The 72,089-nt window shown below is 38.3% G+C and overlaps 2 protein-coding genes and 4 pseudogenes across 2 annotated transcripts; all 6 read left to right on the top strand.

The window, feature by feature from the left end:
- The first annotated feature begins 2,933 nt into the window (after positions 1 to 2,933).
- LOC125120932 (olfactory receptor 1J4-like) lies at positions 2,934 to 3,846 on the top strand (annotated as a pseudogene).
- Positions 3,847 to 14,008: 10,162 nt separating this feature from the next.
- Positions 14,009 to 14,947, top strand: LOC125121393 (olfactory receptor 1J4-like). The gene has a single exon (XM_047769621.1). The coding sequence runs from the start codon at positions 14,009 to 14,011 to the stop codon at positions 14,945 to 14,947; it is 939 nt and encodes a 312-aa protein (XP_047625577.1).
- Positions 14,948 to 34,326: 19,379 nt separating this feature from the next.
- Positions 34,327 to 35,271, top strand: LOC125120931 (olfactory receptor 1J4-like; annotated as a pseudogene).
- A 9,979-nt stretch (positions 35,272 to 45,250) lies between these two features.
- LOC125121392 (olfactory receptor 1J4-like) lies at positions 45,251 to 46,192 on the top strand. The gene has a single exon (XM_047769620.1). The coding sequence runs from the start codon at positions 45,251 to 45,253 to the stop codon at positions 46,190 to 46,192; it is 942 nt and encodes a 313-aa protein (XP_047625576.1).
- Positions 46,193 to 59,708: 13,516 nt separating this feature from the next.
- LOC125120930 (olfactory receptor 1J4-like) lies at positions 59,709 to 60,287 on the top strand (annotated as a pseudogene).
- Positions 60,288 to 68,895: 8,608 nt separating this feature from the next.
- On the top strand, positions 68,896 to 69,834 carry LOC125120929 (olfactory receptor 1J4-like; annotated as a pseudogene).
- The last annotated feature ends 2,255 nt before the right edge of the window (positions 69,835 to 72,089 follow it).

The raw sequence follows: 72,089 nt of genomic DNA, 5'->3' as shown, positions 1-72,089 counted from the left end.
GAAGTTTGTCTCCATGCCCCTTGGGGCTTTCTCCTTGGCTATTATACTCCTCAGTTCATAGGTCTGGGGTTGGTATATAGGAGTGAGAGTCTCAGCTTGTTTCTTTACTTTTTGATGCTCAGAAAATGTCAGTGACCTTGGAAGTTAATATTCAGGTCCCTTAAAGAGACTCAGGGCATATTTACCCACCAACACACTGGAACATACATGCAATAAGGTCAGTATTGGGGATGGAATCGACATTGTTTTCTCAGAAACATATGGACATATATAGGTATAGAAGTGGAAATATCAAAAAGCTGATTTTTTAGGGATGTTCCTGTGGCATATGGAGTGTCCCAGGCTAGTGGTCCAATTAGAGCTGTAGCTCCTTGCCTTTGACACAGCTCACAACAATGATGGATCCTTAACCCTCTGTCTTATACCAGGGATTGTACCTGCATCCTCATGGATACTAGTCAGATTTGTTTCCACTGAGCCACAATGGGAACTCCTGAAAGCTTATTTTGACATGGAAGAGAAGAGAGAATACAAAAGACAGACAAACTATGATAGGGTGGCGAGGAGGTATAGTGACATGGAGTGACAAAGAATGAAGATGCAGTGGCAGAGAGAATGAGAACTGAGATAGGAGGAAGGAGAAAATAAGAGAAATAAAGACAAAATAGAGGGAGAAACAGAAAGAGAGAAAAAATAAAAAAAGAGATAAAATATAGAGACATAGGGAAACAATTTCTTTCAGGATGAATTTTACTTGCTTTAGTTCATGACATAGTCCAGCTACTGAATATAGGAGAGAGGGTGTTTATGAGTCACCTTTGTGATCAATGGCAAATACTTCCAACGAGAGAGCATCCTCATTTCTTTACTAGTTAGGTAGGAGTTAGCTCTGTTGTATAAAGGTGGAAGTTGGGGAAGGACACAGGGATTTTGTTGTATACTGGTGCCAGATAATCAGAGTACTTTAATATACATGAAATTTTACCATTACTGGTATATCAATTTCTTTTTGCTGCTCTAACAAATTGCCACAAATGTATTGGCTTAAAACCCCACAGATTTATTATTTATAGTTCTGAATGTCAGAAGTCTGATCATTGGCTTTTCTTCTTAAGACTCTGAAGGAGAATTTTCTCTGTCCCTTTTCCAGCTTCTAGAGGTTACCTGAGGCCACCTGCATTCATTGTTTGTGTCCCTTTTCTCCAACTTCTCTGCCAGGAGCATAAGATCTTAAAATCTCTCTCTGACTTACTCTTCTGATTACTTCTTCTACATCTAACAACACCTTTGATTACATTAGGTCCACCCAGATAATCTAGGATAATCACATATTAAAGTCAGCCTTAATAAAGCAGCCTTAATTCCACCTGCACCTTAATTCTCTCTTGCCAGGTAGCTGACCATATCCACAGGTTCTGGGCATGAGGATATGGACATCTTCCAGGTCTATTATTTCTGCTTCCCATAACTAACCTGCAAGTGTTGTGTTAAATGGCAGGACCACCTGATAGGGACAAGGAAACTTGGGATAAAGCTAAAATCTCACTTATTTTAACATCTTTTGATAATCATCTTTACTTTTGTTGAGGGGTATTATCATGTTCCATAGGAAGAAAATGAAATGAATTAAGCATATATTTTGTATAGATAGTTTGAGCTATTGTTATCATTTATCCTTCTCTGTGCTGACAGTAGAAAATAAGTCATAAATAAATTCTCATAAAATATTTTCTGGGAGTCAGATTGGCCTTTGCTTGCCTGACATGACATGGGACCTCAGGGAACCCACAGCCACCAAAGCAGAAGGAGTTTAAATGACATCAAGTGGAAATGTACTTTTTGAGGGAAGTTGGAATGGAGATATCAGCAAGAGTCAGTGTGTTGGAGTGAGGAGGAAAATATTGGAAATGCAGCAGAGACAAAAATTGCTCAGTTTCTTTAAGCCACGTTAACACTGTTACACTTCATTTTAAAATCAGTGGGAATACTTTGAGAGTTTTTAAACTGGGGAAATTGTTTAGGCCTTTCAAAGAGGAATATTTTTTAAAAAATCACTCTTTCATTTCAGTAGAGAGAAAGGGTTAACACAATTCAGAGTTTCTTAAGGACCCTCTCTGAAGTGGAAACAACAAAATGGATGTATATCAATGAGTGTCCTTTAACAAATACAATAACATACTTTACGTTCTTTTCTTTGAAAAGTCTGCCTCCCATCTGAAATTTATTTTTTTAAATTTTTTTCTTGTTTTTATTTTTTATTTTTTATTTTTTTAATTTTCCCAATACATTACTTTTTTTTTTCTACTGTACAGAATGGTGACCCTGTTACACATTGACAAATGATTGGATTAGGAAGAAGTGGTATATATACACAATAGGGTATTAGTCATAAAAAGGTGCAAAATAATGCCATTTGCAGCAACATGGATGGAAATGGAGACTCTCATACTGAGTGAAGTAAGCCAGAAAGAGAAAGAAAATCACCATATGATATCACTTATATCTGGGCTCTAATATAAGGCACAAATGAACTTTTCCACAGAAAAGAAAACCATTTGAAATTTAACAGTGATGTCACATCTTCTACAGGTTTCTGTGCAGTGGTTGATGATTTGGAATGCAAACCACTAAACATTCTTGGGGCAATAACCAGGCTGAGATATCATTTACATGCACTAGTCCAGAGCAACACAGATGCACAAATTCAATTTTGTCATTGAACCAAGAAAAGGATGCTCTCTTTAAACTTCCCTCCTTGATAATTATTCTAATTCCCTTATGTGTCACTATAAAGGTAATATATGAGAAATAGGTGAAATTTCCCACTATCCAAAGTAAAACATACATATTTTTTATCTAACTGCTAAAATCAATTAATTCAGAGACATTAATATTTTCATGCATTATTCATTCCCAGCAGTGAGAGAAGCAGCATGGGGAGGGAGAACCAGAGCCATGTGTCTGAGTTCCTCCTCCTGGGGCTTCCCATACAGCCAGAGCAGCAGGGTGTGTTCTTTGCTCTGTTCCTGGGCATGTACCTGACCACAGTGCTGGGGAACCTGCTCATCATCCTGCTCATCAGGCTGGACCCTCACCTCCATACCCCCATGTACTTCTTCCTCAGTCACCTGGCCCTCACAGATGTCTCCTTTTCATCGGTCACCATCCCTAAGATGCTGAAGAACATGCAGACAAAAAACCTGTACATCTATTATCCAGGGTGCATCTCACAGGTGTAGTTTTATATACTTTTTGGTTGTGTTGATGATCTCCTCCTTGCAGTGATGGCCTACGACAGGTATGTTGCCATCTGCCACCCTCTTCACTACACCACCGTAATAAGAGGACTCTGTGCCCTGCTGGTGACTGGCTGCTGGATTCTCTCCTGTTCCAGTGGGCTTCTTCACACACTCCTGCTGGTCCTTCTCTGCTGACAACATCATTCCCCATTTTTTCTGTAGCCTCCCCAACCTACTCAAGCTGTCCTGCTCAGAAACCTCTCTCAATGAGCTGGTCATATTCACTGTAGGGCCTGCTGTTGTCATTTTTCCATTGAGTGGCATCCTGGTCTCTTATGGCCACATTAGGCTCTCCATCCTGAGGGTACCCTCTATGAAAGGCATCTGCAAAGCCTTGTCCACCTGTGGCTCCCACCTCTCTGTGGTGTCTCTATTCTATGGGACAATGATGGCAGTGTACTTTTCCTCCTCATCAGGCCATTCCCATGACAAAGACATCATTGCTTCCGTGATGTATACAGTGGTCACCCCCATGCTGAACCCTTTCATCTACAGCCTGAGAAACAGACATAACTTTGGCTCTGGGGCTTGTTTTCAGAAACAATAACATTTTAGCCAAGTGAGGATGACTTAACCATGTTTTTATTTACTCACTGACCTTGTTAGAAATGCCTTAAAAAGTTGTGTGTTGATCACCCATGTCTTTAGCACTTTTCTAACTGTCCTTTAAATGGTCATTGTTATTAGATCAATATATTTCACTTTATTCATATCTCATCCATTTATTCTTCCATAACCCCAAATATGACATTACCCACAATGCACTTTCAACTTGCGGTCTTCAAAGAATCAAAATCCTTTGTGTGTGTGTGTTTTTTTTTTTGATGTGTTGTATTATTATTATCTTTGGATTTTTACAGCTTTTTTGAAGTGTGTATATATATATATGTATATATTACTTCTTATTTTGGTCATCTATCTTGGGCATTGGTTTTCTGATTTTGTACAATTTTATTTATTTGAAATATAGTTGACTTACAATGCTGTGTTAATTTTAAGTGATTCAATTATATGCATTGTTTTCTCAGACTCTTTTACCTTATATGTTATTACAAAATGTTGATTATAGTTCCCTGTGCTATATGACTAGTCCTTGTTAGTTACCTAAATTAAATATAGCAGTATGTATGTGTTACTCCCAAACTCCCCATTTATCCCTTCCCATTTCCCCTTTAGTAGCCATAAGTTGTTTTCTATATCTGTAGGTTTATTTCTGATTTGTAGCTAAGTTCATCTGCATTATTTTTTTTGATGACGATGAGTGCTATCATATGATATTTGTCTTTGTCTGGCTTACTTTAAATTCCATCCATGTTGCTTCAAATGGCATTATTTTATTCATTTTTATCTCTGAGTAATATTCCATTGCAAGATTGTACCACATCTTCTTTATTCAATCCTCTTTGATGGACATTTATGTTGCTTCCTTGTCCTGGCTTCTTGCCTTCCAGCAACAAACATTAATTTCTAGTGTTTAGTTTTAGTAAAGTCCAGAATGCTTATCTTCTCAATGTAGTATCTAGTTAATAAAGTACTTTGGATGGCTTGCTGAAACCTAAATAAACTTTAATTAGATTGTGCCCAAAACAGTAGGTGAGCACAAAGCAGTCAATCCAATTACTAAATGTCCCTATTCCAGGAAGACTGATTTTTTTCCCCCTCTAAATTGGATTTTCATGTTGAGAAGAGTCTATAGCTATCAGATTAATTTTAACCTTGGAAAATGAGTGTTGTCTCTGCCAGAGAGGTCATTTCTAATAAGAAAAGTCTAAATATGTGAATTTATAATTTATGCACAGAAAATTATTTACTGCATAACTATTATGTTCCAGGCAATTTTCTACATTCTGGTAATACAAGTTAAAAAATGTATCCCCTGTGAGTTTACATTCCAGAATTCCTGATCCAGCTCATCCTCCTCTTTTTTTTTATAGCGTGTTTTAACCTTCTAACACACCATAAGCTTTACTTGTGTTTAAAATTTCATGATTTATTTACTGGGATGAAAGTTCTATGGAAGATGGGTTTATATGTCTCAGTTAAATAAATTATAAGATTTTTGTAGGTAAAAACTGTTATGAATAAAGGGGGCAGAAAAAGGGAAAGCAGGAATACTGGGAGTGGGGTTCATAATTTAACATCATGTGATCCAGGTAGAGCTCATTTGTAAGGTAACATCCAAACAAAGACATTAATGAGGACTGGTAAGTGAGTCTTGGTGGTACCTGGGAAAAAGCATGGAGATTGGGACCTAGAAATACTCTGAGGTGAGATGGTTCCTGGTTATTCTAGGGACATTAAGGGGGCCTCTGTAGCAGGGCTGAGTAGGAGGGGGATGGTAGCTGGTAAGTTTTGTAGGGCACGTAAGGTCACAGACTGTATTAGTCAAGGTTCTCCAGAGAAATACAACAAATAGGATGTGTTTATGGGAAGGGGTATAAGAGAGAGGGATTTATGGAATTCCTATTGTGATGCAAAAGGGTTGGTGGCATTTCTGCAGTTGTTTAAAGGATCCAGAATTGATTCAGCTGTGGCATAGGTTGAAGTTGTGGCTCAGATATGCCCCCTGACATGGAAACTTCCATAAGCCACAAGGTGGCCAAAAAAGAAGGGAAAGAGAGATCAAGAGAAAGAGAGAGAGATTGATTTATTGCAAATAATTGGTTGATGTGATTTTGGAGGCTAGCTGTGGAGTAGGTTGGCAGCTTGGAAACCCAGGGGATAGGTATAGTTTGAGTCTGAAGGCAGGCTGGTTACAGAAATGGTTCTTCTTTGTGGGAGATCATTCATTTTCTTAAGGCCCACCAACTTTATGAAGAACAATCTGCTTAATTCACAGTGTACTGATTGCAATGTTAATCTCATCCACACAAATACCTTCATGGAATCATCTAGAATTGTGTTCAAGCAAATAACTAGGGACTGTAGCTTAGCCAAGTTGACACATAAAATTAATGATCATAATCAAATTTTTGATTTTCTGTATGATTTTGGAAGCTACTGGAAGGGATTCAATAGAGGAATAACATGGCCATACTTGATTTTGTTATTGTTTCTCTAAAAACACACACATTTTTTTGAGGTGTAAGTGTCATACAATAAATTTCATATAACTAAAATATACCATTTGACTATACCATTTGGAATATATAGACCCATGAATCTATCACCACACCTATCCAGATTGTGAATTCCTGTGATGTCTACACCTCCTGTCCTCTTTTTGTTCCTCCAATCTGTCCTCCCAGGAAACAATAATCTGTTTCCACCTCATGGAATCATTTGCATCTCCTAGAAGATTATTTCGGTTGCCCCTTACAGTGTCTATTCTTTTCTTTCTGCTTTCTTTTACTCTGCATGAGCATTTTGAGATTCATTCATATTGCACTGTCTATCAATACTTCATTTCTTTTATTCCTGAGAAGTATTCCATTGTGTGGCTATACACCAGCAATTGCATATTCATCTTTTTATAATTTTAAAATATTTTAAATTATTTTCAAATTTTCAATTATTCATTGTAATTTTAAAATTATTTCTTTTTTAAAAAATATACTTATTTTTTACTCAACATTTTGTTGCTTTTATTATTTTTTATTTATTATTATTATTTTTAATAGTTATTCCCCCCAATTTTTTTTTCTAATATACAGCAAGGTGGCCCAGCTACCTTGTACACATACATGTACACATTCTATTTTCACACATTATTGTGGTCCTCAAAAGTGAATAGACATAGTTCCCAGTGCTACACAACAGGTTCTCATTGCTATTCCATACCAAAGGCAATATTTTGTATCTATTAACCCCAAGGTCCCCAACCACCCCACTCTCTTCCCCTCTCCCTTGACAACCAAAAGTCTGTTCTCTAAGTCCAAGATTTTCTTTTCTGTGTAAAGGTTCATTTGTGCCTTATATTAGATCCAGATATAAGTGATATCACATGGTATATGTCTTTCTCTTTCAGGCTTACTTCACTCAGTATGAGAGTCTCTAGTTCCATCCATGTTGCTGTAAATGGCATTATTTTGTTCTTTTTATGGCCGAGTAGTATTCCATTGTGTGTATATAGCACTTCTTCCTAATCCAATTGTCTATCAAGGGACATTTAGGTTGTTTCCATGTCTTGGCTTTTGTGAATAATGCTGCAATGAACATAATGGTGCATGTGTGTTTTTAAGGAAAGTTTTGTCTGGATATATGCCCAAGAGTGGGGTTGCTGGGTCATATGGTAGTTCTATGTACAGTTTTCTAAAGTACCTCCATACTGACCTCCAGAGTGGTTTTACCAGTTTCCATTCCCACCTGCAGTGCAGGAGGGTTCCTTTTTCTCCACACCCCCTATAGCATTTGTTATTTGTGGACTTATGAATGATGGCCATTCTGACTGGTGTGAGGTGGTATCTCATGGTAGTTTTGATTTGCATTTCCCTAATAATCAGCAATGTTGAGCATTTTTTCATGTGTTTGTTGGCCACCTATATATCTTCCTTGGAGAAATGTCTATTCATGTCTTTTGCCCATTTTTCCATTGGTTTGTTTGCCATTTTGCTCTTGAGTTGTATAGGTTGCTTGTATAATCTAGAGATGAAGCCCTTGTCAGTTGCATCATTTGAAACTATTTTCTCCCATTCTGAAAGTTGTCTTTTTGTTTTCTTTTGTTGTTTCTTTTGCTGTGCAAAAGCTTGTCAGTTTGATTAGATCTCATTGGTTTTATTTTTGCTTTTATTTTTTTAATTATTTCCCCAATATAATTTTTTTCTACTCTACAGCATGGTGACCCAGATACATACTTGCATACTTTCATTTGATTTTTTTAATGAACTATAGTTCATTTACAAATTTGTGTTAGTTTCAAGTATACAGCAAAGTGATTCAGTTATACACAGAAACACACACACAAAAAACACACATTTATATTCTTTTCTGATTCTTTTCCCTGATTGGTTTTTTACAAAATATTGAGTGTATTTCCCTGTGCTACACAGTGAGCCCATTGATGAACTTCTTGGATATTCTTTGTTTATGGATATAAATTCGAGCTCTTATGATCATCATTAAGTGTATATACATACAACTTTACACTTTCTTTTCCTTTGGACAAATACCTAGTCATGTGCTAGGTATATTGTATGTGAGTTCCAGTTCTACCATATCTTCAGTAATACCTGAGAGCAGCAGTCCTTTCAATTTTTCCAGTCTAATAGGTGTATAGTGGTGTAAACCCGTTTGCAGACCTGGAGCCACTTGATTGAAGGGGTATCTGGGTTTCTTGAAAAAGAAACCAGTAACATTGGTACTTTTTCAATGTTTTTGGGGGGCTACACATGCAGGATGCAGAAATAACCAGGCCAGGGATACAACCTGCACCACAGCAGTGAAAATGCTAGATCCTTAACCACTAGGCCACCAGAGGACTCCCTGAAATTCTTGAGTCTCCCTATCTCCATGCCTGAAAATTTATCATAGCCCAGCACTTTTCACCATTTACATACCATTTTGCCTTAATAACATTTTTCTCCACACAACCCCCTTGCCCCACTTCAATGTGTGTTCTAAGAGAGGGATTTCTATTTATATTATTCTGTATTATGTCTCTAGAGAATATGTCAGCATCACTTTACTGTGAGCCTCAATGATTATTTAAGGGAATGGGTGAATAAATGAGCAGATAAATTCATTCAACAGTTACCAGTCACAATTGCCTGTTGTGAGCCACAGCTGAACTCTATTGATACAAAGACACTGACAATAAACCTTAACATTTAGTAAGCTTTCATTAGGTGCTCATTGACCCATTCTTCAAATTAATTTGAAGAGAACAATTATTATTTCCACTTTGGAGAAACTGAGGTTCAGTGGTCTTAGACAAATTGCTCAACTATGCTCTCATAGTAGGGGAAGAACCCAGGGTTTTGTTCCAGAATTTTATATTCAAACCCCTTCTCCTGAAAAAGGCATAGACTATACATTAAAAGCCTTCTAGGAGAATGGTGAGACCTGCACATTTCTTTTTCTTTTTATGGCCACACTGGTAGCATAAGTAGGTTTCTAGGCTAGGGGTCAAATTGGAGTTGCAGTGGCAGGCATATGCCACAGCTGCAGCAACACTAGATGTGGGCCACATCTACAAACTACCCTGCAGCTTGCAGCAACTTGGGATCTTTAACCCACTGAGAGAGGCCAGGGATCAAACCTGCATTGTCACAGAGAATATGTCATGTCCTTGAACCACTGAATCACAATGAGAACACTGAGACATGCACATTTTAAGGGGCTTTGTGTTCTAATGAAAGCTTGTGTTGGTGTTGGGGAACCTGCACAAACCCTTCCACTGCCTATACCGCACACTGCTGTTAGAAGAAGCTGTGCTCTTGACACAGAGGCCAGGGGCAATGGGGGAACTCCTGCTTCTCATCAGAATCTTGACCAGAAGCCAAGGTACCACTCATATCAGGGACACTTTCTCCTATGAAACCAGGTTCAGCTCAGCCCCTGTGGACCCTAATAATCCTCCTTCCTGATGTGCCAGGAGGGAGTTGGGCAGTTTCCCAAATGGAAATCTTCTCTATTCGGGTCCTAGGGGGGATTCCCTTGGGGGTCTCTTTAGGATGGAGAAAAGGAGATCTCCTTGTGCATCATTTTGAAGCTGGAGATCTGACGTGAGAGTCTATACACGTCCTCAGGCCACAGAGGTTTGCTCTTTTTTTTTTTTGAACCATGGGTCTTCTAGACAAAGTAAGGATTCAGGTAACAGAATGAAGCAGAAGTTATTTGAAATCAGAGTACAGGTAGAGCTCAGAAGGAGCCCAGAAAATTCTCTAGTCATGCATGTGTGTCTGTGTGTAAGTGTGTGTATGACCATCAGAGAAGTTATGTGTATTTGTGTGTGTCTGCTGTATGAGTTTATGTGTGTATGTCTAACTGACAAACACGCTAAATGCCACATACTAGTATATATAGAGGTCAGAGAAGCCTGGACATTTCCTCAGTGTGTGCTTATTCTACATGCATCTGCTGCTTTTGTGCCATGTGTAAGACCTTGTGCACTGCTTGTGAATTGAATAAGTATGACTTGTGTCAACAATACCTCTGGTTTAGGATGATTGACAGTTCTGTATGTATAGCTTTGTTTTATGTGTATATTTGTTATGAGTTTTGCATAGATTTGTGTGAAGCTGACTCACACTCTGATTCAATTTATCTAGTGAGAGTATAAGCCAGAGAAATCTATAAATACCCATTTGGCAAGTGTGCATCTGTGATACTGTGAGAGTACTTTTCTGTAACACCTTGACTTTCTTCATAAAGGAGATATAAATATTTGTGTGTGTGAGAGAGAGAGAGAGAGACAATATCACATTTTATACCCTCCCTTTGCCTTAGACCAATATCCACACAGGCAACTCCACAGGAAACGTACTTTGGAGACCTATTGGCATCCATTTTTCTATGAATTGACTATTGCAGCAGGGCCCCTGCATCCTCAATGGTTTTGACACCCTCCTTCAATTTTGGGGAAATAGGTCAGAAACAAAATGCTCATTTCTGGGATCATGTATGTCAACAATCAAATTTTTGTTTTTTGCCTACTTAATATCTTGGTTGCCTTGGGTTTGGCTGTGGTGATTCTCAGCATCCATTGCTGTTCCATGGGATTATGCTAATTTCTGACTGATCTTGTCTGTAAGTTGCTTCAGAAGCTAGGTGCATTGTAAGCACTTAGAAAAATGTACCAGGGAGTTCCCGTCGTGGTGCAGTGGTTAACGAATCTGACTAGGAACCATGAGGTTGCGGGTTCGGTCCCTGCCTTTGCTCAGTGGGTTGACGATCCGGCGTTGCTGTGAGCTGTGACGATCCGGTGAGCTGTGGTGTAGGTCGCAGACACGGCTCTGATCCTGCGTTGCTGTGGCTCTGGCGTAGGCCGGTGGCTATGGCTCTGATTCAACCCCTAGCCTGGGACCCTCCATATGCCACGGAAGCAGCCCAAAGAAATAGCAAAAAGACAAAAAAAAAATTAAAAAATTAAAAAAAATAAGAAAAAAATAGAAAAATGTGTCAAATTGGTCATGGAGACCCAAAAACTTGCCTCTCCATGTCTTATTGTGCAAGGGACAGTATTTGGTATGAAGACAAGAAAATCAAGCTCATACATATTGTCTCTCTCTCAATGCCCCAGCCCTAGGTCACACACTCCTTTTCCTCTTCACTACTGAGCAATATCCCAGCCACATTTTTGCACACAGTGCGATGGAATCAAAGTAGCTCACCTACATTTTTCCCTTCTCATCACATTGCAGCTCCTGGGTGTCATTAGGAGCTCTGTTTCTCCTGTAGGAGATCTGTGAGATCCTGGGCTAAGTCTGACCTAGAAGCTTTTGGTGAGAACCCTGTGCTTGGCAGGAGGTTCAAATGGCTGTTCTCTCCCTTTCCCCTGAGAACTGAGGCAGTTAATAACCTCCAGCAAGTTCATGGTTTGGAGTAAGCATCTACTGACAGATTCTTATACAATGTCAAGTTCCTCTCCCAAGCGTATTTTAACATTTAACTTTAACTTTTCACCTTAGCCTCTCTACCCCCCATAGAAGGAAATGGGTGGATTCCCTCTCTAGTGAAAGATGATCAGAAATCAACCTTCGAGGGAGTTCCTTTGTGGCTCAGTGGGTTACAAACCTGAATAAAATATGTGAGGATGCTGGTTCAATGCCTGACCTTGCATCCTATTAAGGATCCAGTGTTGCCATGAGCTGTGTTATAGGTCACTGAGTTAGCTACAATCCCACATTGCTGTGTCTGTGGTATAGTCTAACCACTATCACTCCAAATCCACCCCCAGTCAGGTAACTTCCATATGCCACACTTGCGGCCCTAAATACCAAGCAAAAGAAAGAAAAAAGAAAGAAGAAAGAAATAATAAAAGAAAGAAGGAAGGAAAGAGAGAAAGAAAGGAAGAGAGAGAGAAAGAAAGAAAATCAACCTTTGAGACCAGGTTCTACTATGTATTATCTATGTGAGATTGTTTAGGTTGTTTCACTACTACTGTTAGTAAAATGAAGGAAAAAAAATCACTTTCTCTGCTTCCCATGTATCAACACAAATGAATGTTGATACATTGAATGAAAGTGAAAGCATATAAAACCCATTGGCAAACTAAAGGGATGCAGGAATATTAATGTGGATAGTCATCTGGGTCAGGAGTACTCCTTCAAATACTGAAATAGTTCTTCAGGTCCTGCCTTTTGTCTATCTAAAGAGAGGAACTGTAGGGTCATAGGATCAGAGATTTCAGTGTATTTTTAATAACATGGGAAAGAATTGTGACTACAGCAGTTAATAACTGTATAATAATTATATAATCATGCTAGTTTTTTACTTCTTCTGAGTATGCTATTAATGAAGGTTTTTGTTTGTTTTTATTTTTTTTACCCACTACACCTGTGGCAAATTGAAGTTCCAGGCTCAGGGTTGAATATGAGCCACATCTGTAACCTACGCTTTCAGCAATGCAGGATCCTTCACCCAATGAATGAGGTCTGGGATGAAACCTATATACTCCCAGAGACCACATTGGCCCCTTAACCCTCCCTCCTTGGACTTTTGAAAAATTTAGTGAGGCAATAATGCAAAAATGTATTTGCCTGCCAGAGTGTTCATTAACTGGCAATTATTATCAGTGTGAAGTTCAATATGTTGGGAAATAGTGCTGGTCAATCAGGTAACGGACCTCTAGGAGACACCCCAATCCTTTAGGATCTCTCAGCTCTCAGACCCCATCTCAGATCTCAGGTGTCTTCCCAATGATGAATATCCAGATCTGAGCCAACTTCAAAGATCAGATGTAGATGGAAATATCTGGAGGTACATGCACTGAAGTAGTAATAATAAAAATGATAAAGAAATAAACCTGAAGTAAGGTTTATTTATTGGCAAGAAGATAAACTTGCATTAAGAAAATTCCACAGGGAACTTACCCCAGTGATAAGATATTTGCTCAGAAACTCACCCTAAGAGTGTGAGAGCTAATATAGTTTAACATAAATTTTAGGTTAGCTTCTTGGTCCTTTATGTGACTACTTCACAATATTCTTTTATTAAATTCTTGAACTTAATACTGTTTTTTTGGGGAAATACAAGATCCTATCATAAAAAATATTCTATGTATTTTTTTGTGTTTATTTGATGCAGGACAATATTCTTAGATATTAATGCCTAATGAATTGGTACCCTTTTTGTTAACTCTAGGAATGTGGGATATGTCATCTTCATGCTGTAGAGGAACAAACTGACACCAAGGGATTTAGCATCCCAAGTCCTAGAGTGAGAAAGTGGTGGGACCAAAATCATAACACAGGGAATCTGATTTTAGGTTTGCTCCTTTAGTCAGCCCTCAGTCATGTGTTCCTTGAGAATCAGTATCAGGAGGGAAAGGGTCCTTTATTTCATATTTATTATTCTGTGTCCAATTAGAATCTTAGTGTTGGAAACAGGGTCGATTAAAATGAAAAAAAGAAGAATGAATTTACTGGTTTCCATAGAAAGGAATCATGTTGAGTATTGAGGGTGTGTCACTTTCTTTGGCAACACTATGTGATTAAAGAAATGAAGGTAGTTATTCTTTTTCTCCACAAGAGAAAAAGTGGCCAAAATTGCAACTTAAATGTCACTGATGTTTCCCACTCCCCTCCTTCCCCAGCAGACAGGAGAGAACCATGAGGAGGGAGAACCAGAGCAGTGTATCTGAATTCCTCCTTCTCGGCCTCCCCGTCCCACCAGAGCAGAAGAGTGTGTTCTTTGCCCTGTTCCTGGGCATGTACCTGACCACCATGCTGGGGAACCTGCTCATCATCCTGCTCATCAGGCTGGACCCTCGCCTCCACACCCCCATGTACTTCTTCCTCAGCCACTTGGCCCTCACTGACATCTCCTTTTCCTCTGTAACTGTCCCTAAGATGCTTATGAACATGCAGACTCAGGATCAATCCATTCCCTATGCAGGGTGTGTAACACAAACATACTTCTTCTTAATTTTTACTGGTCTGGATGATTTCCTTCTCACCTCAATGGCCTATGATAGATACGTGGCAATCTGTCACCCTCTCCGCTATACCAGTATTATGAGAGGGGGACTGTGTACCATACTAGTAGCTGTATCTTGGATTCTGTCCTGTGCCAATGCACTTTGTCACACTCTCCTCCTGGCCCAGCTGTCATTTTGTTCTGAAAACACCATCCCCAATTTCTTCTGTGACCTTGGTGCCCTTCTCAAACTCTCCTGCTCAGACACATCCCTCAATGATGTAGTAATTTTCATAGCAGGAGTGGCTACCATTATGCTCCCACTCCTTTGTATCTTGGTCTCTTATGGCCATATTGGGGCCACTATCCTCAAGGTTCCATCCACCAAGGGCATCTGCAAAGCCTTGTCCACATGTGGCTCCCACCTCTCTGTGGTTTTTCTCTATTATGGAACTATTATTGGGCTATATTTGGTACCCTCATCCAGCACCTCCAGCAACAAGGATATAGTTGCCTCTGTGATGTATGCAGTGGTCACTCCATTACTGAACCCCTTCATTTATAGCCTGAGGAATAGGGACATGAAGGGGGCCCTGGAGAAACTCTTCCACAAGGCACCAGACTTGTCTTAGTGACATTTACTCATCTTTATTACAGACACATGTGGTCACATAACTCCAGATTATACACCCCTTATCTTGAGCCCAGCTTGTATAAAAGCTCAGTATAAATTTGGTAACTGAATTGCATTTTGTAACAGCTATTCTTTCTTTTCCTAGGAATTCATTAGTATCAATTGTGAATTATTAGTTGATACTATTGATTGATGTTCTTGTCTACAACACTGAGAAATTATATACCTGGTACTACTTAATGTCTCTCTTTTTATTACCTGGGAATTTAGTAGCTTTTTATAAAACATCTTTATTGAGGTAAAATTGTTCTGTAAATGCAGCACACATTTAAAAAGTGTTATGATTCATATTCTGGAACAGTATACCTCATGAAATAACCTCCACAATGATTAATTAACATATTCATCACCTCCACTTATTTACCATTTTAGCATATTTGTGTGCAGGGGGAACATAAGATCCACTGTACTAGGGGATTAAATATTAATTGTACAATACAGTCTGTTTCACTATAGTCATTGTGCTGTACATTTGACCTCAGGAGAACTTATTACTCTTACATAACTGTATCTTTGTCCATTATGATAGTGAAATAAGTCCAACTCAAAACAAGACAAATACTGTGAGATCTCACTTTCATGTAGAACCTAAAATAGTTAAATTCACAGAGAAGGGGATAGGATGGCAGTTGCTAGGGCCTGGGGAGGAGGACATGAATGCTGTTATGAATTGGTAGAAGCTCAAGGCTGAGAAGGTTCCTGTGGCATGGAAAGGTGCCAGAGATGGGACATGGTCAAGTATGTCTTTCCTTTCCTTGCTTCTCATTCAGTGATCTTTTCATATTTTGGTTGTTGGTGGTGATGATGGTGGGTCAGGAGAAGAAAATGTGGAGCAGCCTGTATTGCTTCAGGAACAATCCACAGCTATGAGTTCAGCTTCTCTACTTATGAACTCAAAGCTTCTAGATTTTAGAAACACTGAACACTCTAAGACACTGCTGTTGCCTCCACTTGGTAGTTTACTCTCAGACTAGTTGTCTCTGGAGTGTGCCTACTGTATGCATGAGTTGCAGAAAATGCCAGGTACATCCAGACTGGGAAGGAGGAAGACAAAGAAAGCACCTGTGGTGTAGAGTCTTCTGTTGCCCCTATTGAATTTGCTGTCTGCCTCATTCAATGTCTTCATTTTGAATCACTGTGAAAAATCATTTCTACTCAGCATAATGATACCAGTTTCATGTTAGGAGCCTAAGTGATAATCCCCTTTCTTCTGCATCCATTGAGGGACCAAACACTTCTTCTTCAGCCTACTTAGTTAAAGACCAATGTGATCAAAACTGCTTTTGAGGCTCAACACTACATAGCTGTAAGAGATGAGTACTTGGGAAAACAGAACTCAATGGAAGGCTGTACTTGCCTGGGGAAACTCCCTTCCCTTGTCTGAATATCCCTTTCTTCTTCAGTGGAAATCAAAAACATTAAAAAACTTATAAAATGTGTTTGATTTTTGGCTAAATGTGATACCTAATTAGGCTTAACATGACCCCTGACCAAGAATATAGAATATTTGCTTTCCCTCCCTGTTTACCAGTACTACATTTATCCCATATATATGTTCATGTTTATAGCTCTGCATCCAACTCTTTATGGCAACAGGGTTTTATTTCTTTTGCAGAAATTCCTAGGAGTGGAATTGTTGGTGAATAGTATATTTAACTTTATGAGAAACTGACCAATAATTTCTCAACAATTTATTACTGCCAAATAAGTATGAAATTTCCAGTTTCTAATAACATCCTCACTGCCTCTGGTTTTGCCAGTCATTTGACTTCAGCCATTCTGGTGGGTTTGCTCTGGTATCCTGATGTGGTTTTCATTTCCATTTATCTGATGATTAATTATGTGTGTCTTTATGTAGACTGATCTGCTCTATTCTCTCTTGAAATATCTTTTTAAATTTTTTACACATTGTTTTAAATATAATTGTGTTTCTTGTCTTTTGTGTATGTTCTGGATTCAGCTCTTTATCAGAAATATGTTTTACAAATATCTTAAGCCAGTCTGAAGCTAGTCTTTCCATTTTATTTAGAGTTTATTTCCAAGAGTGGATGCATTTTATTTTTTTAAGTCCAAATCATAATATTTTTTCTAGTTCATGGTTTTTGTGTCCCATTTGAGAAAATATTGCCTACCCCATATTTTCCAAGATTGTGTCCAGTGTTCTCTTCAAAATAGTTATCTGGTTACAGGATTTATACATTTGACCCATTTCTAGATACTTTTCCATGTGATCACATACGAACTTGTTCATTTAAGACATATTGATATTGATGCATTCTGGCACCATATGTTGAAACAGTATCCTTTCCACATTCAATTGCCTTGGTGCATATGCAAAGTATTAGCTAAACTTATAGATACTGATATATTTCAAAATTATTCATTCTTTAGCTATTATGTGTATTTTTGCTTCCAAACAACCTTTAAAACATTTTGTTCTGGAGTTCCCGTCGTGGCGCAGTGGTTAACGAATCCGACTAGGAACCATGAGGTTGCGGGTTCGGTCCCTGCCCTTGCTCAGTGGGTTGGCGATCCGGCGTTGCCGTGAGCTGTGGTGTAGGTTGCAGACGCGGCTCGGATCCCGCGTTGCTGTGGCTCTGGCGTAGGCCGGTGGCTGCAGCTCCGATTCGACCCCTAGCCTGGGAACCTCCATATGCCGCGGGAGTGGCCCAAGAAATAGCAACAACAACAACAACAACAAAAGGCCAAAAAAACCAAAAAATATTTTGTTCTAGTTTTGTGAAAAATGTCTTTGGTAATTTGATATGGATTACATTGAATCTGTAGATTACCTTGGGTAGTATAGTCATTTTGATAATATTGACTCCCATTCCAAGAGCATGGTATGTCTTTCCATCTGTTTATGTCATCTTTGATTTCTTTCATCAGTATCTATATTTTTCAGAGTAGAGGTCTTTTGTCTCTGAGTAGGTTTTTTCCTAAGTATTTTATTCCTTTTAATGTTACAGTAAATGGGATTGCTTCCCTAATTTCTCTTTGTGATCTTTCATTGTTAGTATACAGAAATGAAGTTGATTTCTGTGTAATAATTTTGTAACCTGTGACCTTGCCAAATTCACTGATGAGCTCTAAGGGTTTTCTGGTAGAGTCTTTAGGATTCTGTAGGTATAGGATCATGTCTCTCCAAATAGTGATAGATTTACTTCTTCCTTTCCAATTTGGATTCCTTTTATTTCTTCTACTTCTCTGATTGCCATGGCTAGGAGTTCCAAAATTATGTTGAATGGTAGTGGTGAGAGAGGACATCCTTGTCTTGTTCCTGATCTCAGCAGGAATACATTTAGCTTTTCACCATTGAGAATGAAGTTAGCTCTGGGTTTGTTGTATATGGCCTTTATTATATGGGGTAAGTTCCTTCTATGCCCATAATCCTGAAAAAGAAAAATGGGCTCAGAAGAATAGGTTTCCTGACTTCAGACTGTACTACAAAGCTAGAGTCAACAAAACCATATGGTACTGGCACAGAGACAGAAATATAGATCAGTGGAGCAGGATAGGAAGTCCAGAATTAAATCCACACACCTAAAGTCAACTAGTCTATGACAAAGGAGGCAAGAACATACAATGGAGAAAAGACAGTCCCTTCAATAAGTGGTGCTGGCAAACTGGAGAGCCACATGCAAAAAAATGAAATTAGATCACTTCCTAACACTATACACAAAAATAAACTCAAAATGGATTAAAGACCTAGATATAAGACCAGACACTATAAAACACTTAGAGGAAAACATAGGCCAAACAGTCTCTGACATAAACAACAGCAACATCTTCTCAGATCCACCTCTTAGAGTAATGACAATAAAAACAGAAATAAACAAATGGGACTTAAAAGTTTATGCACAGCAAAGGAAGCCCTAAACAAAATGAAAAAAACAGCCTACATAATGGGAGAAAATATTTTCAAATGAATTGACTGATAAGGGTTTAATATCCAAAATTTATAAACACCTCCTATAGCTCAATAGCAAAAAAACAAACAACCCCATCAAGAAAATGGCAGAATATCTAAACAGACAATTCTCCAAAGAAGACATACAGATGGCCAAAAAACACAGGAAAAGATGTTCAACATCACTTATTATTAGAGAAAGGCAAATCGAAACCACTAAGAGGTTACACCTTACACCAGCCAGAATGGCCATCATCAAAAAGTCTACAAACAATATCTGTTGGAGAGGGTATGGAAAAAAAGGAACCCCATTCCACTGTTGGTGGGAATGGATATTGTTGCAAACACTGAGGAAAACAGGATGGAGATTCCTCAGAAAACTAAAAATAGAATTATCATTTGATCTAGCAATCCCATTCATGGGCAACTATCCAAGAAAATCATGACTCAAAAAGACACATGTACTCCAATGTTCATTGCAGCACTATATATACTAGCCAAGACACAGAAACAACCTAAATGTCCATTGACAGAGGAGTGGATCAAGAAGATGTGGTACATATACACAATTCAGCCATTAGAAGGAAAGAAATAACGGCATTTACAGCAACATGGAAGGACCCAGAAATGATCATGCTAAGTGATGTCAGTCAGACAATGAGAGGCCAACATCAAATGCTATCACTTACATATGGGATGTTAAAAAACGGAGACAATGGACTTCTTTGCAGAACAGATATGGACTCACAGAAAAAATTATGGTTTCCAAATGAGACAAGTTTGGGGGTGGGTGGATGCACTGATGATTTGGAATGAAAATGTGATAAAATTTGGTTGGGATGATTGTGTACAACTATAAATGTAATAAAATTCATTGAGGAATTAAATAAAATAAAATACATGGCAAGATTTAAAAAAATATTCATTATATTCAAATTATTCATTGATCTATATTCCCATCCTCACACAATTATTGTGTTTTCATTGCCATGATTTTATAAATAATTTTACAATTAGATAAAGGAAATCTGGCAGTTCTTTCTCTCCTCTCTTTTCTTTTCTTTTGACAGCTACATCCATCATAAGTAAGTTCTCAGGCTAGAGGTTGAATCAGAAATGCATCTGCAGGTCTAAGCCATAGCCACAGCAAAGAGGGATCCAAGCTTCATATGACCTACACCTTAGTTCATGGCAATGGTTGATCCTTACTGATCCTTTTTAGAATTATGCTGCTGATATTTTGCCTTTGGTTGCATTGACTCTGTAGACCAACTGAGGGGAGAGCTGGCTCTGGAATTATATTCAGTTATCTGATTTACATGCAAGATATACCTCTATTTACATCCTCTTTAATTTCACCTGTGAAGGTTTTGTGCCTTTCAACATACTTTGATTGCAAGTAAATTCATCCATATGCATTTTTTTGTTTTTATACTGCTAATAGTATATAATAATTCTCAATTCTCAGTGCTCACTGCTAAGGCATAGAAGTTACATTGATTTTGGGGTTTTGTCCATTATTTGTGTTTGCTTAGACCCTGTTAAACATTATTAATTCAAAAGATTTGCAGAGAGATTTTTTTTGTTTGTTTTTGGGACCTTCCACACTTTTTTTGCCTTTGTTAAGATGAATTTGGTTTGTATTATTTATTTTATCTCTTCTACTTTTCTTAGGTCTATGTCTTTTTTTGATCCTCAAGTGTTTACCTAAATCTTTCCAGCTTTTTGTCTTGTCTTTTTGTGTATTTGCATCTGGCCATGCAAAATTCAGTAAGTTTACAAACTTTATACATAAGTATAAGACTAAATAGTATGTAGCTAGGGTTTGGAGTGACATTTAAGGCTGTGTTGATGTCCTAACTCTAGTCTGTTTGGGATGTGAAGAAGGAAAACAAAATGGCTTTGATTATGTTAAGGAATGTTCCCTCTATACCCACTTTGGCCTAACCTATAAAATATACAAACAAGTTATACAACTCAATAGCAAAAAAAGCCAACAATCCAATTGAATAAGGGCAAAAGATCTGAATAGACATTTCTCCAAGGAAGATATACAGATGGTCAAGAAGCATTTGAAACAATGATCACCATCCCTGATGGTGAGAGTCTATGAGAGTCTCTAGTTCCATCTATGTTACTACAAATGGCATTATGTCAATCTTTTTTATGGATGAGGAATATTCCATTGGGTATATATACATTTTCCTAATACAATCATCCATTGGTGGACATTTGGGATGTTTACTTGTTCTGGCTATGTGAATAGTGCTGCAATGAACATGCGGGTGCATGTGTCTTTTTAAAGGAAAGTTTCACCCAGAGATATGCCCAAGAGTGGGATTTCTGGGTCATAAGTTAGTTCTACATATAGAATTCTAAGGTACCATCCCTGATTATTAGAGAAATTCAAATCAAAACTACCATGAGATATGACCTCCACCAGTCATAATGGCCATCATTCATAAGTCCACAAATAACAAATGCTGGAGGGGGTGTGGAGAAAAGGGAACCCTCCTGCACTGTTGGTGGGAATGTAAACTGGTACAGCCACTATGGAGAACAGTAACATAGATGGAACTAGAGACTCTCATACTGAGTGAAGTAACTAAGAAAGCAAAAGACAGATGCCACTTGATATCACATATCTGGAATCTAATATGTGGCATAAGTGAATCTTTCCATAGAAAATAAAATCATAGACTTGGAGAATATACATTTAGTTGCCAAGGGGGAGGGAGTGGGGTGCATTGGGATCTTGGGGTTAATAGATTCAGACTATTGCCTTTGAAATGAATTAGCAATGAAATCCTGCTGTGTAGCACTGGGAACCATGTCTAGTCACTTATGATGGAGCATGATAATGTGAGAAAAATAATGTATACATGTATGTGTAACTGGGTTTCCATGCTGTACTGTAGAAAAAACAATAATTGTTGGGGTAAATAAAAAATAATAATTAAAAAAAGGAAGCAAAAAATAAAATCAATTCTGCTTTCTGATGCAAATCTAAATAAAACAGACATGGAAATAAAGATGAAGTCAAAGTACTTTACCCTTCCATTATTCAATTTTTATCTTCCTACAATGGTTTTTATTAATTTTATATTTCCATAAATGGAATTTATTTTACATAGTATTTTATTACTTTCCTTGCCCACATTTTATGATTTTTGATGTATTTTTTTTAAACCTCTACATGTTTAGATCTGCATGCTGGGTCATTTAAGTGATTGCTTTCCAGTTGTGTTTTCCTAAATCCTAATTCTTCTTCTTTTCTTTTCTCTCTCTCTTTTTAATTTAGAGAAACCTTTCCAGTTTTTCATTTATAATGGGTTAATATTGCTGTACTCTTTTAGCTTGGAGAATTTTCTCCAACAAACAAACAAAAGAATTCCTTATTTCCCTTTCAATGTGAAATATTATTCTTGCTGGATAGATATTCTAGGTTGCAATTTTTCTCCTTTCAGCACTTTAAATATATATTGTCACTCCCTTCTGTCCTGCAGTGTTTCTGTAGAGAAATCAGCTGATAGCCTTATGGGGGTTCCCTTATCATTAATTCTTTGCTTTTCTCTTGTTGCCTTTAGAATCATCTCTTTAACATTTGTCCTTTTTAGTATGATATGTCTTAGTGAGATACTGTTTGGGTTCAACTTCTTTGGGGCCTACTGTGCTTTGTGTATGTTGATATCAGTATCTTTTAGATTTGGAAAGTTTTCAGTCATAATTTCTTCAAATATATTTTCAAACTCCTTTTCTTTTTCATCTTCTTCCTGAATTCCTATCATGCATAGATTGGCCTGCTTTATATTATCCCATAAGTGTCTATTGCTTTCATGTTATTTTCATTTTGTTTTCTGTTTGCTGTCCTGATTTAGTAATTTCCATTATTCTATCTTGCATGTCACTAATTTGTTTCTCTGTATTATTCATTCTGGTATTTATTGCCATTTGTTGAGTTTGTGTTTCTGCAAATGAATTTTCTAGTTTTTCTTGCTCCTACTTATATTTTCTAGTTCCTTTCTAAAGGAATCTGCATATTCATATCCTCTCTTAATTCCTTCAGTGTTCTCACTATCTCCCTTTTGAACTCAAAGTCTTTTGAATTATAGAGGTCTGTTTCATTCTTGACTGCTTTAGGTGAATTCTGTTGCTTTAACTGGGAAAAGTTTCTGAATTTATTCATCTTGCTTGTGTTTTTTTCTTTTTCTGTGAATTTGGGAAGCCAAACTGTAGTCTTGTACCTCTATTTCTATGCAAGAATATCCATTTTTTGAGGGGGTTACTGTTTATTTTTGGTGTGTGAATTCAAATATTTTCTCTCTCTTTCTTTGGTGTGAGCAGACTGTTAGCTCCAGGATGCTCAGTGTGTTTTCAGGGAGAAGGAGGCAATGAGTATGGCCAGAAGTCAGTGCCTGGTCTTTGAGCTCTCAATAGCAGCAAGGAACTGCAGGAAGGTGACACAGGCTACTCCTAGTTGCAGGGCCCTGGGAAGTGGTAATGAGCTCTAGAAGGATCTGCAAGGTGACCAGAGCATTTTGCACTATCAGCAGCAGGGTGTGTGAGTTCCTAGAGGGGTGAGAGCAACAACAGCTAGTTTTGAATTGCATTGCCCTCCTTTGAGGTGATTGGAACTTTAGGTGGTGCCTGTTCAGGGACTCCTAGTGGGAGAGGGCCATGACTGTCTCTAGAGTCAGTGATAACTGTGGTGGTTTTCCCCTTCCAACTCTAGACCATGCACAAAGCAACCAGTCTCACTTAGCCTGCATGGGAGTTGCTGCACAGGCTGTTCCTGTGTTGTTGCAGGGTCCTGGAAAGTGACAGAGATTTGGCATATGGGTACTGCCCTGACCATTCAGCAGTGGCAACAGCAGTGCCAACGTATTCCTAAGGGTGCAAGAGCACCTACAGGTGGCATTCAGTCACAGTGCAGTCTTCTATGATGCCTTGAAGTGAATGAGACTGCAAGTGGTGCCTGTTCACTGATCCCTAGTGGTGTAGGGCCACTGCTGCCTCTTCAGCCAGAGATAACTGCAGTGGTTTGCCCCCACAACCTGTAAATTATGCAAGGAGCAACTCATCCTTCTTAGCTCCCATAGAATGTGCTATGCAAGCTGCTCCTGGTTGCAGGTTCCTGGGAAGGGACAGTGATCACACATCTTGGCACTGCTCAGCATGTGTGGCTGTGGCAGCTGCAGGGAGTGTGTGCTCCTGGAGGAGTGAGTTTACCATCAGGTGGTGTTCTATCACAATGGCCTTCTCTGAGATGCCCTCTGAAGTGTTTGGGGTTGAAGGTGATATTTGTTTGGATATCCCCAGCAGCTGTGAGCCAAGACCACCTCCAGAGTCAGGGATAACTGTGGTGGTTTGCTCCCACCACCTGCAGGTCCAGTCTGCCATGGGCTAGCAAGTGGCTTCTGGATGCAGGGGGCTGTGCCTGAGATTCCCAGTCTGGGGCAGGCCAGAGAGTGGCTTCCCATGGCCCAAGAGGACTGGGCCATGGTGAATGGCAAGTAGCTTCTGGCTACTGAGGTGGCTGCACCAGGGACACTCCACACCCCAAGAGCCCATGGGTGTGTGCACACTAGGGCACAAGGAGTTTCCTATGGTGGACTGCCCCTCCTATTCTTGTCCTCCCCAACAATGGCACTTTGCCTCTCCTGTGGTTCTAGAACTTTTCCCTGGTTCCCTCTGCTGTGGTTTTCCACTACCCAGCCCTTAGTGTGCCACTACCCTCACCTGCCATGCATGTTCCTTAGCCCCTTAGGCTGTCTCCACACCACCATCCCCAGCCTGATCCTGGGGGCTGACTTCTGGAGCCTAAGTCTCAGCACCCAGCCCCCACCCAAGCATCTCAGGCTGTGGCATCTGCACCAGTGGTTCAGATGATCTGTGCACCTCTCACACTGCTTTTCTGTTCTCAGACATGCTGTGCTTTTCTTGGTGTCTTTGAGGTCCCTCCCACTTGGCTGAACTTTCCATCAGTTAGGTGGCTTCCCAGGGTGTGGGTTCCTATTCCCCTTCATAGCTCCCTTTTGGGAATTCTAGTCTAATCCTGATAACTTTTTCTCTCCTTCTTTTTTTCTTTTGTTCTACCCAGTTATGTCAAGTGTTTCTAGCCCTTTTTGGAGGGTTAAGTTATTCTGCCAGCATTCAGTTGATGTTCTATGTGAATCATTTTACATGTTGATGTGGTTTTTACTGATGTGTTTGTGGGAGAGGCTGAGCATAACCTCTTATCCTCCATGATCTTGCCTGCACCCCAGTGTATGTTTACTTGTATATTTTTAACTATGTTATCTTTTACCTACTAAGAAATAAAAAAGAAGGTAATGGGAAATAAAGCAAAATAGAATAAAATATAAAGTGAGCCTAACTATATTTTGAGTTAATACCATAATCAGACTAAAGGGGAAAATAAACAGTTCTTATTATTTAAATACCAAATTTTGTCTATAAACTCCTCTAACAATAATTGAAATACAGTAAGCATATTTTTTTGGTAAGCAATTTTTTGAGCTGAAATTATTTTTTTATTAACATTGATTTCAGTTCAAGATTCTGAAATTACATGTATTCAAAATATAGTAAATAAATAAATTTTTCCTGGAAAAGAGAATGACTCCTGAATGGGGGAAAGTTATAATGTACATGGAAAAAGAGAGGCTAGAAAGAACACTTTGGTGTCAAACTAGAATTGAAAATACCAACTTGAACTCATGGGTTATAATGTGCAGAAACAAATTCAAATTATGTATCAACATCTGTGATTCCCATCTCCCATTTTTTCTGTCCCACTCCTGAACCATTTCTTAGGGGTAACCATTCCTTTAGTTTGCTTGTTTCTAGTTTCTACACCCTGTGTTTCTTTTATATATCCTTCCTGGCTGTATTCTCTGATATAACTTTGAAACCTTGTAAGCAACAAACACATGTAATTCCAAATTTGATTTTTGAATATCAATATCTTCTAACAGGAACCAAAGTGCCTTATAAAAATGGCTGATTCTAGGCCTGGGGCCAGGACAAGTCAAGACAAGGGAAATTTGCTGAGCTTGAAAATTAAAAGTGCTAACTCAATCAAGGGGACACATAAGCCAGCTGGAAGGTCTCCCATTGGCCAAAGCTGGGATAATTAGAGCTTCAAAATGAATAACATCAGTAATAGTTCATAACTCAGAGAATAAATAAGAAGTCATGAGTCCATGATGATATAAATAAATCAGTGAAAAAAAATGAATGAATGTGGAGTAAGGGGAATCCCTCTTTAGGAGATTACAGCCAATCAACATAGAGGAAATAATCAAATTATAAAATCATCACTTGGGAGATGGGATTAAGATGGCAGAACAGAAGGACTGGAGCTCAACTTCTCTCCTAAAAACAATGAAGTTCACAACTAAAGCCTGAGCAATTTTCACCCAAATGACTGGAAACCTTAAAAAAAGATGTCCTACTCCAGAAGAAAAATAAGAGGCCACATCAAGAGGTAGGAGGGGTGATTTCATAATAAAAACAACCCCATACCTCCTGGGTGGGAAGCCCCACAGACTGGAAATAAACTGGTTCACAGAGACTCACCCACAGGAGTGAGAGTTCTGAGCCACACATCAAACTCTCACGTGTGGGAATCTGGCACTGGGAGAAAGAGCTCCTGGAGCATCTGGTGTTGAAGGCCAGTGGGGCTTGTGCACAGGAGTGCCATAGGACTGGGGGAAACAGAGACCCCATTCTTAAAAGGTGCACACAGATGTTCACATGCACTGGGTCCTAGGGCAAAACCAAGTCTCCATAGGAATCTGAGTCAAACCTGACTGCAGTTCTTGGAGGACATCCTGGGAAAACAGGGGTGAATGTGACTTATTGTGAGGGAAGGACATTGAAAGCAAAGCTCTTTGGAAGATGACATGATTCTACAGCTAGAGAATCCTAAAGATGCTGCCAGAAAATTATTAGAGCCCAACCACCAATTTGGCAAAGTCACAAGATACAAAATTAATACCCAGAAATCAATGGAAATTCTATACACTAACAATGAAAGAGCAGAAAGGGAAATTAGGGAGGCAGTCCTGTTTACCATCACATCCAAAAGAATAAAATACCTACAAGTAAACCTACCTAAAGAGACAAAAGACCTGTACTCTGAAAACTATGAGACACTGATGAAAGAAATCAAAGATGACACAAAGAGATGGAAAGACATACCCTTCTCTTGGATTGGAAGAGTTAATATTATCAAAATGACTATAATACCCAAGGCAATCTACAGATTCAATGCAATCCCTTGCAAATTACCAAGAACATTTTTCACAGAACTCAAGCAAAATATTTTAAATTTTTTTTGGAAGCACAAAGACCCAGAAGAGCCAAAGACATCCTGAAAAAGAAAAGTGGAGCTGGAGGAATCAGGCTTCTGGACTTCAGACTATACTACAAAGCAACCATCATCAAAACCATATGGTACTAGCACAAAGACAGAAGCATAGATCAGTGGAATAGGATAGAAAGCTCAGAATTAAATCCATGCACCTACAGCCAACTAATCTATGACTAAAGAGGCAAGAATATACAATGGAGAAAGGAAAGCTGGTTCAATAAGGGGTACTGGGAAAACTTGAGAGCCACATGGAAAAGATGAAATGAGAACACTCCCTAACACCATACACAAAAATAAATTCCAAATGGATTAAAGACCTAGATATAAGACCAGACACTATAAAACTCTTAGAGGAAAACATAGACCAAACACTCTCTGATATAAATGACAGCAACATCTTCTCAGATCCACCTCTTAGAGTATTGACAATAAAACCAAAAATAAACAAATGGGACCTACTCAAACTTCAAAGTTTCTGCACAGCAAAGGAAACCCTAAACAACACGAAAAGACAACCCACAGAATGAGAGAAAATCTTTGCAAATGAATGAGTGACAAGGGTTTAATCTCAAAAATTTATAAACACCTTCTGCAGCTCCATACCAAAAAAACAAAAACAAAAAACCTATCAAAAATTGGGCAGAAGATCTAAACAGACAGTTCACCAAAGAAGACATACAGATGACCATGAAACACATGAAAAGATGTTCAACATCACTCATTATTAGAGGAATGCAAATCAAAACCACAATGAGGTACCACCTTACACTAGCCAGAATGGCCATCATCAAATAGTCTACAGACAATAAATGCTGGAGAGGGTGTGGAGAAAAAGGAACCCTATTACACTGTTGGGATTGTAAATTGGTTCAACCGTTGTGGAAAGCAGTATGGAGATTCCTCAGAAAACTAAAATGAACTACCATTTGATCCAGCAATCCTATTCCTGGGCATCTATCCAGAGAAAACCATGACTCACAAAGACACATGTACTCCAATGTTCATTGCAGCACTATTTGAAGTGGCCAAGACATGGAAACAACCTAAATGTCCATTGACAGAAGAGTGGATTAAGAAGATATTGTATATATACACAACGGAATATTACTCAGCCATTAAATGGAATGAAATACTGGCATTTTCAGCAGCATAGATGGACCTTGAAACTATCATGCTAAGTGAAATCAGCCATACAATGAGACACCAGCATCAAATGCTTTCACTGACATGTGGAATATGAAAAAAGGACAGACTGAACTTCTTTGCAGAACAGATGCTGACTCACAGACATTGAAAAATTTATGGTCTCCGGAGGAGACAGTTTGGGGGGTGGGGGTATGTGCTTGGGTTATGGCATGGAAATCCTGTGAAATTGGATTGTTATGGTCATTTTACAACTACAGATGTGATAAATTCATTTGAGTAATAAGAAAAAATAAAAAATAGATTAAAAAAAGAAAATCTCCATTTGGCCACCAAATTTGCAATAGTATTTTCCATATATGAATCATCAATGGATGTTCAATATAGCGGGTGAAATTTTATTAAGGAAAGTGTTGTGGTTATATAGTCTCAAAATATCTATCAAAAGATACTTAGTTAATTTCAAAGGCTAAAATAGTAAGTTACTATAGAGAAGCTGGCAAACACCCACATTAACCAATTGATCAATAATAATATCACTAGTCATTGGAAATTTTTTTTTTCTTTTTATGACTCCACCTGTTCATTGTAAATTCAAAGGCTAAGGGTAAAATAAGAGCTGCAGCTGCCAGTGACACCACAGCTACAAAAATCACAGGATCTGAGCCACATTTTCTGCCTACCATGCAACCTGTGGCAAAATCGCATCCTTAACCCAATGAGCAAGGCCAGAGTACAAACCTGCATCCTGCTGGATACTAATCAAGTTTGTAACCTGCTGAACAACAAAGGGAACACAAAGGAACACAAATTCTTAATGTAGCTGTGCAATTTTTAAAAATATCTGGAAATGTAAGGCTGATATTTAGTATTAAATAAGAAATATTGGTAAAGCCCTTATCCTAGGATCCAAATGTTCATTAAAATTTTCAGCATTATGAAAGATAGTTTGTGGACTATTCTAGCACCAAGGCACTATACTAAGTTCTTTATTGAAATATAATTTGTAGGGCCTGCATAGCTCAGTCTGGAGAGCATCAGCCTTTTAATCTGAGGGTCCAAAGTTCAAATCCCTGTCCAGGCACTGTGTGAAATTAAATTTTCAAACAATAATATGTACTTTCTGGTGTATTACATGGTGATTTGACATTTTCATACATTATAAAATGATCACCATATTAATCTATTAACTCTCTGTTGCCATAAGCATTTATGTTATTATTGATCTTATTCCTTATGCGGTATATTATATCCCATGGTCTCTTTATTTTATTACTGGAGTTTTGTTCCTCTTCATCCACATCACCTATTTCATCCCTCTCCCCCCGATACTGTCCCTTCTCACAACCACCAGTTTCTTCTCTGTATTTATGAGTCTGTTTTCATTTTGTTTTGTTGATTTGTTGTTTTGAATTTTAGTCTCCAATTATAAGTTAGATGCCATTACATGTAATGTTGTCTCTCTGCCTTATTTCATAGAGCATAATACCTTCTAGGTCTACCCATGTTGTTGGAATGTGGCTGTGAACTGTGAGATGCCCCTGAATAGCTCCCTTATGGCCACATTGTTGCCAAAGAAGGTGGCAAACATCTTTATCCCCAGGATGGGATGGCACAGACCGTTTTTTTTTTTTTTTCACTGTTGGGCATTCACTTTCATTCTTTTGTGTGTGGATAACTAATTTCTCAGCACCATTTATTGAAGAGACTCACTTTTCCCCATTGTGTGTTTTTGGCTCCCTTGTCAAAGATCAGTTGATCATATATGAATGGGTTTCCTTCTGGACTCCATATTCTCTTCCTTTTTTTAATATGTCTATTTCAAAGGCAGTAATATACTGCGTTGATTTTTAAAGGTTAGAAGTATAGTTTGCAGTCAGGAAGTGTGATGACTACAATTTTGTCCATTTTGCTCAAGATGACTTTGTCTTCTGTGGGTTTTTTTTTTTTTTTGGTTTCATATGGATGGAATAAATGATGGTGATGGGGTGTGAGTTCCAACATGTTTCAGCATCAGTGGTGTGTGGTCTCAAGATATGGTCCTACTCTGTTTGGTCCTTTCTGCAGTGGATGGAGTGACAGTTTCCATTATAGGTTCTCCAAAATTCAAAGGTGTTCATAGCCTCTCCTGCTGCTCATGAGCAAGCAGAGGATAGACCAATGTGTCACTGACATGAGAGACACCTTCTGGGACTGCTGTAGTTATTTCAGTCCCTTTGGTCCCCACACTGGATCCTTCTCAATAGGGACACAAGAAATTGGGCAATTACCTCAGTCATCTTCTTCTCTAATCAGAAGCTTGGGGGTGTGTTCCCTGGTGTCTTATTCCTGTTGGTAAATTCAGATCTTCCCCCCTCATTGTTTTCCTTCTTGTAAATAGCTGCAGAAGTGACAAACATCATCAGGAAATGGAAGCATAAGAGATGAGTCCTCAGGTCCAGCATAGATCAAAGGATGGTAGGGAACAATCCCTTGGCCCAGATGTGTGCAATGATATGAGGACCAGGAAGTAGAGGTAGAGAAAATGTGTATTTATGTTGCTCATATAACGGTGTGATTTTAGTGACTGATTCACACACTGAGATAGATAGTGCCACCAGCCTCAAGTGGCCATAACATTAAAATTGATTATAATGACCTCAAATTAAAACTTGGATTCTTCAGTTACACTACCTATATTCAAGTCTCCAGTAGCCACATGAGACTGGTCCTGCTGTATTGGACTACACAGCTCTAGAGTATTTCCATCCTTGTGGAAAGTCTTATTGTACAGTGTTAATAATAGACAATGGAGGCTGAAAATCTGCAGTACATGTGTACGTGCTTGGGTTGCTGTGTGCATGTTGCTTCTTTTTGTTATTTCTGTGTTGGGTTTGATCACATGTGGCTCTTAGTTTATGTAGTGGAGTTTCTGTGTGTGAGTATGCATGGTTTGTGAGTTGTGTGGGTGACTGGATGTGGTCTTTGCATGTTTTTTAAACAGATTGTGAGGTGTAATTGATATACAAAAATCTGCCTTTATGTAATGTATATAATTTGAGGAGTTTGGACATGTGCACACACTATTGTAGCTACCACCACAATCAAGGTCATCAGCTTATCTGTCTCCTCTCACAATGTACTTGTGTCCTTTTTATGTGGTAAGAAAACTTAACAAGAGATAAAAATTTTTAAGTGATTTTTAGGTGCACTGTATAGTATTTTTGACACTGCATTTCTCCTTCCCCCTAGCTCTGGGTGACTGTCATTTCTTCTTTGCTGCTATGAGATTCTCAAAGTAAAGTTATGCAAAATTCATCCTTGTAGGACTGGCTTATTTCACTTAGCATAATATTCTCTATTTCAACCATCTTGTCTGAAATGGTAGGACTTCCATTTTTAAGCCCAAATTATAATCCATTGTGTGTATATGCCTCATTTATACATTCACCTGTTGATAGACATGCAGCTTGTTTCCATAGCTCATCTATTATGCACAGAGCTGCAATGCATATGGCAGTGTATTTTCATCTCTGAGATCCTGATTCCAGTCCTTTCTGGTCTACACCCTGAAGTGGGATTGCCGTATCATGTACTAGTCCTCTTTTCAATGTCTTAGGGAATCTCCATACCATTTTCCATAATGGCCACACCATTTTACATCTCCACCAACAATGTAAAAGTGTATTTGTTTTCATGTTTTTTAAATTGTGATTGACAAAGATTTCATTTTAAAGTTGTAAGTTGATATGAATCCATAAAAACCTCACTGCTAACTAGGATGAGCATAGGTTGGAGAGGGCCAAAAGTAGCACCTAGGGTTTTCTTTTGGTTTCACTTTGTGTCATACTGAGTGTCTGTTTCTGTGTAAGACACACTCACAATCTCCTACTCCTCTCCTTGGATTGCCATAGAGCAGAGAGGGCCACATGAGGACCTTGGAAATATGTGTATGCATTTGACCTGGTCAGAAAGCCTCATGGCCTGAGTCTTTCTTTGTCTCAGCTCTAGACATAAACAGGCAACAAAGTCTTCTTTATGATTAGTTGGCGGGATACATTATCCAGATGGCTTGAAGGCTTCTGAATTTCTCACAATGTTCCTCATCGATGTTTGATAATTTCCACATTTACACTCTGGAAAACAAAGCAGGGTCAATTTTGGAAGCTTTTCTAGTTGATCAGATGACCGTGAATTCTGATACAGGTCCTTGGTCCTACAGGAGCTGTAATACCTCAGCTCTCTAGTCACCTCACTGGGCAAATTCACATGTCCTCCCCTTTGCATGTGTGTTCAGAACTGAGCCATTTTAAAGCCTTGTTGATGGAAATGGAGAGACAGAGAGACAATGGCAGTTATTAATAAAGCTATTTCTTGGAAAAATTTTTTAAATGCAATGAGTCAAGTGCTGTGGAGCTACTAAACTTCAAGGGCCATTCATTGTCTGGGGCTGTACCATTTCCTAGATGTGAGAGCAAGACTTCAGAAGTAAACACACATTTTCAGGAAGCTACTTGATCTTGCTTAATGGCCTCCTATATATTTGTTATCTTTAATTCTTGATGTCTTCTCAGCCATCCTGACCAAACAATGAGCTGATTTAGTTAAATTTTGTGTCATTCTCCCTTTGATTGACATTTATAGTCAGTATTTATTGACTCTCCGGGTATATGTTTTAAATTAAAAAAATATTGTGATAAAATATATGTAACAAAATGTAACATTCCAATAATTTTTGTGTACATTTCTGTGGCACTAAATAATTCACATTGTTGTATAACCACCATCCACCTCCAGATTTTTTTTTTTCCAAATGGAAACTTTACCCACCAAACAGTAACTCCTCATTTTCCTCCCCATACCAGCCCCTGACAGTCACCATTCCATTTTTTGTCTCTGTTAATTTGACTATTCTAGGAATCTCATATGAATGGAATCTTACAGTATTTACAATTATGTGATGTATGATTTAACTTAGCATAATGTCTTCAAAGTTCATTCATGTTGTGTCTGTATCAGGATTTCTTTCCTTTTTAAGGCTGAAGCATATTCCACTCTATGTATAGGCCACATTTTATTTATCATTTGATAATGGACATGGGATGTTTCCATATTTGGCTACTGTGAATAATACTGTTTTAAATATGGGTGTATAAACACATCTTTGGCCCCTGCTTTCAGTTATTTTGTGTACATAACTAGCAGTAAATTTCCTTAATCACATGGAAATTCTATTGAATTTTTTGAGGAACTTTCATAGTGTTTTTCTTCTCCTTCCTCCCTTCCTTCCTTCTTTGTTCCCTTCCTTCCTATCTTGGTTGCTTCCTTCCCTCATTTCTTCCTTTCACTTTTTTCTTTCTTGCTTGCTTACTTGCTTGCTTTCTTTATATTTCTTATAGTCATTCTAATTATAAAATGTAATTTTATATGTTGAGCACTTTATTTTGTTCATGGTATGTTAATATTCTAAATAATGTTTAAGTAGTGTGTGTATGTATATGGTTTGTGTGTTTGTGTGTATGTGTGATAGACACAAGCACATAAGCAGTCAGACAGTAGAGCCATGCAAGGAAATGTGTATATTTATTACTCTTCTTCTCCTGTCTGTCATGATGGCTCCACTTCATAAAAAAAAGAGAATTACATTTTCCTTATTTCCACTGAAATTTTCTATTGAAGTCATGCACTTTCTCCCTGTGACAGTGTCAGTGTCAAAGAAATCACATTGTGTTGCTCTCACCAGACTGGATGAGGCATCAGTGTGTGAGTGCAGTGAAGTGAAAACTGTCTATACACTGACACAGTCACTCTTAGAAAACATGTGACCACATGGTAACTGCTGTGCTCAGCACTTCTAAGTTCCAGAAATTTCTGATTTCACTTCATTCTCAGCAAAGAGAAAAGCAGCATGAGGAGGGAGAACCAGGGTGGCATGTCTGAGTTCCTCCTCCTGGGGCTCCCCATCCAGCCAGAGCAGCAGGGTGTGTTCTTTGCCCTGTTCCTGGGCAGGTACCTGACTACAGTGCTGGGGAACCTGCTCATCATCCTGCTCATCAGCCTGGACCCTTGCCTCCACACCCCCATGTACTTCTTCCTCAGCCACCTGTCCTTCACAGATGTCTCCTTTTCATCTGTAACTGTCCCTAAGATGCTGATGAACATGCAGACTCAAGATCAACCCATTCCCTATGCAGGGTGTATAACACAGACATATTTTTTTTTCTTATTTTTGGCTTGAATTGATAACTTTCTTCTTGCAGTGATGGTCTATGACAGGTATGTGGCCATTTGTCACCCTCTACATTATGGCATCATTATGAGGGAGGAGCTGTGTCTGTGTCTGTTGGCTGGATCCTGGCTCCTCTCCTGTGCCTATGCCCTGACCCACACTCTTCTTCTGGCTCAACTGTCCTTCTGTGCTGACAACATCATCCCCCATTTCTTCTGTGACCTTGATGCCCTGCTTAAGCTGTCCTGCTCAGACACCTCTCTCAGTGAGCTGGTCATATTCACTGCAGGGTCTGCTGTTGTCATTTATCCAATGAGTTGAATGCTGGTCTCTTATGGCCGTATTGGGTTCTCCCTCCTGATGGTCCGCTCTACTAAAAGGCTCTGCAAAGCTTTGTCCACATGTGGCTCCCACCTCTCTGTGGTGTCTCTATTCTATGGGACAATGATGGAAGTGTACCTTTCCTCCTCATCAGGCCAGTCCCAGGACAGAGACATCATTGCTTCCATGATATACACAGTGGTTACTTCCATGCTGAACCCTTTCATCTACAGCCTGAGGAACAGAGACATGACATTGGCTCTGGGGATTCTTTTTAGAAACAATAACTTTTTTGCCAAGTGAGAATAATCTAACCATGTTCTTATTTCACTCACTGACCTTGTTAGAAAAGCCTTAAAAAGTTTTATGTTCAGCACCCATATATCTAGCACTTTTCTAATTGTCTTTAAATGGTCATTGTTATTGGAGAAATCTCTTCCCCTTTAGTCATGTTTCAGGACTTGCATACAGAAAGATGGGACTCCAAGGTTTTTTTGCCAGCAAGCAGCATTTTTTTATGCAAGCTCTGTCTCAGTGGATTCTTATCCAGAAGCTGAGCCCCAAATGCAGTGGTGCACTCTCTTGTATACCCTCTATTATTTTTTTATTACACTTATGTCCCTTTGTCCCCCTTATAAGGTAACACACATTCTTTAAATTCTGGTCAGATGGTCTATGCTACAAAGTTGCACATGGATGCAGATGATGTTGTACTGCCACAAAGTTGCACATGCGTGCACAGATGCTGATTGTGCGTGTTGCTTTGTCTTTGGTCTGGGAGTCCCCCTGCCACATTCATATCTTTTGTCCATTTATTTTTCTATCACCCTAAACTTGACATCACCCACAACACACATTCAAAATGTGGTTTTCAATGGGCCAATTTCCTTTCTATGCATGTATAAGTATGTTTAAATTTTGCTTTTTTTCTATATATTGTGTTATTATTACATTTGCCCTTTTATACATTTTTGAGGTATATATATATATTTAAGTTTTATTCTGGTTATCTATTTTGGGCATTGCTTTTTTAATTGTTTAATTAATTAATTATGTAACTAATTTGAAGTCTAGTTGACTTACAATGTGTGTTAGTTTCAAGTGCAGTGCAAAGTGATTAGATCTTTTATATATTATGTGGTATGTATATATATTTTCAGGGTGTTTTCCCATATATGTTATCACAAAATATTGAGAATATTTCCATGTCCTATACAATTTGTCCTTGTTGGTTATCTATTTTGTATACAGCAATGTGTATGTTAATCCCAAAGAAACAATTTGTCCGTCTACCCTTAACCCTGTGGTAACCATAAGTTTTTTTGTATGTCTTTGTGTTTATTTCTGTTTTGCATATAAGTTCCTTTGTATCTTTTGTGTGTGTGTGTGTTTTTTTTTTTGCATTTTTAGTGTCACACAGTAGCATATGGAATTTCCTAGGCAAGGAGTCAAAGTGGAGCTATATCTGCTGGCCTACACCACAGCCATAGCAATGTGGATCCAGGCTGTGCCTGTGACCTATGCCACAGCTCAGGGCAATTCTGGATCCACAGCTCACTGAGCAAGGCCACTTTAAACCCACATCCTCATGGGTACTTATTGGACTCATTTCCCTTGAACCACAACAGGAACTTGCTGTGTCATTTTTTTCAGATACCACATATAAGCAATACCATATGATATATGTTTGTCTCGGCTGGTTTACTTAATTTTGTGTGATATTCTCTGCCTCCAACCATGATGCTACAAATGGCATTATTTCATTCTTTTTATGGGTGAGCAATATTCTATTATATAAATGTACCACATTATCTTTATTATTCATCTGTTGAGGGGCATTTGGGTTGCTTCCAAGACTTGGCTTCTAAAGCTAAAAACAGTTAAGTTCATAATCTTTTATTTTAGTTAAGTTCATAATCTTTTATTTTAGTAAAGTCCACAATGCTTATCTTCTCAATGCTGTATCAAGTTAATATTGTGCTTTTGATTGTTGGCTAAACCTAAATAAACTTTAATTTGATTGTGCTTTTGACAGTAGAGGAGCATTGAGTAGTCAATCCAATTACCAAATTTCCACATTGCAGGAAGACTAAATTGTTTCCCCTAAATTGGATATTTGTTTTGAGAATAGTCCATGGCTATTGGATTAATTTTATTCTTAGAAAGGAGTGTTGTATTTTCCTGAGAGATCTCACTTCTAATATGAAAAAGTGCTAAATGCCTGAATTTAAAATATTTACACCCAAAAATATCTCCTGCATGACAGTATGTGCCAGGGAGTGTTCTACATTTTGAGTATACAATTAAAAAAATATATCCCTTTTTAGAGATTACATTCCAGCATTCTTGATCCAGTTCATGATGCTCCTTTTTTTTTCCAGAACAAGATTTAAGCTTCTAACCCACCATAAAATTAACTTATTTTTTAAATTGCCATCATTTCCTTATATATTATTTTATTTTATTTTCCCACTGTACAGCAAGGGGATCAAGTTACTCTTACATGTATAAATTTTTTCCCCACCCCTTGTTGTGTTGCAACATGAGTATCTAGACAAAGTTCTCAATGTTACTCAGCAGGATCTCCTTGTAAATCTATTCTAAATTGTATCTGATAACCCCAAGCTCCTGATCCCTCCCACTCCCTCCCTCTCCCATCAGGCAGCCACAAGTCTATTCTCCAAGTCCATGATTTTCTTTTCTGTGGAGATGTTCATTTGTGATGGATATTAGATTCCAGTTATAAGTGATATCATATGGTATTTGTCTTTATCTTTCTGGCTCATTTCACTCAGTATGAGAGTCTCTAGCTCCATCCATGTTGCTGCAAATGGAATTATGTCATTATTTTTATGGCTGAGTAGTATTCCACTGTGTATCTATACTACCTCTTCCAAACCCAATCCTCTGTTGATGGAAATTTGGGTTGTTTCCATGTCCTGGCTATTGTGAAGAGTGCTGCAATGAACATGCGGGTGCATGTGTCTCTTTTAAGTGGAGTTTTGTCTGGATAGATGCCCAAGAGTGGGATTGTGGGGTCATATTGAAGTTCTATGTATAGATTTCTAAGGTATCTCCAAACTATTCTCCATAGTAGCCGTACCCATTTACATTCCCACCAACAGTGCAAGAGGGTTCCCTTTTCTCCACAGCCCCTCCAGCACTTGTTATATGTGGAGTTATGAATGATGGCCATTCTGACTGGTGTGAGGTGGTATCTCATGGTAGTTTTGATTTGCATTTCTCTTATAACCAGCGATGTTGAGCATTTTTTCATGTGTTTGCTGGCCATCTGTATATCTTCCTTGGAGAAATGTCTATTCAGGTCTTTTGCCCATTTTTCCATTGATTGATTGGCTTTTTTGCTGTTGGGTTGTATAAGTTGCTTATATATTCTAGAGATTAAGCCCTTGTCCATGGAGTGAAAGTTCTATGGTATATGGGTATGCATGTTTGAAATAGGTAAATTCTAAGTTTTTGGTAGGTAAAAACTTCTGTGAATAAAGGAGGAATAAAAGGGGGATCAGGGATTTCCTGTCATGGCTCAGGATAACAAACCTAATATCAAAGAGGACACAGGTTTGATCCCTAACTTTGATTAGTGGATTATGGATACAGCATTGCCATGAGCTGTGGTGTGGGTCTCAGTTGGGGCTTGGTTTCAGCTTTGCTGTGGCTGTATGTATGGTGGAAGCTACAGTTCCAAATCCACCTTTAGCCCAGGAATTTCCATATTCCCCTTGTGTAACCCTAAAAATCAAAAAGGTGGGGGGAGAATGCTGGTGTGGCATTCAGAATTTAACATCATGTGGTCTAGGTAGAGCTAATTGGGAAGGTAACATCCAAAGATGCTAATGATGATAGGGAAGTGAGCCATGGGTCTCCCTGGGCAAAAGCATGGAGATTAGTACCTATAAATACTCTGAGGGGAAATGGTGCCTGGCTTATCCTAGGGACATTAACTGGGCCTCTGTTCCTGGACAGGACTAAGTAAGGGAGGGATGGTGGGTGATTATTTCAGAGATATCAGAGGACCAGATTGTTAGGGCACTTAAGGTCATGGTAGGTTTATTAGTCAGGATTCTCCAGAGAAGTAGAAACAATAGGATGTGTGTGTGTGTGTGTGTGCGTGCGTGTGTGTGTGTGTGTGTGTGTGTGTGTATAAGAGAAAGAGATTAATGGAGTTCCTGTTGTGGCATTATAGGATTGGTGTTGTCTCTGCAGTGGGTTAAGTTATCCCATTAACACAGCTGTGGTGTAGGAGGCTACTGTGGGTCTGATGATTCCTGGCATGGGAACTTCCATCTACTAAAGGGCATCCAAAAAAAGATTTATTTTACAGAATTGAGTAACATAATTGTGGAAGCTAGCAAGGGTAAAATCTAAAGGGTAGGGTGGCAGTCTGGAAGCTTAGGGAAAAGTTGCAGTTTGAGTCTGAAGGTAGGCTGCTGTCAGTAGTGCCTCTTCTTTGTGGGAAGTAGTTCTTTTTCTTGAGGTCCTTAACTGATTGGATAATGAGCACCCTCATTGTGGAGGACAGTCTGCTTTACTTAGTGTCTGAAGATCACTGTTTTAATCTCATCCATAAAGATAATGACATGGAAATATCTAGATGTGTGTTTGACAAGATATCTGAGTACTGTATCTAGCCAGGTTGACATACAAAATTATCAATTATAGTTTTGTTTTTGGTTCTCAGTCTGCTTTGGGAACCCTATGGAAGGGATTCCATAGAGGAATAACATGGCAATACTTGATTTTGTTATTGTTTCTTTAAAAACACCCAGAGTGTAGAGGTATAAATGACATACAATAAACTTCATATGGTAAAGTATACCTTTTGATTCAGAAAACTGAATATAGAACTACCATATCATCTAGCCATCACACTTCTGGGCATATATCCAGAAAAACCTACAATACAAAAATATGCATGCGCCCCTATATTCTCAGAAGCATTGTCCACAATAGCCAAGACTTGGAAATAACCTAAGTGTCCATCAGGAGATGAATGGATACAGCATCTGTGATACATATAGAGAAAGGAGTTCTACTCAGCCATGGAAAAGAATGTTGTAATGACATTTGCGGCAACATGAAGCAACTAGATAGTTTCATAGGAAGTGAAACAAGTCAGAATAACAAACATCATATATTTAAATGTGAAATATAAAATATAGCAGGAATGAACCTATTTACACAACAGGAGCAGACTCATAGAAGAGCCTTGTGGTTGCCAAGGAGTAGGAGAGAGGAGTGGAATGGATGGGGAGTTTGGGCTAAGTAGATACAAACTATTGCATTTAAAATGGATAAGCAATGAGTTCCTCACTGTATAGCACAGTGAACTTTATCCATTCCCTTGGGATAGACCATGATGGAGGATAATATAAGAAAGTTTATTACACACACACACACACACACAAAAACACACACACATATATTCTTCTCAGATAATTTTCCCTTAAGGTTTATTACAAAATATTGAGTATAATTTCCTATGTTACTTAGCAAGTCCATTAATTAATATCATTAAGTCCATTGGTGAACATTTGTGGTATTTCCAACTTCTGTCTATTAAATAAAGCTCTTATGGGCATTCTTGTATAAATCTATGTATAACTATATATATTATTTTACCTTGGAAAAATACCTACTGACATGCAAAATGTATGTTTAACTTTTTAAAATTGTTCAGACTCTTTTGTACTCCCACAAGCAGTGTATGAGTGTTCCAGTTCTGTCATATCTTGGATGACACTGACAGCAGCATTCTTTTCAATTTTAGCAAGTCTAATAGGAGTGTGGTGGTAAACAAATTTACAGACCTGGAGCCACTTGATTGAAGGGGTGTCTGGGTTTCTTTGGAAAAGAATCCTGTAGCACTGGGGTATTTTTTTTAACTTCTTGAGTCTCCCTAGCTCCATGCATGATTTTCATCATTCCATAGCAGTTGTCAGCATTTACCCGCCATTCATTTTGCCTCAACTTTTTTTTTTTTTAATCTGTGCCACCTCCAGTTTGGATGTATGCTCAAACAGAGGGATTTCTGTTTATGTTATGTGTTATGTCCCTATAGAATATATGAGTATTACATTTGTGGGAATCTTAATTATTTATGGGGATGAGTGAATGGATGAACAGATGAATTCATTCAACAGTTAACAATCACATTTGCCTGTTGTGAGCTGTAACTAGTCTCTAGTGATACAAAGACATTGACAATAAACCTTAACATTTAGTAAGCTTTCATTAGTTGCTCATTTAACCTTCCTTCAATGTTACAGAAATACTATGAGTATTATTTCCATTTTGTATTAACTGAGTCTCATTGGTCTTTGATAAATAGCTCTAGAATGCTTTCTTAGTATGGGAAGAACCCAGAGTATTTTTTCCCAGAGTTTTGTATTCAACCCCCCTTCCCCTGAACAAGGCATAGATTGTATCCCACAAAACCTTCCAGGTGAATGGGGAGAAATGCACATTTTAAGGGGCTGTGTGTTCTAATGAAAGCTTGTGTTGGTGTTGGGGAACCTGCAGAGACACTTCCACTGCCTGAGCCATACACCACCCTTGGGAAGAGCTGTGCTCATGATGCAGAGTCCATAGGCAATGAGGAAATTCCTGCTTATCATTGAGACTTGGCCAGAAGCCCAGGGTACCACTCATATCAGGGACATGTTCTTCTGTGAAACCAGATGCCGCTCAGCCCCTGTGGACCCTAATCATCCTTCATGAGAGGCCAGGAGGGAGTTGGGCAGGTGTCCCAGTGGACTGCTTCTCTAGTCGGGGACTGAGGTAGATTCCCTATGGGGTCTCTTTATGATGGAGAGAAGGAGATCACCTTGTGCATCATTTTGAAGCTGGAGAACTGACATGAGAGTCTGTATGGCCCTCAGGCCACCAAAGTTTGCTCTCTTTCATTGGATTCTGGGTCTTCTGGACAGAAAGTGAGGATTCAGGTAACAGAATGATGCAGAAGGTGTTTCAACTCAGAGCTCAGGTATAGCTCAGGAGCCTAGAAACATCCCCAGTCATGCATGTTTTTCTGTGTGTAAATGTGACCATCAGAGAAGTTGTACGTATTTGTGTTGTTGTACCTGACAAACACACTGAATGATGCACACTAGGATATACAGAGGTCAGGGTAGCCTGGACATTTCCTCAGTGTGTGCTTATTACATTGTATCTGCTGCTTGTATGTCATGTGTAAGAGATTGTGCACTGCTTGTGATCCCAATATGAAGGACTTCTTGTAAAGACAATGCCTTGGGTCTAGGATGCTTGACAGTCCTGAGTGTGTTGCTGTGTTGTACATGTGTATTTTGCTTGTGAGTTTGCATAGATTTGTGTGAAGCTTACTCACACTCTGACTGTATTTACCTAGTTAGAGTATAAGGCAGAGGAATCTATGAACATCCATTTAGCAAGTATATGTCTGTAATAGTATCTGAGTTCTTTTGTGTAACAAACCCACACCTTGACTTTATTCACACAGAAGAGGTAAATATCTCTGTGTGTGTGTGAGAATGAGTATGTGATATCTCACATTTATTTACTCTCCACCTGCCTGAAACCAAAAGCTACAGAGGCACCTCCATAGGAAACTTAAATTGCAGATTTATTGGCAAACATTTTTCTGTGATTTGATTCCTCCAGCAGGGCCCCTGGAAGCCCAATATTTTTGACACTTGGCTTCTATTTTGTTCAATCCATTTAGAAATGAAAGACTCACATCTGGAATCACATCCTTTGACACTCAGACATTATCTTTTCCCCAATTAATAGCTTAGTTGCCTCGGGTTTGGCTGTGGTGAGTCTCAGCATCCAGAGCTTTGACTAGAGTATTGCTGTGGTGATTCTCAGCATCTAGTGCTCTTACATGGGATCATGCTAATTGCTGACAGATCTTGTCTGTAAGGTGCTTAAGAAGCAAGACATATCATAAGCCCTTAGCAAATTGTAGCCTCATGGAGACCCAATCCCATGACTCTCCACGTCCTAATTGAGCAGGGGACAATTTTTTATATGAAGACAGGAAAAGCAAGCCCATCCATAGGATCTGTCTCAGTGCACAACCACTAGGTCACATACTGTCTCCTCTTCACTATTGAGCAGTTTCTCATTCACCTCTTGGCACACTGGGCTGATGGAATCAATGTACAACCTCTGTATTTTTCCCTTCAGTTCACATTGCAGCTCCTGGGTGTCATTAGGAGCTCTTGTTCTCCTGCAGGAGATCTATGAGATCCTGGGCTAAGTCTGACCCTGAAGTTTTCAGTGAGAAGCCTGTGCTTGGCAGGAGGGTAAAGTGCCTGTTCCCTCTTTGTGCCCTGTGAACTGAGTCAGTTAACAACACCAAGCAACTCCTTGGTCTGGAACAAGCATCTGCTGACAGATTCTTATATAGTGTTAATGTCAATTTCCTCCCCAAGGCATATTTTAACATTTATCTTTTCACTTTTAACATTTCACCTTTGCCTCTCTACTCCCCCATAAAAAGAATTGGGTGGATTGCCTGTAGTGAAAAATGATGGTAAACATCAATGTTTGAGACCAGGTTCCACTATGCAACATCTATGTGAGAATGGTTAAGTGGTGGAACTACTCCTTTTGGTAAAATGAAAGGGAAAAAACACTGTTCTCTGCCCCCCAGACAGAAATAAACAGTGATAGTTTGAATGATCTTGAAACCACATGAAAATCATAGGCAAACTAAAGGTTGGCAGGATTATGAGTTTGGGCAGTTATCTCAGGAGAAGGGCTTCTTCAAATCCCAAAATACTTCTTAAGGTCTTGCCTATTTGCCTAACTAAAGAGAGGGAGGAAGTGTAGAGTCATAGGATCAAAGTTTCCAGTATGTATTTAAAAGCATCAGAGAGAAATGTGACTAGAGCTGTTACTACCTCTATTATCATGTTCATTTCCTACTCCTTCTGAGTATGTTGATAGGGAAGTTTTGTATTTTTTAAGTCTGCATATGCCAGTTCCCAGGCTAGAGCTTGAATCAGAGCTGAAGCTGCTGGTCTACACCACAGCCACAGCCACACCAGATCTAGCCCTCTCTGCAACCTACATCAGAGCTCATGGCAATGCTGTATTCTTAGCCCAATCAATGAGGCAAGGGTTCAAACCACTATCTTCATTGATATGATTTGGGTTCTTAACCCACTGAGCTACAGTGAGAACTCCAAATAGTGAATTTTAATAGCACCTCCCTCCTAGGACTCTTGAAAAGTTCAGTGAGGCAATGATGGAAAAATGAATTTGTCTACCATTGTGTTCATTTTCAGTGTGAAGATCAATATTTGTAAATAGTGCTGGTCAATCAGGAAACTGACTTCTAAGAGACACCCTAAATCCTTCAGGATCTCTCAGTTCTCAGACCCCATCATAGATATCAGGTGTCTTCCTAATGATGAATATCCAGATCTGTGCCAACTTGGAGGATCAGATGTAAACAGAGATAGATAGAGGTCCATGCACTGAAGTAAGGTTTATTTCTTGGCAAGAAGATAAAAATGCATAAGACAAGTTCGAGTATGGAAATTACCCCAGTGATATGATATGAGCTCAGAAATTCACCTGAAGTGTGTAAGAGCTCAGATAACATAAGTTTTAGGTCAGCTTCTTGGTGCTTTATGGTGACCACCTTATAATACTATTTTATTAAATTCCTGAACTTGATACTTTTTGTGGGGCTGTACAGATCCTCTCATATAAATAATGTATGCAATTTTGGTGTTATTTTATGCAGGAAAATGTTCTTAGTTATTAATGCGTAATGAATTAGCATCCTTTTTTTAACCTCTCTGAAATTGTGATATTTGCATCCTCACATTATCCAGGGACAACATGAGGCCAAGAGTGATTTAGCATCCCAAGTCCTAAAGCAAGAGTGTGGTGGGGCCACAATAATAACAGGGAACCTGGCTTCAACTTCCCATCATAGTTAGTCCTTGGTCTGGTGTGTGCTTGAGGGATAGTCTCATGAGAGATGTCCTCTTTGTTGTATATACCCTTCTATATTCAATTAGAATATTAGTGTCAGAAACATGGTTGATTACAAAAAAATTAATTTCCTGGTTTTCATCAAAAGGAATCATGGTGAATGTGGAAGGTGTGTCACTTTCTATGGCAACACTAGGTGATAAAAGAAATGCAGGCAATTATCCTTTTTCTCCACTAGAAGCTGAGAGGTAAAGTGTGGTGGCCAAAATCCTGAATTCAATGTCTCTGACATTTCCCACTCACCTCCTTCCCCAGCAGACAGGAGAGGAGCATGAGGAGAGAGAACCAGAGCAGCATGTCCAAGTTCCAACTCCTGGGGATCCCCATTGAGCCAGAGCAGCAGGGCTTGTACTTTGCCCTATTCCTGGGCATGTACCTGACCACAGTGCTGGGAAACCTACTCATCATCCTGCTCATCAGGCTGGACCCTCACCTCCACACCCCCATGTACTTCTTTCTCAGCCACCTGGCCCTCACAGATGTCTCCTTTTCATCTGTCACTGTCCCTAAGATGCTGATGAACATGCAGACTCAGGATCAACCCATTCCCTATGCAGGGTGTTTAACACAAACATACTTTTTCATATTTTTTGGCTGCACAGATAACTTTCTTCTTGTAGTGATGGCCTATGACAGGTATGTGGCCATTTGTCACCCTCTACGTTACACAATCATTATGAGGGAGGAGCTGTGTCTGTGTCTGTTGGCTGGATCCTGGCTCCTCTCCTGTGCCTATGCCCTGACCCACACTCTTCTTCTGGCTCAACTGTCCTTCTGTGCTAACAACATCATCCCCCATTTCTTCTGTGACCTTGATGCCCTGCTTAAGCTGTCCTGCTCAGACACCTCTCTCAGTGAGCTGGTCATATTCACTGCAGGGGCAGCAGTTGTCATTTTTCCATTGAGTGGCATCCTGGTCTCTTATGGCCGTATTGGGTTCTCCCTCCTGAGGGTCCGCTCTACTAAAAGGCTCTGCAAAGCCTTGTCCACATGTGGCTCCCACCTCTCTGTGGTGTCTCTGTTCTATGGAACAATGATGGCAGTGTACCTTTCCTCCTCATCAGGCCAGTCCCAGGACAGAGACATCATTGCTTCCATGATGTACACAGTGGTCACCCCCATGCTGAACCCTTTCATCTACAGCCTGAGGAACAGAGACATGACATTGGCTCTAGGGATTCTTTTCAGAAATATCCACATTTTTGTCAAGTGAAAATCACCTAATCACATTCTTACTTCATTCACTACCCTTTCCTTAAAAACTGTGTGTTGAGCACCCATGCGTCTAGCATTTTTCCTCACTGTCCTTAAAATTTTCATTGTTATTTGATCAATCTCTCTCACTTAGGTCACATTGATTGTCCCTTTATTCCTCCATAACCCTAAATATGTCATTACCCATCAGGAACATTCAAATTTTCATCTTCAAATCATCAAACACCTTTGTGTATTTATGTAAGTGTGTTTAAATTTTGTTTTTTCAGTGTGTTATATTATTATTACTTTTGGATACTTTACAGCTTTTTAAAGTATATATATATTTAAGCCTTCTTATGATCATCTATTTGTCCTTAGTTTTCAAGTATTTACTTCATTAATTTATTAATTTGAAGTGTATTTGCCAAACAATGTTGTGTTAGTTTTAAGTGTAGAGCGAAGTGATTTCAGTTCCAAATATGTTATATACTACATATATTTTTCAGTTTTTTCCCCTTATATATTATTAGAAAATATTGAGTATAGTTCCACATTCTATACAATTGGTACCTGTTAGTACCTATTTTATGCATAGAAGTGTGTATAAGTAAATCCCAAGTTCCTCAGTTGTACCTCTGCCCTTTCCCCTTTTGGTAACAGTAAGCTTGTTTTCTATGTCTGTGGGTCTAATACTGTTTTGTGTATAAGTTCATTTGGATCATTTTTTCTTAGATACCAAATATAAGCGTATCATATGATGTATTTTTTTTTTGTCTAGTTTACTTCATTTACTATGATAATCTCTGGCCCCATCCATGTGGCCACAAATGGCATTATTTCATTCTTTATATGACTGAGTGCCTATTCTATTAAATATATGTACCACTTCTTTATCATTTATCTGTTGTAGGATATTAATGTTGCTTCCATGTCTCGGCTTCTTGGCTTCCAAATCTACAAACATTCAGTTATGATTGTATTGTTTACTTTTAGGAAACTCCAAAATGTTTACCTTTTCAATGCAGTATCAAGTTAATAAAAGTATAACTGATCATTTTCTATGTAGTGATTCTACCTGTTGCACTTAATTGTGTGTATCTTTGCACATTTAAATAATGTTTAGTTTTGTTTTCTTATGGTTAAAATGTTCATAAGAATATTTGTTTGAGCTACTGGAAAGATTTAATTTGAAAGTGAATGTAGGAGTTCCCATCATGGCACAGTGGAAATGAATCTGACTAGGAACCATGAGGTTACAGGTTTGATCCCTGGCCTCAGTGGGTTAAGGGTCCAGCATTGCCATGAGCTGTGGTGTAGGTCTTGGATGTGGCTCAGATCTGGCATTGTTGTGGCTCAGGCATAGGCCTATAGCAATAGCTCTTATTAGACACCTAGCCTGGGAACCTCCATATCCTGTGGGTGTGTTGCTAAAAGGACAAGACAAAAGACAAAAAAGAAAAAAAAAGAAAATGTGTTTAAAACCCTTGGAAGAGTGCCTCAAGTTATCAACATTGACTTGGATGCTTGGATTGGACATTTTTTATAACAGGGGATTCTAAGGGACTCAAAACAGGTAGGGTGAAGCAAATTACACTGAAAGCCCATGACATAGCTTCAATAATTCTCTTCAAATGTAAGGAGCCTCATATCCTTTTTAAGATGTGCCTCTTACTTTCTGCCCTTTTCCCATTTTCATCTTAGCAAATTACAGAGGTTTGACCCTTGCTTGATATAAAGATATGAACTTGAACAGAGAGACTTCTCAGTTCTTTTTGACACTTTTGTACTCAATATGGGACAAAGCAGTTGTGCAATAACTATTTATTGAATGAAGAATGAAAGTCCATTGGTTTATTTGGAAAGAGACTTGCTTAATGTGAGTGATTGATATATTATTGGAGCCTTGACAATTTCCTTCTCACAGTGATGGCTTATGACATGTAAGTGAACATTTGTAAGCCTCTCCACTACAGCACCATCATGAGGCAGGAATTGTATGTGTTTTTAGTAGCTGGGTCCTTGTTCCTCTGTTGTATCCACACCCTGTTGCACAGCCTCACCTTTGTCCAACTGTCTTTCTGTGCTGACAAAACCATCTTCCACTTCTCCTATGACCTCACTGCCCTCCTGAAGTTGAGCTGTTCAGACCCTCCCTCAATGAGCTTGTCATCTTTACTATGGGAGGGACACTTTTCTTCCTGCCATTGTTTAGCATCTTGGGCTCATATATTCATATTGGGACGAGTTCTGTGGGTCTCTTCCACCAAGAGACTCTTTAAAGTTTGTTCCACCTGTATCTTTCATCTCTTTGTGGTGTTTATACTACAGGACCCTTGCTAGTGTTTTCTTGTTCTCCTCATCTTGGGACTCCAATGACAAAGACATAACTGCTTCTGTCGTGTATGCAGTAGTTACTCCCATGCTGAACCCCTTCATCTACAGCCTCAGGAACAGAAATAAAAACAGGCCTTAGAAATATTTGTCAATAGTGCTAACTTCTTGAAGTGACAATCAGTAAATCCTCATGTTGTAGCCATAAGCACCATAAGATTATCTCCTAAAATTATCACAAGTTTGGCAACTCTGTAAATTTAAATGAAATGCATTCAGCCATCATATATAGTGATAATATGTCAATAAGTTCCAGTTTGTTACTTGCATTGTGAAATATTCTTGATCTTTAATTTTTTCTTCTTCTTCATCTCTTATCAATATGTGAAAAATCCTATACAAAATATGTCACATAATTATGATTGTGGTTTTATCTTTCTCTCCTTTTAGATATGTAAGTTTCTGCTTAAATATTTTTATGCATTGTTATTGAGAACATACCAACTCAGCATCATGTTCTGCTCCTTGTAGAGTGGTTCCTTTCAATAAGACGTGCTGAAATTGGCTTGCATTGGCTTCAAGCTGGTTGGGAACATCTCTTTTTAACTCCAAAGTAAATGACACCTTGCTGGTGAACTGAAGTTAGCCATGATGGGATTAAAAACACTATGGAAATTGGCAAATGCTACAACATCATCCTCTCCTATGACAGGGAGCCTTTTCTTATTCATTCAAGAGACCACCACTGCATTTATAGTTGAAGGGTGATTTCTCTTCAGCATGTCTCCTACCCTCACATCTCATTTACTTCCTCTGATATGTGTTTAGATATACCAACTTTCTTTTAGTTAGTGTTTACATGTATTTCTTTTCCACAACAGTTTCAACTTTCTTATGTCCATATATCTGGAAAGTGTTAGTCCTTTGCTGTGTAAACTTGGGCTTTGCTCTTTTTATGTAAGTTGACAATCATTGTATTTCTGAAGAATTTGATCTATTAACATCTCATATAATCAGAATGTATTTTTTTCCTTTTTTAGTTTATTTTTTATTTTCCCCACCACAATTTTTTCCCACACTGTACAGCATGGGAACCCAGTTACACATACATGTATACATAAATTTTTTCTCCCATTGTGCTGCATTGTAAATATCTAGACATAGTTCTCACTGCTACACAGCAAGATCTCATTGTTAATCAATTCCAAAAGAAATAGTTTACATCCCTTAACCCCAAGCTCCCAATTCCTCCTACTCCCTCCTCCTCCCCCCAGGCAACCACAAGTCTGTTCTCCAAGTCCATGATTTTCTTTTCTGTGGAAAGTTTCAGAATGTATTTGAATTTATGTTTTCCATGTTTCTATAGGTTTTCTAATTGAGACATCTGATTTTGTATTTGTTCTTGCTTCCCTTTATAATTTGTCATTCTATATCCTCAACATTAACTTATCATTTATTATTATTATTTTATTCTTCTTCTCTGTGATTTATGTAGAGATTATGACTTGCTTTTTCTCAAATTTTTTTTGTGGTATAATGTACTACACAACATGAAATTTGCCATTTTAACCATTTGAGGTATACATTTAGGTGGCATTTAATACATTCATCACTGCTATTTTCTTCTAGGGCTTCAAGACTACACAACATCAATGCATTTGAGTACTTCACAGCTATGAAAAAATAATGGCAAATATTGCTATGAATCGATATGGAGGGATTTCCAAGTTATATTAAATGGAAAAAAAGCAATGCATAAAAGAGCATGTATAGCATACTACTTTTTATGTGAGAAAGAAGGGAAAATAATATATACCTGTATATTCCCATTGAGAAGAAGTAACACATGAGGAATCAATTTGAAACTAATTAGATTGCTTACCTATAGGGCATGGGGTGGGAATTGGATAGAAAAGATAGGGAGATGAGTCCATTTATTTGTATAGTTTTCACTGTGTTATCTTTTACCTACTAAAAAATAAAAAGAAGGTGATGGAAATTAAAAATATAGAACAAAACAAAAAATTAGCATAGCTCTATTTCAATTAATAACATAATCAGACTAATGGGAAAATAAAGTAATTAAGTTGTTATTGAACACTGAATTTTCTCTATACACTACTCTCACAGCAACTAAAAATGGTAAGCACATTTTTTGGTAAGCAAATATTTTGAGCTGAAGTTTGTTCATCATTAACAGTGGTTTGCATTTAAGATTCTGAAATTACATATAGTCAAAGATTTAGTAAATAAGTACCCTTGTCCTGGAAAAGAGAATAACCCCTGAATTGGGGAAAGGTGCTATGTACATGGAAAAAGAAAGGCTAGAAAGAACTCTTTGGTTCAAACTAGAATTGAAGCTACAGGCTTGAACTCATGTGTTTTAATGTGTATTAACAGTTTGAAATTATACATCAACATTTGTCTGGTTCCCATCCCCCATTCTTTCTTTCCCACTCCTGACTCATCTGCTAAGGGTAAGCATCTCTTTAGTTTTCTTGCTTCTAGATTATACATACTGTGATTTTTCTATATATGTTTCCTGGCTATATTCTCTGAGATGACTTAGAATTCTTGTAATGAACAAATACACATAATGCCAAATGTGCATGAATATTAGTCTCCTCTAAGGGAAACCAATGTTACCCAGAAAAATGGCTTGTTCTAGGGCGGGTCGGACATGTCAAGGCCAGGGAAATTTTGCTGAGCTTGAAAATGAAAATTACTCAGTGAATCATGGGGACACAGGAGCCAGCTTTATGGGGCTCCCATTGGCAAAATCTGGAATAATTAGAGCTTCAAAATGAATAATATTAGTAATGGGTTACAACTCAGAGAATAAATAAGAATTCATGAGTCCATGATGTTATAAATAAGTCAATTAAAAAAATGAATGTGGAGTAAGGGGAATTTCCTTCCTCTAGAGAATACAACTAATAAACATAGAGGTAATGATCAAATTAGAAAATCATCATGTGGCCACCACCTTTACTATAGTACATTAAATATAGGAGTCATCAATGGATGTTAGATACAGTGGATGAAATTGTATTAAGAAAGGTGTATTGGTTATATAGTCTCAAAATAGCAACCAAATGATACTAGTTTATTGCAAATGGTAAGTTACTGTAGAGAACCTGGCAAACACCACCTTAAGAAATAGATAAAGGATAAAATCACTAGTAATTGGAATTTTTTTTTCTTTTTAGGGCCACATCCTAGGCTAGAGGTAGAATGGAAAGTGTAGCTACCAGCCTACACTAAAGTGACAGTATCAAGGGATCATAGCCTCATCTGTGGACTACAATATAATCTGTGGCAATGCTGGAATGTTAACCCAATGAACAAGGCTGGGGATACTAGCCAGGGTTCATAATACACTGAACCACAAATGGATCTCTGAAGAACACAAATTCCTAATGAAAATTTTGTGATTTTTGAAAAAAAAATATATATATAAGGCTGATGTTTTGTATTAATTAGGAAACATGGGTAAAGCCCTTAGCCTAGGACCCAAAAGTTCATAAAAATATTCAGCATTATGAATGATTGTTTGAGGACAATTCCAGCACTGAGCATTTTTACCAACTTGTTTATTGAATTATAATTTGCAGGAACTGTGTAGCTCAGACCATAGAGCATCAAACTTTTAATGTGAGTGTCCAGGTTCAAGCCCCCATCCAGGCGCTGTTGGAAATATTGTTTGGAAACAATATTATGTTAATTTCAGGTATATTATGTGATGATTTGTCATTTTCAAAGATTAAAATCATCACAATTTTGAATCCAATAACTATCTGTCTCTATACGCTTTTACAGTATTATTAATCATATTATTTATGGTGTATATTCAATCATCATGGTTTCTTTTGTTCCTCTTCATCCACATCACCTATTTCATCCCTCTCCCCCAAACACTGTTCCCTCTAGCAAACACTGGTTTCTTCTCTGTATGTATATGAGTCTGTTTTCATTTGGTTTTGTTGATTTGTTTTTTTGATTTTTTGACTCCAGATATAAGTGAGATACCATGATATATACCTTTGTCTCTTTGCCTTATTTCACAAAGCATAATAGCTGCTAGAACCATCCACGTTGTTGGAACCTGGCTGTGAACTGTGGGATGCACCTGAATAGCTAGCTTATGACCACATTGTTGCCAATTTAATTCCCCAGGACAGGATGGCACAGACCATTGTTTTCACTGTTGGGAATTCACTTTCATTCTTTTGTGTGTGGATATCCAGCTTCCCAGCATCATTTATTGAAGAGACTCATCTTTCTCCATTGTGTGTTTTTAGCTCTATTGTCAAAGATCAGTTGATCATATATGTGTGAGATTCTTTCTGGGCTCTATATTCTGTTTCATTATTTTTGTATGTCTGTTTTTATGTCAGTAACCTACTGTATTGAGTTCTAAAGATTTGAATTATAGTTTTCAATCAGGAAGTGTGATGCCTAAAGTTTTGTCTGCTGACAGATTCCTACTCAGTGTTAATGTCAGTTTCCTCTGCCAGGCATATTTTAACATTTACCTCTTCACTTTTAACATTTCACCTTAGGCTCTCTACTCCCCATAAAAATAAATTAGTGGGTTGTTTGTAGTGAAAAATGATTAGAAAATCAATGTTTCAGACCAGCTTCCACTATGCAATAATTATGTGAGATGCTTTAAGTGATTTCACTACTCCCCTTGGTAAAATACAGGGAAACACACTGTTTTATACTTCCCAGCCAGAAATAAAGGATGTTGGACTCAATGAAATTGAAGGCATATGAAAACCATTGACAAACTCAAGGTCTGCAGGTATATGAGTGTGTACAGTTATCTGAGAAGTAGGACTCCTTTAAATCCCCCAATATTTCTTCTTAAGGTCCTGCCTATTTGTCTGACTAAAGATTGGGAGGAACAGTAGAGTCATAGAAGGAAAGTTTCCAGTATATATTTAAAAGTGTGAGAAAGAAACATGACTACAGCTGTTACTAAGTCTATGGTCATGCTCATTTCCTACTCCTTCTGAGTATGTCGATAGTACAGTTTTATATTTTTTCAATTATTTAATTTTTTTTAGGGCTGCACCTGTGGCATATGGCAGTTCCCAGGCAAGGGTTCAAAAAAGAGCTGCAGCTGCTGGCCTACACCACATCCACAGCAATGCCAGATCCAAGCCCTGTCTGCAATCTACACCAGAGCTGAAGGCATCACTGTAACCTTAGCCCACTGAGGCCAAGGTTCAAACCAGTATCTTCATGGATGTGAGTCTTGTTCTTAATCCACTGAACTACAATGGGAACTCCCAAAAGTGAAGTTTTAATAGCATCGCTCCTAGGACTCTTGAAAAGGTCTGTGTGGCTATCATGGAAAAATGTATTTGTCTGTCATTGTGTTCATTAAGTTTCCATTATTATCAGTGTGAAGATCAGTATTGGGAAATAGTGCTGGTCAGTCCGGTCACTGACTTCTAAGAGACACCCCAATTCTTCAGTATCTCTCAGGCCCCATCTCAGATCTCAAATGTCTTCCTGAAGATGAATATCCAGATTTCAGCCACCTTGGAGGATCAGTTGTAGATGGAGATAGATGGAGATACATGCCCTGAAATAAGGTTTATTTCTTGGCAAGAAGATAAATATGCATTAAGACAAGTTCAAGTGGGGAACTTAGCACAGTGATAGGATATGAGCTCAGAAACTCACCTGAGGAGTGTGAGACTCAGATAAGTTAACATGAATTTTAGGTCAACTTCTTAGTGCTTTATGCTGACCACCTGATAATACTGTCTTATTAAATTCTTGAACTTGATAGTTTGTGGATGGTATACAAATACTCTCAAAAAATAATGCATGCAATTTATGGTGTTTATTTTATGCAGTAAAGTGTTCTTTGATATTAATGCCTAATGGCATAAAATCCTTTTTGTTAACTCTGTGGAGGTGTGATATTGGCATCCTCAAGTTAAAGAGGGACAACATGAGGCCAATAGAGATTTAGCACCCCAAGTCTACAGTGAGAAAATGGTGGGACTAAAATCAATACAGGGAATCTAGCTTCAGATTCATTTAGTTAGTCCATGGTCAGGTGTGCCCTCGAGGCTTAGTCTCCTGAGGGAAGAGGTCCTGTATGTCATATTTATCCCTCTAGGTCCAATTAGTAGCTTAGTGTCACAAACATGGTTGATAAAAAGAAAAAAAATGAACTTGCTGGTTTTCATTGAAAGTAATCATGGTGAATGTTGAGGGTGTGTCACTTGCTTTGGCAACACTATGTCATGAAAGAAATGCAGTCATTTATTCTTTTTCTCCATGAGAAAGTGAGGGATGTAGCATTGTGGCCACAACTGGAACTTCAAGGTCTCTGATATTTCCCACTCAACTTCTTCCCCAGAAGACAGGAGAGGAGCATGAGGAGGGAGAACCAGGGTGGCATGTCTGAGTTCCTCCTCCTAGGGCTCCCCATCTGGCCAGAACATCAGGGGTCTTCTTTGCCCCGTTCCTGGGCATGTACTTGAACACAGTGCTGGGGAACCTACTCATCATCCTGCTCATCAGGCTGGACCCTCGCTTCCACACCCCCATGTACTTCTTCCTCAGCCACCTGGCCCTCACAGATGTCTCCTTTTCATCAGTCACTGTCCCTAAGATGCTTATGAACATGCAGACTCGGGATCAATCCATTCCCTATGCAGGGTGTGTAACATAGACATATATTTTATTATTTTTTGTTGGTATTAACCTTCTCCTTGCATTGATGGCCCATTACAGATATGTGGCCATTTGTCACCCTCTACATTATGCCATCATCATGAGGGAAGAGGTGTATTTATCTGCTGTCTGGATTCTGGCTCCTGTTCTCCGCCTATGTCCTGACCCAAACCCTCCTCCCGGCTCAACTGTCCTTCTGTGCTGACAACATCATCCCCCACTTCTTCTGTGACCTTGTTGTCCTGCGTAAACTGTCCTGCTGAGACACCTCTCTTAATGAGCTGGTTGTATTCACTTCTGGGGCTGCAGCTGTCATTTTTCCATTGAGTGACATCCTGCTCTACTGTGGCCCATTGGGGTCTCCATCCTGAGTGTCCCCTCAACTAAAGGGATTTTCAAAGCCTTGTCCAGCTGTGGCACCCACCTCTCTGTGGGGTCTCTATTCTATGGAGCAATTATGGCCATGTACCTTTCCTCCTCAACAGGCCAGTCCCATGACAAGTATCTCATTGCTTTTGTGCTTTGCACACTGGTCACTCCCATACTGAATCCTTTCATCTGTAGCCTGAGAAACAGAGATATGACATTGGCTCTGGGGATACTTTTCAAAAAATAAAACTTTTTGCCAAGTGAAATTCACCTAACCATGTTCTTATTTTACTCACTCCCCTTGTTAGAAAATCCTTAGGAATTTATCTTGGTCGCCCATGTCTCTAGCACTTTTCCTAACTGTCCATTGCATGGTCATTTTTATTTACCTTCACACAATATGCAAAAATAAACAAAATTTCTTAAAGACTTAAATGAAATACAAGACATCATGAAACTCCTATAAGAGAACATAGGCAAAATATTCTCTGCACCAACCTTACAAATGTTTTCTCAGGTCAGTTTCCCAAAGCAACAGAAATAAAAGCAAAAATAAACCCATGGTACCTAATCAAACTGAGAAGCTTTTGCACAGCAAAGAAAACCAAAAAGAACACAAAAAGACAACTTACAGAATGGGAGAAATAGTTTCAAATGATGCAACTGACAAAGACTTAATCTCAAAAATATGTAAGCAGCTGATACAACTCAACAGCAAAAAAGCCAGCAACCCAATAGAAACCTGGGCAAAAGACCTGAATAGACATTTCTCCAAAGAAGATATATAGATGGCCAACAAGAACTTGAAACAATGCTCGACATCACTGATTATTAGAGAAATGCTAATCAAATCTTCCGAGGTACCATCTCACACCCATCAGAATGGCCATCATTAATAAGTCCACAAATAACAAATCCTGGAGCAGGTGTGGAGATGGGGGAAACCTCTAGCACTGTTGGTGGGAATGGAAGCTGGTACAACCACTGTGGGGAACAGTATGGAGGTACCTTAGAAAACTAATACATAGAATTACCATATGACTCAGCAATCCCACTCTTGGGCATATATCCCAACAAAACTTTCCTTGAAAAAGACATGCACCTGCATGTTCATTGCAGCACAATTCACAGTAGCCAAGACACGGATACAACCTAAATGTCCATCAACAGATGATTGTATTAAGAAGATGTTTTATATGTATACACAATGGAATACTACTCAGCCATAAAAAGAACAAAATAATGCCATTTACAGCAGCATGGATGGACTAGAGACTCTCATACTAAGTGAAGTAAGTCAGAAAGAAAAAGAAAAATACCATATGATATCACTCATATCTGTAATCTAATATCTGGCACAAATGAACCTTTCCACAACAAAGAATATCATGGACTTGGAGAACAGACTTGTGGTTGTCAAGGGGAAGGGGGAGAGAGTGGCAGCTACTGGGAATTTGGAGTTAATATATGTAAACTTTTGCTTTTGGAATGGGTAAGCAATGGGATCCTGCTGTATAGCCTCAGGAACTATGTTTTGTGACTTGTGATGGAGCATGATAATATGAGAAAAAAAGAATGTGTACATGTATGTGTGACTGTGCCACCTTTGCTGTGCAGTAGAAAATTGACCAAACATGGTATACCAGCTATAATGGAAAAAATAAAAAACATTATTAAAAAAAACAATGTATACATGTATCTGTATGTGACTCACTATAATGTACAGTAGAAAAAAAATTATATTGGGGAAATAACAATGAACATAAATAAATAAATAAATAAATAAATAAATAAATAAATAAATAAAAATTAACCCCCCCAAAATAAATGGGAATTGTTATTGAATCAATCTCTTTCCCTTCTTGTCCATTTATTTTTTCATCAGCCTAAATATGACATTACCCACAATGCACATTCAAATTGTGGTCTTCAAAGCATCAAATGCCTTTGTGTATATAAGTAAGTGTGCTTAAATTTTGTTTTTTTTTTAATGTGTTATATTATTATTACATTTCACTTTTTACAGATTTTTAAAGTATATATATTTAAATGTAAGTCTTATTATGGTCATCTATTGGACATTGGTTATTAAATTTTAATTGATTAATGAATTAATTAATTTCAAGTATAGTTAACTTACAATGATGTGTTAGTTTCAAGTGTAGAGCAAAGTGATTTCAATTTAAAATGTTATATACTATATATATATATATATCAGTTTGTTCTTCCTTTTATGTTATTATAAAATATTCAGTTTGTTTCCACATTTTATGCAATTGGTACTTGTTAGCTACTTTATTTTATATATAGCAGTGTGTTATGCAAACTCCTAATTTGTACCTCCCCCCTTTCTCTTTTGGGTAACTATAAGTTTGTTTCTATGTCTGTGAGTCTTTTTCTGTTTTGCGTATAAATTCAATTGTATCATTTTTTTAGATACCACATATGAGCACTATCACATGACATTTTTTTTCTGTCTGGTTTACTTCATTTAGTATGATAATCTCTAGCTCCATCCATGTTGCTACAGGTAGCATTATTTCATTCTTTATAGGGTTGAGTGCTATTCTATTAAACATGTGTACCACATCATCTTTATCATTTATCTGTTGAAAGACATTAAGTTTGCTTCCATGTCGTGGCTTCTTGCCTTCCAAAGCTACAACATTCAGTTAAGATTCTATTGTTTACTTTTAGTAAAGTCCCAAATGCTTATCTTTGCAATGCAGTATTAGGTTATTAAGCTACATTTGATGGTTTTCTGTGCTGTGATTCCATCTGTTGCAGTTACTTGTGTGTATCTTTACATATTTATATAAAGTATACTTCTGTTTTGTTATGGTTAAAATGTGTAAAATAATATTTATTTGGGTAGTTCCCATCATGGCTCAGTCGTTAAGGAGTTCCATTCATGGCTCATTGGTTAATGAATCCAACTAGTTTCCATGAAGTCATGGGTTCAATCGATAGCCCTGCTCAATACATTATAGATCTGGCATTGCTGTGAGCTCTGGTGTGGGTCACACATTTGGCTTGGATCCCACATTGCTGTGGCCATGGCATAGGATGGCAGCTGCAGCTCTGATTCAATCCCTAGCCTGGGAAGCTTCATATGTGACTGGTGAGGCTCTAAAAAGACAAAAAGACAAGAAAGGAATATTTATTTGGACCACTGTGAAGATTTAATTTGAAAGTGTGTGTATAACACTTGAAACAGTGCCTGGAGCTATTGATATTGGATTGCAAGTCTGGATTGGACATTTTCAAAATAGGGGATTTTAAGTGACTCAAAACCTGTAGGCTGCAGCGAACTATATTCAAAGCCCATGACAGAGTTTCAGTAACTCTCTTCAAATGTAAGGAGTTTCATATCCTTTTTAAGAGGAAAGGAATGATTGATACCTCTTACCTTTTTTCCCATTTTCATCAGAGCAAATTACAGAGATTTGAGCCTGGCAGGATGAAAAGTTGCAAACTTGAACCCAGAGCCTTCTCAGTTCTGTTGACTCCTGTGTACTCAATATGGGACAAAGCAGTTGTTCCTTAATTTTTTATTGAATAAAGAATGAATGTCCATTGGTTTCTTTGGGAAAAGACTTCATCAATGTGAGGGTTTGATGTATTGTTGGAGCCAGAATTGGAAAGACTGATGCATTCACCAACAATTAAAAAAAAATAAAGGGAGAGTAGCAAAAATTAAGACTTTTCATAGAACAGAGAACATGACTATAATCTTATGGCATGTCCGTTGACATTTCCCACTTTGCCAACTCTGAGCCGATGCAAGAAGAGCATGAGTAGGGAGAACCAGAGCAGTATGTCTCAGTTCTTTCTCCTGGGGCTCCCCCATCTGGCCAGAGCAGCAGGGCATGTTCTTTGCCCTGTTCCTGGTCATGTACCTGACCACCACCTCATCATCCTCCTCATCAGGTTGGACCCTCACCTCCATACACCCATGTACTCCTTCCTCATCACTTGGCCTTCACAGATGTCTCCATTTCAAATGTCACTCTTCCAAAGATGCTGGTGAACATGCAGACTCAGCAGCAATCCATTCCCTATGCAGGTTGCATTTCCAAGATATATTTTTTTCACACTTTTTTTTTCTTGATAATTTCCTTCTCACAGAGATGGCTTATGACAGGTATGTGAATATTTTGTCAACCTCTCCACTACAGCACCATCATGAGGCAGGAACTGTGTGTCTCATTAATATCTGGGTCCTGGTTCCTCTGTTGTATCCATGCCCTGTTGCACACCCTCCTCTTGGTCCAATTGTCCTTCTGTGTGGACAATACCATACCCCACTTCTTCTGTGACCTCATTGCCCTCCTGAAGTTGAGCTGTTCAGACACCTCCCTGGTCATCTTTCCTGTGGGAGGAACACTTTTCATCCTGCCTTGGTGTAGTATCTTGGGCTCCTATATTCACATAGGGCCCACAGTTTTGAGTGTCTCTTCCACCAGGAGACTCTTTAAAGTTTGTTCCACCTCTGGCTTCCATCTCTTTGCCGTGTCTTTATACTGTAGGACACTTGATGGTGTTTATTTTTCTCCTCATCATGGGACTCCAATGACCAATTCATAACTGCTTCCATCGTATATGCAATAGTCATTCCTGTGCTGAACCAATTCATCTACAGCCTCAGGAACAGAGACACAAAAGAGTCCTTAGAGATATTTGTCAATATGCCTAGCTTCTTGAAGTGACAATCACTAAATCCTCACATTGTAGTCATGAGCACAGTGAGGTTATCTTCTAAAATTATCATATTGTTGTCAACTCTGTAACTTCAAATGAATATGCATTCAACAATCACACATAGTGTTAATATGTCAGTAAGGCCCAGTTTTTCCTTTCATTGTTAATGTTACTTTATTTTTCTGCTTTTTCATCATCTTATAATATATGAGAAAAATCATATGCAAAATATGTCACACAATTAAGATTGTGTTTTTTTCTTTTTCTCCTTTTAGATATGTCATTTTTTCTTATGTATTTTTATACTATGTTATTGAGAATATACTGATTTAGCATCATGTTCTGCTGCTTGTGGACTGATTCTTCTCTGTAAGATGTGCTGAAATTGGCTTGCATTGGCTTCAGGCTGATTGTGAACACCTCTTTTCAACTCCAAAGTCAAAGACACCAAGCTGGTGGATTGAAATCAGCCACAGTGGGCATAATTACACCACGGAAATTGGATAATCCTGGAAAGTAATGCTCTCCTATGATAGGGAGCCTTTTCTTATTCATTGAACAGCACATCATTGTGTTTATACTTTAGGGGAGATTTCTCTTTAGACATGGCTCCTACCCTCACATCTCATTTACTTCCTCTGATAATAGTTTAGATATACAGCTTTCTTTTAGTTAGTGTTTACATTATTTCTTTTCCACAATTAAAATTTCTTATGTCCTTATATCTTTAAAGTGTTAGTTCTTTGCAGTGTCAAGTTGGGTTTTGGTCTTTTTTTGTCTTTCTCTCTTTTTAGGGCCAAACCCATGGCACATGTTGATTCCCAGGCTAGGGGTCCAATCAGAACTGTAGATGCCAGCCTATGCCACAGCCACAGCAATGCAGGATCAGAGCCACATCTGCAACATACACCACAGCTTACAGCAACACTTGATCCTTAACCCACTGAGTGAGTCCAGGGATTGAAGCTGCATCCTCATGGATGCCCATCAGGTTTGTTAACTGCTGAGCCACAATGGAAACTCCAGGGTTTTTTTCTTTTTATGTAGGTTGACCATCATTGTATTTCTGGAAAATTTGATATATTAACATCCAATATAATCACAATGTATTTGAATCTCTGTTTTCTACATTTCTATATGTTTTATACTTGAGACATCTGATTTCATATTTATTCTCACTTCCCTGCATCCTTTTTGATCAATAAGATATATATTTTGTTATTCCATATCCCCTCCATTAATTCCTGAATCATTCATTATTATTTTGTTATTTTTTTCTGTGCTCTAAATAGAGATTTTGACTTGCTTTTCCTTATTTTTTGTTATGTTATAATGTCCTACCCAACATGATATTTACCATTTTAACCATTTGAGGTATACAAGTAGCTGGTATTTAGTACATTCATCACTGCTATTTAATCTAGGGCTTCAAAAGTAAACTGTAGAGACAATGCATTTGAGTACTTCACAGCTAGGAAAAAATATGGCAAAGATACCTATAAATTAATATGGAAGGTTTTCCATGATATATTATTAAATGGAAAAAAGCATTGCATAAAAGAGCATCTATACCATACTACTTCCTATGTGAAAAAGAAAGAGAAACAATATATATATGTGTCATCCCATTGAGCAAGAAGAAACACATAAGGAACAAATTTGAAACTAATGAAACTGATTACATACAGGGGTTGGGGTGGGAATAGGAGAGAAAAATGTTGAGATGAGTATATTTGTAGTGTTTTGACTATGTTACGTTTTACCTACTAAAAAATAAAAAGAAGGTGATGAGATATAAGGCAAAGTAGAATAAAACAAAAAAAATGAGCCTAAATATATTTTGAGTTAATGTCATAATCAGACTCAAGGGGAAAATAAATTAATTAAGTCATTATTAAACACCAAATTTTGTCTACAAACCCTCACACAATAACTAAAAAACTGTAATCACATTTTTTGGTAAGCAAACTTTTTGAGCCAAAGTTATTTTGTTATTAACAGTAGTTTTAGTTCAAGATTCTGAAATTACATGTATTCAAAGATTTAGTAAATAAGTAAACTTGTCCTGGAATAGAGAATGACTCCTGAATGGGGGGAAAGTTATGTTGTACATGGAGAAAGAGAGGCTAGATAGAACACAATGGTGTCAAACTGGAATTGAAGGCACCAACTTGAACTCAAGTGTTGCAATGTGTATAAATCCACTAAAATTAAATAGCAACATCTGTCTGATTCCCATCTACCATTCTTTCTGCCCCACTTCAGACTCATTTCCTATGGGTAACATTCCTTTAGTCTGCTTGTTTCTAGTTTCTACATCCTTGTTTCCTTGATATATGTTTCCTGCCTGTATTCTCTTGGATCACTTAGAAGCCTTGTAATGAACAAACACCATAATGCCAAATTTGACTTTTGAATATCAGTGTCTTCTAACAGCCCACTGATTCTAGGGCTGGGGCCAGGACACAACAAGACCGGGGAAATATTACTGAGCTTGAAAATAAAAAGTACTCACTGAATCAAGGGGACAGAGAAACCAGTAAGACAGGGCCCCCATTGGCCAAATCTGGAATAATAGGAGCTTCAAAATGAATAGCATCAGTAAAATCTTACAACTCAGAGAATAAATATGAATTCATGAGTCTGTGATGATAGAACGAAATCAATGAAAAAAATGAATGAATGTGGAGTAAGGGGAAGATCATTCCTGTAGGAGACTACAGCTAATCAACATAGAGGAAATGCTCAAATTAGAAAATCACCATGTGGCCCCCACATTTGCAATAGTTATTTCCATATATGAATCATCAATGGACATTTGATATAGTGGGTGAAATTTTATTTAAAAAAGTGTTTTGGTTATATAGTCTCAAAATATGTACCAAGTGATACTTAATTTCAAGTTTTAAAATAGCAAGTTACTGTATAGAAGCTGGCAAACACCATCTTAAACAATTGATCATGATAATATTACTAGTAATTGGAAAAAAATGTTTCTTTTTATGGCTGCAACTGTGGCATATGGAATTCCCAAGGCTAGGGGTATAATTAGAGCTGCAGCTGTCAGCTGACACCACAACCACAACAACAGGGGATCCAAGCCACATTTGTTGCCTGCAATGCAGCCTGCGGCAACATAGGATCCTTAACCCAATGAGTGAGGCCAGAGTTTGAACCTGCATCCTCCTGGATACTAATCAGGTTTGTAACCTGCTGAGCCACAATGGGAACTCCAAATAACACAAATTATTAATAAAGCTGTGCAATTTTTGAAAAAAATCTGCAAATGTAAGTATGATGTTTAGTATTAAGAAACACTGGTAAAGCCCTTAGCCTAGGACACAAATGTTCATAAAAATTTTCAGCATTATGAACGTTAGTTCATGGACTATTATAGCACCAAGCTGTTATACTAAATTCTTTATTGAAATATAATTTGTAGGGCCTGGGTAGCTAAGTCAGTAGAGTATAAGTCTTTTAATTTGAGGGTCCAGGGCTCAAGTCCCTGTCAAGTCACTGTGTGAAATTTAGTTTGCCAACAATATTATGTTAGTTTCAGGTGTACAATATGATGATTTGACATTTTCACAGGTTATGAAATGATCACCACAATCATGAATCTAGTAACTTTCTGTCCCCATAAGCATTTACATTATTATTGATCACATTCCTAATGCTGTATATTACATCCCAAGGTTTCTTTATTTTATGAATGGAAATTTTTACCTCTTCATCCACATCTCCTATTTCATCCCTTTCATCCAGATACTGTCCCCTCTGGAAGTCATTGGTTTCTTCTCTGTGTTTATGAGTCTGTTTTCACTTTGTTTTGTTGATTTGTTCTTTTTTATTATTAGTCTCCAATTATAAGTGAGATGCCATGATATTTATCATTGTCCTTCTGACTTATTTCATAGAACATAACATCTTGTTGATCCATCCATTGTTGGAACATATCTGTGAACTGTGAGATGCCCCTGACTGGCTCCCTAATGGCCATGTTGCCAATGAATGTGGCAAAGATTTTTGTCCCCAGGAGAGGATGGCACAGACAGATGTTTTCACTGTTGGGGATTCACTTTAATGCATTTGTGTGTGCATATCCAGTATCCCAGCACCATTTATTGAAGAGACTCACCTTTCCCTATTGTGTGTTTTTGGCTCCCTGGTCAAAGATCAGTTGATCATATATGTGTGGGTTTCTGTCTGGACTCCATATTCCGTTCCATTTTTTAATATGTGTATTTTAAAGGCAGTAATATATTGTGTTGATTTCTAAAGGTTTGAAGTATAGTTTGCAGTTGGGAAGTGTGATGCCTATAGTTTTGTCCATTTTGCTTAAGATGGCTTTTGTGGGTCTTTTGTGATTTCCTATGGATGGAATAAATGATGGTTATGGGATTTGAGCTCCAACACACTTCAGGGTCAGTGGTGTGGGACTCTCAACATCTGGTCCTACTCTGTTTGGTCCTTTCTGCATTGGATTAAGTAGCAGATTCCATCTTAGGTTCTTCAAAGTTCAAGGGTCTTCATGGCCTCTCCGCCTCATGAGCAGGCAGAGGGAAGACCAATGTGTCACTGATATTAGAGTCATCTTCTGGGACTCCTGTAGTTCAGTCCCTTTGGTCCCTGAACTGGATCCATCTCCAGAGGAAGCTGAGAAATTGGGCAATTAACTCACTTGTCTTCTTCTGTAACCAGAAAATTTGTGGTGTGTTCCCTGGGGTCTTGGTCCTATTGGTAAATGCAGGATCTTCCCCGCTCATTGTTCTCCTTCATGTAAACAGCCATGGAAGTGCTAAATATCCTCAGGCCATGGAGGCATAAGAGGTGACTCCTCATGTAGTAGCCTGGTCTAGCACAGATTGGAGAAAGGTGGGGACCCATCCCTTGCGTAAGTTGTGTGTGTTGATGTGAGGACTAGGAAGAAGAGGGAGGTAAAATGTGTGTTTATGCTTCCTGTATAACCCTGTCTTTTTAGTGAGTGATTCACAAACTGAACCACATAGTGCACCAGCCTCAAGTGGCCTTAACATTAAAATTAATTAAAATGACCTGAAATTATCATGTGGGTTCTTCAGTTTCCCTATCTTTATTTCAAGTCTCCAGTAGCCACAGGAGACTGGGTCTGCTATATTGGATAACACAACTATAGAGTATTTACATCCTTGTGGAAAGCCCTATTTATTGTACAATGCTAATACTAGACCATGAAGTTTGGAAATCTGCAGTACATGTATGTGTGGTGGGGTTGCTGTTGCATCTTCCATCTTTTTATGTTATTTGTGTTTGGGGTTGGAACACATGTGATTTTTAGTGTGTGTAGTTAAGTTTCTGCGTGTGTGTATGCTTTGTGAGTTGTGTGGGTGACTGGATGTGGTCTTTTCTTGCTTTTGTTTTAAACAGCTTTTGAGGTTTAATTGATATGCACAAAACTGCATATATGTAATATATGTAATTTGAGGAGTTTGGACATGTGCACACACTGGTGAAGCTACCACCACAGTCAAGGTCATTAACATATTGGTCTCCTTTAAAATGTCCTTTGTCCTTTTTATGTCATAAGAAAACTTAACATGAGATCTACTCCTTTAAGGAACTTTTAGGTGCACAGTATGGTATTCTTGACTCCAGGCATTATGCTGTATAGCACATCTCTAGAACTAATTCATCTTGCATGACTGAAACTTTATTTCAGTTAAATAATGACACTGCATTTGTCATTTATTCTCTGCTGCTATGAGTTTCTAAAATTGAAATTATGCAATATTTCTTCTTGTAGGCCTGGATTCTTTCACTTAGCATAATATTCCCAATTTCATCCATCTTGTCAGAAATGGCAGGATTTCCAAATTTAAGCCAAAATTATAATCCATTTATCCATTCATCTGTCAATGTACATGCAGCTTGTTTCCATAGCTTACCTATTGTGCACAGAGCTGCAATGCACATGAAAGAGTAGATAATTATCTCTGAGATCTTGATTCCAGTCTTTCTGACCTACGCCCTGAAGTGGGATTACTGTATCATGTGATAGTTCTATTTTTAATGTCTGGGGAATCTCCATACTGTTTTCCATAATGGCCACATCATTTGACATCTCTGCCAACAGTGTAGAAGTGTTCTTGTTTGCATGTTTAAGCAGTTGTGTGTGACAAAAGATTTCATTTTAATGTTTTAAGTAAGTTGGTATGAATTACTACAATCCTCGTTTCTCACTAGGTTGAGTATAGGTTGGACAATGCCAAAAAGCAACACATGGGGTTTTGTTTTTATGTCACTATTCATTAAGCTGAGTGTCTATTTCTCTGTATAACACACTCACAATCTCCTACTCTCCTTGGATGGCTGTAGATCAGAGAGGGCCATGTGAGGGCCTGGGAAGTATCTGTATGTATTTTACCTGATCAGACAGCCTCAAGCCTGAGTCTTTCTTTGTCTCAGCTCTAGACATAAACAAGCAGCAAACAACCTCCTCTTTATGCTAAATTGGTGGTGGCACTTTGTCCAGATGGTTTGAAGGCTATTGAACTTCTTGCAATGTTCTTAATTGATGTTTAATGATTTCCACATTTCCACTCTGGGGAACAGGGTGGGATCAATTTAGGAATCTTGTCTAGTTAGTCACATGACTGTGAATTCTGATATAGGTCCTTGAGCCTACAGAATATGTAATATCTTGGCTCTCTTGTCACCTAACTGGGCAAATTCACATGTCCCTCACTTTGCCTGTATGCTCAGAACTGAGCCATTTTAAAGCCCTGGTTATGGAAGGGGACAGAGAGACAATGGCAGATATGAGGGAAGACATTTCTTGGAAAAATTTTTAATAATGGAATGAGTCAGGTGCTATGGACCTACTAATTAATCTGCAAGGGCCATGGTCTGGGCCTATACTGTTTTCTGGATGTGAGAGCAAGACCTCAGAAGTAAACACATATTTTTGAGAAGCTACTAGAGTTTGCTTGATGTCCTCCTGTATCTTTGTCATCTTTAGTTCCTGATGTCTGCTTACACATCCTGCCCAAATAATGAAATGATTTATTTAATTTTTGGTTCACTCTTCTTTTTTTTTTTTGTCTTTTTGCTATTTTTTCTGGCTGCTCCTGCGGTATATGGAGGTTCCCAGGCTATGGGTCTAATCGCAGCTGTAGCCCCCGGCCTATGACAGAGCCACAACAACACAGGATCCGAGCCGTGTCTGCGAACTACACCACAGCTCAAGGCAACACTGGATTGTTAACCCACTGAGCAAGGGCAGGGACCGAACCCACAACCTCATGGTTCCTAGTCGGATTCGTTAACCACTGCGCCACAACGGGAACTCCCACTCTTCTTTTGATTGCTATTTTTAGGCAGTATTTATTGACTCTTCTGATACATTTTCTAAATTAAAAATTTTTATTGTGATAAAATATATGTAACAAAAGGTAACATTTCAAAGATTTTTGTGTACATTTCTGTGGCATTAAGTAATTCACATTGTTGTACAACCACCACAATCATCCACCTCTTGAGCTCATCGAACAATAACTCATTTTCCTCCCCACACCAGCCCCTGGAAGTCACCATTCCATTTTTTTGTCTCTATTAATTTGACTCTTCTAGGAATCTCATATGAATGGAATCTTACAGTATTTACAATTTTTGATTGCAAGATTTTACTTAGCATGATGTCTTCAAGGTTCATTCATATTGTGACTATATCAGAATTTCTTTCTTTTTTAAGGCTGAAGAGTATTCCACTGTATGTATAGACCACATGTTATTTATCCAAGTATTAACTATAAGACAAGGTTTTTTTTTCCCCCATATTTTGGCTACTGTGAATAATACTGTTTAAATATGGGTCTATAAATATTTCTTTGGCCCCTGTTTCCAATTACTCTGAGTATATAAGCAGAAGTAAAATTCCTTAATTATATGGAAATTCTATTGAATTTTTGGAGGAACTTTCATAATGTTTATCTTTTCCTTCATTCCTCCCTCCCACGCTTCCATCATTCCTACCTTATTTCCTACCTCTCCTCCTTGATTTCTTCCTCTTTCTCTTTCTTACTTTCTTTCATTATTTTTCTTTCTTCTTTCTTTCATATTTGTTCCACTCATTCTAAAAATAAAAATAAATTTTTGTGTCGAGCACTTTATTTTGTACATTCTACATTAATCTTCCATATAATGCTTTAAGTGGTATGCATGTGTGTGAGTGTGTGTGTGTGTGTATGTGTGTAAGAGAGACACAAGCACATATGGAATCTGACAGCAGAGCCATGGAAGTGACTATGTCATATTTATTACCCCATCCCTACTGTCTATCATGATGTCTCCAATTTGTGAAAAAGAGAATGAGCTGTTCCTTATTTCCACTAAAGGGTTTGATTGAAGTCATATGCTTTCTCCACATGACTGTGTCAGTGTTCAGACCAATCATGTTTTGTTGCTCTCACCAAACTAGAAGAAGCATCAGTGTGTGAGTGCAGTGCAGAAAATGAGACCTGTCTGCACATGAGAGTCACTCTGAGAAACCATGTGACCATGAGGTAACTGCAATGCTGAATACTTCTAAGTTCCAGGAATTTCTGATTTCTCTTCATTCCCAGAGGAGAGGAAAGCAGCATGAAGAGGGAGAATCAGAGCCATGTATCTGAGTTCCTCCTCCTGGGGCTCCCAATCTAGACAGAGCAGCAGGGTGTGTTCTTTGCTCTGTTCCTGGGCATGTACCTGACCACAGTGCTGGGGAACCTGCTCATCGTCCTGCTCATCAGGCTGGACCCTCACCTCCACTCCTGCATGTACTTCTTCCTCAGCCACTTGGCATTCATGTATATCTCCTTTTCATCAGTCACTGTCCCTAAGATGCTGATGAACATGCAGACTCAGGATCAATCCATTCCCTATGCAGGGTATGTAACACAGACATATTTTATTCATGACTTTTCCTTGCATTGATAACCTTCTTCTTGCAGTGGCTTATGACAGATATGTGGCCATTTGTCACCCTCTACATTATGCCGTCATCGTGAGGGAAGAACTGTGTCTATGTCCGTTGGCTGGATCCTGGCTCCTCTCCTGTGCTAATGCCCTGACTCACACCCTCCTCCTGGCTCAACTGTTCTTCTGTGCTGACAGCATCATCAGCCACTTCTTCTCTGACCCTGCTGCCCTGCTTAAGCTCTCCTGCTCAGACACATCTCTCAACGATCTGGTCACATTCACTTCAGTATCTGTGGTTCTCCTTATTCCACTGTGTGGCATCCTGGTCTCTTATAGCTGCATTTGTGTCTCCATCCTGAGGGTCCCCTCTGCTAAAGGGATCTGTAAAGCTTGTCCACCTGTGGCTCCCACCTCTCTGTTGTGTCTCTATTCTATGGGACAATGATGGCTGTGTACTTTTCCTCCTCATCAGGCCAGTCCCATGACAAGGACATCATTGCTTCTGTGATGTACACAGTGGTCACCCCCATGCTGAACCCTTTCATCTACAGCCTGAGAAACAGAGACATGAGATTGGCTCTGGGGATTCTTTTCAGAAACAATAAACTTTTTGCCAAGTAAGAATCACCTAACCACATTCCTATTTAATTTGCTGCCCTAGTTAGGAATACCTTAAGTTGCTGTGTGTCAGTCACCCATGTCTCTAGCACTTTCTTCACTCTCCCTTAAGTGGTCATTGTTATTGGGTCAATCTCTTCCCTTTACTCATACCTCTTGCCATTATTTCTCTATAATCCTAAATAGGACATTACCCACAGTGCACATTCAACTTGTTGTCTTCAAAACACTATAAACTCCTTTCTGTTTATATGTAAGTATGTTTAGATTTATTTTTTCAATATAATATATCAGTATCATATTTGGCTTTTTAAAGCTTTATTGTAGTATATATTTTTTAAGTTTTATTATTGTCATCTATCATTGGGCATTGCCTTTTCAATTGTTTAATTGATTTTTAATTAATTAATTAATTAATTTGAAGTACAGGTACTTTACAATGTTGGGTTATTTTAATGTGTAGAGTGAAATAATTAATTTTTCAATAAATTATATAATTTATAGCATGTATATATATATATTTATATACTTGTATTTAGATTGTTTTCTCATATATTTTCAAAAAGTATTGAGTACTGTTCCATGTGCTATACACTTTGCCCTTGTTAAGTATCTATTTTATATACAGTATTGTGTATATAGTAATCCCTAACTATTAATTTGTTCATTCCCCTTTTCCCCTTAGGTAACCATAAGTTTGTTTTCTGTGTCTGTTTATCTACTTCATTTTTGTGTATAAGTCATTTGTATCTTTCTTTTTTTGGCATTTTCAGGATAGTACCCAAGGCATATGGAATTTCCCAGGCTAGGGTTTGAATTGGAGCCACAGCTGCTGGCCTACACCACAGCCACAACATTGTGGGATCTGAGCCACATCTGCAACCTATACCATACCAAAGGGCAATGCTTGATCCCCGACCCACTGAACAAGGTCAGGGATCACACCCACATCCTCTTGAATACTAGTTGGAATATTTCCATTGTGCCCCAATGAAACTTCCCCATATCATTTTTTTTAGAAACCACATATAAATGATATCATATGATTTATGTTTTCACTATCTGTTTTACTTCATTAAGTATGATAATCTGTAGCTCCATTAATGTTGCTACAGATGGCATTATTTCATTTACTTTATGGTTGAGTAGTATTCTATTATATAGAGCTACTACATCTTCCTTTTCAATTCATTTGTTGGTGGACATTTGAGTTGCTCCCATGTCTTGGTTTCTTGCCTTACAAAGCTATAAACATTAAGTTAGGATTCTAATGTTTCATTTTAATAAAGTCCAAAATTCTTACCTTGTCAATTAGTATCAAATTAATGAAGTACTTTTGATGATTTGCTAAACCTAAATAAACTTTAATTTTGCTGTGCTTTTGACAATAGGGGACCACAGAGTAGTCAATCCAATTACCAAGTTTCCCCATTCCCGGAAGACTGTTTTTCTCTCTAAATTGGATATGTGTGTTATGAACAGTCTACAGTTTTGGGATTAATTTTAGTCTGGGAAATGAGTGCTGTCTTTTCTCCAGAGATCTTCCTTTCAATAAGAAAAAACACTAAATGCCTGAATTTTTAATTCTTGCACAAAACAACTACTGCTTGACTACTAGGTGCCAGGCAATGTTCTACATTCTAAGAATACATGTTAAAAAAATGTGTCCCCTTGTAGAGTTTATATTCCAGCACCCCTGATTCAGCTCATGATTCTCATTTTTGTCCATAGAAGTTTTTATCCTTCTAACACACCATAAAATTAATTTTTTTAATATTGTCATTGTTTCTTTACTGGCCTGAAAGTTCTATGGAAGATGCCTTTCCAGGTCTGAAATAAATAAATTCTGAGTTTCTAGTAGTAAAAACTTCAATGAATAAATGAGGCATGAAAAGGGAGGAGCAGAGTTCCCATGATGGCTCAGGGGTTAACAAATCTGACTAGGAACCATGAGGTTGTGGGTTTGATCCCTGGCCCTGCTAAGTGGATTAAGGATCTGGTATTGCCACAAACTGTGGTGTAGGTCACAGATGTGGCTCAGATCCCATGTTCCTGTGGCTCTGGCATAGGACAGCAGCTACAGCTCCAATTAAACCCCTAGCCTGGGAACCTCTATATGCCATGGGTGTGGCCCTAGGAAAGACAAAAAAACAAAAAAAGGGGGGAGGAGCAAGATATTCCTGTCATAGCTAAGCTGTAATAAACCTGACTAAAATCCATGAGAACACAGAGTTGATCCCTGGCATTGCTTAGTGGGT

The sequence above is a fragment of the Phacochoerus africanus genome, chromosome 2 (genome assembly GCF_016906955.1).
Source record: "Phacochoerus africanus isolate WHEZ1 chromosome 2, ROS_Pafr_v1, whole genome shotgun sequence".
Lineage (NCBI taxonomy): Eukaryota > Metazoa > Chordata > Mammalia > Artiodactyla > Suidae > Phacochoerus > Phacochoerus africanus.
Note: the sequence above shows the minus strand (reverse complement) of the source record. Positions and strands in the feature narration are given on the sequence as shown.

Coding starts and splice junctions, on each gene's coding strand:
- LOC125121392 (XM_047769620.1), top strand. CDS start 45,251: ATGAGGAGAGAGAACCAGAGCAGCATGTCCAAGTTCCAACTCCTGGGG.
- LOC125121393 (XM_047769621.1), top strand. CDS start 14,009: ATGAGGAGGGAGAACCAGAGCAGTGTATCTGAATTCCTCCTTCTCGGC.